Source organism: Sceloporus occidentalis, unplaced genomic scaffold (assembly GCF_023333645.1).
Source record: "Sceloporus occidentalis isolate IW3139 unplaced genomic scaffold, rSceOcc1.0.p SCAF_24, whole genome shotgun sequence".
Taxonomy (NCBI): domain Eukaryota; kingdom Metazoa; phylum Chordata; class Lepidosauria; order Squamata; family Phrynosomatidae; genus Sceloporus; species Sceloporus occidentalis.
The window spans coordinates 5,976,585-6,048,673 of NW_028317004.1; positions in this window are offsets into that span (position 1 = coordinate 5,976,585).

The window sequence follows — 72,089 nt, forward strand, 5'->3', positions numbered from 1 at the left end:
AATGGAGCCGAGTGGGGCAACCGCTCCAGGCGGCACTTTTGAAGGGGCGGCACTTTGCCGCCCCAAGCCCTTTTTTATTTTTATTTTTTTTAAAGCGAAAGAGAGAGAAAGCTGTCAGTACCCGCTCGGCGCCCCTCTCTCCTCTGCGGCGAGTCTCCCTGTTCGGTCTCGGTGCCGGCTTGTAATGCTGAGTGCCAGAAGATTTCCGGCGCTCAGCATTAAAAGGCCGGCACCGAGACCGAACAGGGAGACTCGCCGCAGGACTGCTGAAAGGTAAGTACAGGGGGGGGGGCGTCAGGGACAGAGGGAGAGGAAGGGTAGATAATGGGGGGGGGCGTTTTGCCTTGGGCCGGCCCTGGATGTGACACTACTTAGTTCAGGCGTAATGTCATTGGGAAATAATGTTGCAGGGGCAATATTAGATTGTAAGCTTGCAAATCGGCACCAGTATGTCTTAACCTGTCTTGTTGTCAAATTGTATCTTGTCACTATTAATTTTTTTTTGTCAATGTTCACTCTAGCCTTATTCTAATAGAGCTACGAAATCTGCTTGTGCTATATAAATAAATTTAATGTCAATTAAGTCACAGCCCTTTGCCATCCCAGCATTGCAACAATGAGATTGACATAACATAGTTTTGTCTCGTTTGTTTGCTTTTTTTCCCCCACTATTGTGCTGTCAGTATCAAACCATTGCTGAAGCTTCGCAAACCCTCTTATTTATCCTATTTAACATAGAGAGCAGAACAACACAACTGATTTCGGATATTTTGCTGGACCTAATATTCCTTGGGCACAAAGTGCAGAAAACTTAATATTGATGCAGTTTCATTATTTTATGCTACATTGAAATTCTGCAATTATATATTTCAATTCCCAATTAAAACAAAGCATTTGGTCAAAAAAATATACATTGACTTGTTACTGCTATTTTGACAATTAAATTAACGGAAGGATTTGTTGTATTTTAAAGATCACTTGTGTGGTCCACATTAAATGCCATTTGTACTGGTTTACTGAGGATATACATGATAAAACACAGAAGGCTAGATAAACATTCTTGATTAGATCTCCTGTTATCACTGGGCCATCAGAGGATTAGAAGGATCCTACAATGTGAATTTTTATTATGTGCTTCTTGTTGAGCATAGATACATTTAACTTGATGAGTGACATTAATGCTATTCTTTTTTTAGTTAAATAAAGACAAAAACAAATATTTTTCCTGCTTCCCATTTATTGCTTTCCATCTTCTGCAACTATATTGATATTAGTAAAAAAAAAAAGGTCAATACCAATCCACAAAAAGTACAACATTTCTTGGGGGAAACTGGTCAACCAGTAATACCGTATTGGCCCGATTATAGGCCACACGTTTCCCCCCGACTTTAAAGACTTAAAGTGGGGGAAAAGTGCGGCCTATAATCGGGGTTTAGCGTAGGGATTCGCAATTCATGCAGTTCCGGGCGCTGGTCAGGTGTTTTTTTTATTTTCTGCCAAGCAGCAGGGTAAGGATCCAGATCTCCTGCAGCGCTGGATTCTCCTCTTTGGCAGCTGTTGGACGTCTGTGCGATACACACAGATAACCGCCGCTGCTGCCGGCACTTCCGCTGGGGCTTCTTTGACTGAGCGTCGAGAAGCAGCAGAGGTTGTCTACACGCATCACGCAGATGTCCACAGGCTGCCCCCACTAGACACCATGGAGTCTGGGGATGCATTGGTAAGTCTGGGGGAGGGGGGCAGAGCGGCATATCAGGGTGGCAAAAAGCATATCAGAGGGCAGAGTGCCATATCTGGTGGGCAGAGTGGCATATTAAGGGTTATAAAGCATATCAGGGGGCGGAGTGACATATCAGGGGTTATAAAGCATATCTGCCAGAGCATATCAGGAGGTTAAAAAGCATATCTGGGGGGCAGAGAGGCATATCAGAGGTTAAAAAGCATATCTGTAGGACAGAGTGGCATATCAGGGGTTATAAAGCATATCTGCAGGGCAGAGTGGCATATCTGGGAGCAGAGTGGCATATCAGGGGTTATAAAGAATATCAGGGGGCAGAGTGACATATCAGGGGTTATAAAGCATATCTGCGTGCAGAGTGGCATATTTGGGGAGAAGAGTGGCATATCAAGGGTTATAAAGCATATCTGGGGGGGAGCAGGGTGGCATATCAGGGATTATAAAGCATATCTGGAGGACAGAGTGGCATATCTGAGGGGCAGAGTGGCATTGTGAATTAAGACGGAGGACCTTAAAATGTCTATTGGCTTTCCAAATTTCTTTGCTAACTGCATAATAGATACCAAAAATGATAAAATACATGTATTCCTGTTTATTAGATAAAATACTGCTTGACCATTTCACTCGTGTATTTTTTCTTTAAAAATATTTTTTGTTCTTTAAAATAGCACCAAACTTTAAGCGTGCGGCCTAAAATTGAGGGGTGTAACTAGAAACCAGAGGGCCCTAGTGTGAAAATAGCCCTGGTGCCCCCAACTTGACCAAGCAACATGTGAAACTGTGCCACCTTTGCCCCAAGCAGCTTCTCAGTGCCTTTGCCCCAAGCACCTTATCAGTACCATCCTTATCTCCCAAACAGCCTATCTGTGCCATCTTTGCCCCCAACTTGTTAGTGCACAGTGTATATATATATATATATATATATATATATATATATATGTGTATGTTTGCAAACATCATTACGTGGGCACATCTAGTAAACTTAAGTGTGAAAATAGCCCTGGTGCCCCCAACTTGACCAAGCAACATGTGAAACTGTGCCACCTTTGCCCCAAGCAGCTTCTGAGTGCCTTTGCCCCAAGCACCTTATCAGTACCATCCTTATCTCCAAAACAGCCTATCTGTGCCATCTTTGCCCCCAACTTGTCAGTGCACAGTGTATATATGTGTATGTTTGCAAACATCATTACGTAGGCACATCTAGTAAACTCAAGTGTAAAATTTAATATTTGCGATAAGTGATTCATCTGCTTCTCAGTATGGAGTGATGGAAAGAAGCTAAATGTTTCATTTCAGAGAACACATGTTCAAAGCATTATCAACACTACATTTTCAGTTTTAACAATTACAATGCATTAACCTTTCTCTCACTGTAAACGGTAATATGCAGCACATACGATTAAAATGTTAAAATCCCTCTCATTTCTAACATAGACCATGAACGTGTCAGATCCTAAAATAAACATTAGTCTCTGAAAGTTTACTCTGTAACCACAAGCCTACCGCACTAGTTGATTTAGGAAGAATCATGGTAACACATGTAAACCATAATATACTGAAATAAGTTTAAATATATAGAGTAAAGCTTAGTTTTTTTCAGTAATAGTTTTCAATACATACCCATCATGGTAGAAATGTATAAATATAGAATGTGTATGTAAATAGTATAAATGTAAGCATAATAATTTCATACACAGAGAAGGCATTTATAGTGACACTATTGGCAACGCTCATGCATGGGGCTCCCAAGCATACACTGTTCATGATGCATTTTGTCATATTTTTATAATTTGCAATAAATATCTTTAGCATAGTGAAAAATGTATGGAGGCCTAAGATTTTTTTCCCATAAGCTATTATAAATAAAAAGAAGGAAATTGGGAAAGAACTACACAGACATACATGAAATTCTTTCATAAGATATTCTTACATTGGATACAATGAATACTTCTCCACATGTAATCAGGAACTCCAACCATTCAATTCAATACTTTTTTCTAAAACATTAAATATTACACTTCTGCAATACAATTCGTTTTTGTTTTAATGAAAATGCGTTCGTACGAATCAGCGAAAACAATGGCGATCTCCAACGAAACCAATGAAAATGAATTTCGAAAGTGATGAAAATTTGTTTGGCTTCGTTAGATTTGTTTTCATGTGTAGCTGTCATTACAAGCCATTTTAGCGCCATTACAAGCCGTTGATGGGGTAAAGTGGGAGGGACTGTGTGTAGGAGGGTACATATTAATGACTGATGGGTTGAAGCAGCCAAAAAAATGGGATGGTTATGGCTGTGATTGATGGGTCCAACAACCTGTGGCTGCTTCTTCTTACTTTTTCACTCTGGCCAATCAGCATTTACAAGGAGAAGGGACAAGCATTAGATATATAAACATTCTGACGCCATTTTAACTTGTCAGTCGCAGCAGTTATAGACTGATGAGAGTTGGGATGTGAGACAGTGACAGTTAGCTTAACAGGAGCTGAGATTGATGCTCATTACTAATATTCAATACTGTAAGTTAATGAATAGTTTATTTTAGTTCAGAAAATGTACTGTTGTAGGCAGGGGCATAACTAGAAACCACAGGGCCCTGGTGCGAAAATTGCCCCAGGGCCCCCCAACTTCAACAGATAGTCTGTGCCATCATTGCCCCTCAAACAACTTGTCTGTGACTTCTTTGACCTGTGCTCCCCCTTCCAACATACAACCCAATACGCTCGTGTCTCCCTGCCTCCCTGCGATGGTACAAAATAGTTTAGAAAGGGCCCTTCTGACCTGGATCGTTGCGGTTTAAACTATTTTGTACCGTCGCAGGAAGACGGGAAGAAGGGGTCGCAGGGGTCGAACCTGGGCAAAGATGCTCTGTTTTACTATGCATTATGGACAATCAACCCTTTTCTCCAAATCTAGGCTCAACTAATTTACGGAATTTTCTCTCACTATCCCCTTTAGTAATTACATGAGTGGAAAATGCTTGGTGAGCACTACACAAGTCCAGCCTCTGGAGATTTCTCCATCATAGGAAGGTGGTTTGTGGCTGGAGGCTTACTATCACTCTGGAAGATCTGTAAGTGAAACCATTTGCACACTAACACTTACTTGGGATGTTAGTGTTTTTGTGTCTGGGTTTGACCATTTTGGGTTGGAGTTGGTGTAAGCAATCATGACATGCGTTAGCAAAGATGAGCCAATTAGTAAATTTATTTTGACTATTCTCTGACCTATTCAGTAGCTTACACTTACTGGTTCTTAAAGAATGTGTGAAGCTGTTTCATGTATGTACTGCAAATTATGTGAAGCAGTTTTTGTACATTATCTCTGGGTTTTCAGCCTCTCTAATGAATACACAGCGGTGAATTTACTATAGAATTTACTATAGAACCAATGCCATTTTATAGCTACTATGGTGAGTTTTTTCCCCCCGTGTTTCAAAGTTAAATGAAGAAGGGTGGTCACTTACTGCACTCTATTAGGTTAAACAGAGAATGGTTTATGGTGAGTGTGTGTTGACATGTTTTTCTAGGGACTTGATGCATAGCTCCCATTATATTATTTTCCTCTACAACTCATCAGATCCCTATACATACAATGCTAACTTTCACATAGCCTGCTCCCCCTGGCTCCCATCCCCCCTGCTGCCTTCTTTGGATGTGCATTTCTCAGGAGCTTTTGGAGAGAATCAAGGAAACTAAAGGAAGGAGACACATTGGGAAAGAGTGAGAGAAAAGAAGAAAAAATTCTTGCTGACACGGGGCATAACTTAATTTTCACGGTGCTGGGACAGCTGTATCGTGTAATCTGCCATGGCATGCCATTAAAACTTCAATGCCTTTACTGACCCATAAGGGAAATTCAGACCATGGAGAGTCTTTTGAAAAGAAGTGGTGATCTTTCACGATTTATGAGCTTGTCTTAAAGAAACAGACTCAACTCACTTTAAATTAATCGCCTCTTTCAGGGTACATTGAATTTGGGTGCCTTATCACTGAGTACTGTGACAACACTCCTTGTGGGACAAAAGGGCAATCGACACTATAATCATTTTTCATTTATGCATCTAGCTAAAACATCACTTACACAATGTAATACAAAAAGTGTCCAGCAAGGTGATTTATTAAGAACACCAAAGAGCATATAGAAACACATTCCATTTCCACACAAACACAACAGTGTATATCTCAGATATACTTCTTATTTCCATACATGAAACATTGGGTATATTTTGTATTGGATTCACATAAGTTAATTGATCAATCAGTGTTTTTTTTCTATAAAAGGTTGATGGGTTTTTAGCAGCTGTACATAGGGGATATGCCTACATGTACAACAATGAGGCCCTTAGTATTATATAAATATATGTTGGGACTTTTTTTGTGTAGCCGAATTAACCCTTCCCTTCCTAGTCTGCCTAGGACCACGATTCCCACAAGTCACCAGACGACCGGTCGGAGTGTCGAATAACCACACCAGACAATGGAGTAAGATCAGACAGCTGACAATCTATGTATTGTTCCGCAAAAATGAAGTAAATGAGACAAGGACCAATAAAACATCAAAATCAAGTTTTACATCCATATAAGGAGTTGCGTTACTTATATCATTACATTAAGCATGTTAATTTGATAATGGAAAATGAAACAAGCAGATATATCATAAAAACCGCAGACAGTCACACAGGATATCTTATCAAAAACAGGATGCAAATTCTAGCATTTAAAATTTTAACCCTTATCAAAACTAACTCTGAAAGAAGCATAAAATGAAAGCATTAGAATAAAAGAGACAAAAGGGCTTTCCCAATGTGAAATGTACATCTCCAATATAGTATACTTAATACTTAACAGGTTAACAATACAAATCCCAGTTCCTACTCTAATCAATAGAGATGGGTAAGGGAAGTGGTGGGAGTGAGTATAATGTTAAGGAATTGTTTAACCAAATTTGCATCTTGACTGCAAAGATCTAGTCACTAGATGCCTGTCTGTAATCAGCAGGGGTTTGTGAAGATTCCATTGTCTCAATACATCTTTAACTGGCTGACAAAGCAGAGTGTTAAAAGCTTAAATTTTCATTGACTTTTCATAGTGTTCAGAACAGTTGGATCAGACCTCACTAAACATCCAGATATTAACAACACAGATACACACATGTTTAACAATACAGTGGAAAAAATGAAGTTACAGAAAAAAGCTATATTGGCAGAACTCGGGATACTTCCCATTTGATGCAGTGTTTTTATTTATGTCCACAGTTAAATCATTTTAATAAATTCATTACAATACCTAGCAAAAGTGTTCATTTATCCCACCAGTTATTTAATATTAATAAATTATAAATGCTACACAGTGATTTTGTACTATTCTTCCTAGCAGATTTGATACAGGTTGTCCTGGTTGTGATCAAGACTTTTACAGCGCTACCATAGGACATTCATCTTTTTTTTGTTTTTCAGATGTTCAAGTGCTTGGCATCACTGTCCTGCTGAAAGGTCAAAACACAGGCTTCAATTTTGTAGATTAGGTTCTCTTGGAGTATCCATCTATATATTTCTCATTCAATTGCTTCACTTCCATTGCTTCACTTCCAGTCCTTGAAAGTTTTTGTCCTTTTTACCCTCCTACCATAAGCAGCAACAGAGAACCTTGTAGAAATGCTAACCACTGCACCAATAGTTGGTCCTATAAAGTTGCAACCTGCACCCTTCACAGACGCTCACAGAGTGGAGGTTGCATAGTGGAAAGTGTTTTCTCACTACTAAGTGAATCTCTCTCATTTGCTACTTTACAAATGAATGGATTATGTTTATAATGAACTGTCCGAAACATCACACGAAAAAAACAATTATTTAATAAATTATTTGGTAAATAAAGACAAGAGACATCAACTTTCCTTGGATTGTGTATGACCATAGCGCTTTATTCGATTTTGAAATACACACCGTGACACGCTGCCCTTGACACTATTGTCTAAATCTTAAACAATCTAAATTTTTGTAACATTATACCAATCTATAGCCAATGCCAACACAACTCCTGCCGTAATGCTACACTAGCAGGCCAACCGGCATAAACTTACATTCCCTAAAGGACCCTGCCCATAGGCAACATCATCAACCAGGCCCATTGATGACCTGTCCACCAAATCCACTCACTCACTGAAGCCTTCAACCCTGTTGAAAGAAAACAAGAAAAACAACAACAAAACAATCACGACTGCATGATAGGGAGGATGGGCGGCAAAGCTGTCACTCAGTAAATAGAGGGATCCAAAGGGACCGTACTGTCTATTTCAATAGCCCCTTGCAGGCACCCCCTTCCTGTTCTTCCCTTCCTTCCGCACCGCAGCCCGGCCATGCTGCCCTTCTTCTTATTCAGGTCTTTGGGGCTCTCTTTCTCAGAGGAGATGCTCACAGGGGCTGACCCTTCACAGGGTCTGAATACATCAGTGATCTGAAATATTCATGTCACCTGCAACTCTCAGTTTACTGAATGATACCTGCAGATGCATAAACAGAATTACCATGTAGAATCCTATTTATAATTTTTTTAACGACTTAACGAAATAACAGTATAGCTGTCCAAAACAAAAGAATGTGCTAGGAATAAGTGACAGCCAGCAGGTATGGTTTAGAAACTCACAGAACTACATTCTTATATTTGTTCATTTCCTGTTCATTCTTAAACTGTAGTGTGCCTGAGGTTCCCGGAGACACAGCACCGGCAACAAAGAATCCATTGTGCGTGTTATTTAGCGTGAGATGGATTGCATCTCATACCGGAGTATCTTCTTACTGCTATTTAGCAAGAAATGAAAATAATATGTTTTAATGTGGAACATGTACACATCTGTTACGCCATGTACTTACACTATGTGATGGAACAATCAATGGTTTATTTGTTATACTCCAACAAAATAGGCAATAGAGCCATGTAACAGCTAAATAAAATCGGTTACACTAAACTTTTCTTTTTGTGACATTATGCATCAATATGTTATGCACCATTTGTGTCCCTAGGGGACAGGAGCAAGGCCTCTCTCTCGGTTTAACCCTCTGGGTATCAGAGGCATAAGAAACATATCTGGAATGTAATTTTTGGTTAAGGTGTGTGTCACTAAAAGGTCTGTTATGTCAGCTACACAGACCAAAATGTAAACCATATGTGAAACTGGGCAAGAAAAGGAAATTGATTAAGGCAGTTAGTGTGGATATAAGATTAGTGAGCCAGCCGACATAATAGGCATTGATAGCCGTAACTGCTAAGGTTATATTGCAAGCATGACTAGAGAAAAACATGTCAAACTGAAAATATATTCAAATAACTTCACAAAACACCTGGAAAATGGTATTTCTGTCTGATTAGCAGATGTAATATTACTTTTAATAGTGGAGGTCAGGACATTTTTAACAAATTCTGCATCCTTTTGTTTAACCGCGATTCCCCAGAAAAGTTTTGCTTGGAAAACTATAAATTGCATATCACCCTTGGTAGTGGAGCCATATGAGCTCATCATACATATAACCCCCCCCTGTTGACACCGCCTAAATTCCAGGCATAGATCACAGGTCTCACACCCCAATGGCCAGCTCTGGCACCCATATTGTATACATAGGAATTGCCCCAGCACCAAGATTGCATCCACAGAACTGCCCAGCACCCATAGTCGTAGAGCCCTGCGTGGGACTGTTTCCTTAATCCCACTCCCGCTGAATTTCTGACCATTACCGCCCGCTCCCGCAACGTGTGTGTTTAACTCCCACCTGCTCCCGTAACATGTGTGTCCAATCTCGCCCGCTTCCACAAGCTTCTATTCCAATAATTTTATTTACAGATAATTGGGATTTACAAAAATCTGCCTGAAATGGGCCTGCTCCAAAACGGGCTGGGTGTCTCGACACTAACAGACATGCACACACTTACATAGACAACCGACGCGCACACAAACATACCCAGATAGTAGAGCTAACGCAACCAGACACACACATATTAACATAGCGAAATAAAGACACATGTTCACATGCTAACATACCCAAACACACATACCCAGACAGACACTAACATACATACCCAGGCAGACACTACACACAAACTAAACATCCACTCAGAGACACACTAAAATACCCAAGCAAACTCACACTAACATACCCAGACATGCATACATATCATGGGAGACTCACAAATAACCAGGCAGACACTAACACACATACGCAGACACACACATATAGAGAGGCACACACACTAACATACCCAGACATAACATGCTGAGACACACATACATACCCAGGCAGACACACATTAAAATGCCCAGGCTGACACTTACATATATACCTAGCATACACTTACATATCTACCCAGGGAGAAGGATGTACATACCCAGGCACACACTTGCATACCCAGATCCACACTAAAATACTCAAGCAGACACAGACTAACATACCCAGGCAGATACACACTAACATACATACACAGACCCACACTTGCATACCCAGACCCACACTTGCACACCCAGGCAGGCAGACACTAACATAAATACCCAGGCAGACAGACAGTAACATGCATACCCAGACAGACAAACACTAACATGAATACAGAAGGCAGACAGACACATACACGCAGCTCACTTACCCCAGGAAGCCTAACCCTGTCTTTGATGCAGCTTGCCCCGTGATGTTGCATGACCCCACCTTCTCCTCAGTCTACCTAGGGGGGAGCAATATCCCCATTGCACCCCCCTACCTGATCCGTCAATGTGCTGAGCACCGGCACATGATGTCATATACACGGTTTGGCAGAATTGCAAAGGGCCGGTTGGAGGGGGATTCACGGTCTCCCTAACCGGCTCTTCTCCTTCAGTCCATTGCAGAGGAGGTGCCCCACGTAGATCTGCGTCCTAGGCCAGCACCTACCTTGCCTGCAGGCAGGGCCGGACTGGCCCACCGGGATACCGGGAAATTTCCCGGTGGGCCGGCAGATTCGTAGGCCGGGCGGCTGCCCGAAATCTAATCTAAACGGCCGGCGCTACTTCAATTCTTTTTTTATTAAAGTATTAAAGCAGCGCCGGCCGGCGGCATCAGCACTCAGCGGCCGTGTGCGATGGCCGCCTACTGATGGGAGCAGCGTGAGGGGTGAAAGCCCCGCCCCCTCGCACGGACCTTTCACCCCTCATGTTGCTCCCATCACTATGCGGCCATCAGATTAATGGAAATTTAATCGAAACGGCTGATGCATGCTGACACCGCCGGCCAGAGCTACTTTAATACTTTTTTTATTTTACTTTATATGGCAAACCGATCCGGCATATTCAATTTAAAAAAAAAAAATTAAAGTAGCTCCGGCCGGCGGTGTCAGCACGCATCGGCCGTTTCGATTAAATTTCCATTAATCTGATGGCCGCATAGTGATGGGAGGAGCGTGAGGGGTGAAAGCTCCGCCCCCTCACACTCAGACTGCTGGAGCACCGGATGTCCTGTCATTGACATCCTGTCAACATAGAAAACGGCGGCCTGCAGCTACCAGAGGACGGAGGCCAGGATGAAAAAGCCCCAAAGTGGAAGAAGTAGAAGGTAAATAAACAATTTTTTTTTTTTTAACAAACTGTATAATATTTTTTTATATAAAAGCCTTATGCCCCCCATATGCCACTCTGCCTCCCTGATATGCCTTATGCCCCTTATATGCCACTCTCCTTCCAGAAATGCCTTATACCCCTATATGCTACTCTGTTCCATGATATGCCTTTTAACCCCCTAAATGCCAGAGTGGCATATAGGGGTATAAGGCATTTCTGGAGTCAGAGTGGCATATAGGGGCTACAAGGCATTTCTGGAGGCAAAGTGGCATATAGGAGGTTAAAATGCATATCATGGGGCAGAGTGGCATATAGGAGGGTATAAGGCTTTTCTGGAGTGCCCAATGGTATGCCTTTTAACCCCCTATATGCCACTCTGCCTCTATAAATGCCTTTTAACCCCCTATATGCCACTCTGCCTCTATAAATGCCTTTTAACCCCCTATATGGCAGAGTGGCATATAGGGGGTATAAGGCATTTCTGGAGGCAGAGGGGCATATAGGGAGTTAAAAGGGGGTAGAGTGGCAAGCCTGGGGCAGATGTCTGGCACTCCACCAGAATTGATCTGTGTTTGTTTTCTGGATGTACCCTGGAATACGAAAAGACATCAGATTCTAATAACTTAATCAGGTTCTATTAACTTAAGTAATTGAAAGCTCCTTGACATGGGGCTCTGTGCAAAAGAAAATAAAAAGGGGGTAGAAGGGGCTGTTGGCAAATAAAAGGAAATAAAAACAAAAACAAAAAATGTCTCAATCTAAAAAATTTTGCAGTAGTAAATGTTTTGATTCCATTATGTGTAATATATTTCATTTATTAGGGCCTTTTAACACTTTTGCTTTCTGGTATTTTAATACAGATAATATGATAAAAAGAATGTTTTATAGTTATTTGTACGGCAAATAGTGTGACTCGGGTATGTATAAGGGGTGCGTGTGGGTATAAGAGCTTAATCGCGAGATAAACTATATGGGGCTGCTCTCCAAATGTTTCCAGGGCTGCTTTTCAGTCCCAGTCCGGCTCTGCCTGCAGGTAGCGCCAGCCCTTGATAATACATATATGTGATATGTCTGCTTTACACAGTCAAATCATGGGAGTGCAAAGTGGTTTCATCCTTTTTTAAAGTTGAACTAAAAAGACACATTTCATTATTTTTGGGGTCAAAATACTTCTAAACATCAAAATAACCCACGTAAGCCATATATTCCTTGATATACACACATTGTTCAAATACACCCTACTTGTGTTTCTAAGTGACCCACCACCACCACAAATCTAAAGGGAACACAGAGTTTGATATATTTATGTTTGCTACATAGACAGACACATTTCTGTCTAGTCTGCATGGAGTGTCTGCAACTATGTATCTCAACATGGAGGTTTGAAATCACATGGTATATTGTTTCCTAAAAAACTTGGAGTTCTTTCATTTTAGCATATGCTTGTTTAGTCATGGTTCTCTTCCTTTTTCATTTTTGATCCCTACACAGTTTCTGTATTGTTTTTTTTCAAGTTCAGATAGGAGCTAAAGGACAGAAGCTCAATAAATACTTCTTTACTTTCAGCTAACTGATGCAGAATGCCTTACCTAAAACTGTTGTTTAAAGCTGCTAGGTATATTCTCTTTAGGTGCGCTTGGTAAAATTCAGTAAGGAAGGAGTCTAACCCACACTTAACGATGAATGCAGGAGTCAAACTAACCATATGATGATATAAAGGCTGACTTTTGCATTAAATGTTAATATAAATATCCTTTTCATAGGTAATGTTTTAATGATACAACTGAAATGATATGCTCCTAAATGTACAAGGGTCAATGCTAGAGAAGACAAAGTCCTATAGGACCTATAAAAAGTTGATTGGGGCTTATATACAATATAATACAAGTCATTAAAAATAACTTTACATAAACATAGTCATAGTTATGATCACAACACACATTACAGTAATATAACTATGACAAATACCGTATTTGCCCGAATATAGACCGCACTCCCCCCCACTTTAAGTCTTTAAAGTGGGGGTACGGCCTATATTCAGGGTCTTGCGCAGGAATGTATCGCCCGACGCCCAGGACATGTAGTTCCGGGCACAGGGCAGGCAGCAGGATTAGGATACAGATCCCCCGCAGGGCTGCAGGGGACCTGCATCCTACTGTCTGATACGCTGAGACAGCCTTCCCTGCCAGCACTTCCCACGGGGGGAGTGCCGGCACGGGAGATTGTCTAAGCGCATCGCGCAGACGTTCACTGGCTGCAGCGATGCGCGTAACCAACCTCCGCTGCCGGCACGTCTGCTCGATGTGCTTTAACAATATCCCTTGCCGGGACTTCCCACGGCGGAAGTGCCGGCACCGGAAGTTGTCTACCGCAAATGTCCCCTGCCGGCCCCGTAACACACCCGGGAGTCTGCTTTGGTAAGTCGGGGGGGGGGGCACATCTTGGGGGCAGAGTGGCAGCATATCTGGGGGAACATAGTGGCAGCATATCTGGGGACGACGACAGAGTGGTAGCATGTCTCGGGGGAGGGCAGAGTGGCAGCATATCTCGGGGGGCAGAGTGGCAGCATATCTGGGGTGGGCAGAGTGGCAGAATATCTATTCCACTAAGTGGTTTATTTACTAAGAAACAATTTTCTTTAAAAAAGCACCTAACTTTTAGGGTACGGCCTATAATCGAGCCAACACGGTATGTCTTGACCCTTCCACATTACCTTGGACATACAGTGGCTGCCACCTCTGGAAATGGGGTATATTTTGAGTTGGTTTTAAAATGTGGATCCCGAAAAACCATGACATGGATAATAAATGTTTCAATTTAAATAAGAAAACAAAGCAAAAAATTGCATGAATACCAATAAAAGAAGAACGCTACTATGAGCTGCAATGAAAAGGCTTTCTATTCATTGAATAGACTAGTGCATTCCATGTTCATTGACACGATGACATTTGTGTAAACTGTTGAACTGAGCAATGTGGAATTATTCACTTTGTCACTTTCATTGAAATCTCTAATACAATCATCCTAATTCAATAGCCAGAACTAAAAAAAAAAAACACAGAAATTCCTTGGTGTCAACCACTGCTAAAATTTGAAGTTCGTCAAATCTTGAAGAAATTATTGATAGCAGTGCTGTTATGCTTTATTATTTCAAGAGAATTACTGTGTAGCACAGAGGTAAATCTAGGGCATATATGATACATGATTGCTTGATTACTTTTCCCCAATTATAAATAGCTCATTTCTGGATTTTTCAGTGTAATATGCCATTGGTTGCCAACCACAATTTAAATTCAGAGATGGATTTCAAAACAATACATTACTTACTAGAAATATGTTAGAACCCCACCCCACCAGAAACAGCTAGTGGATAAAGGTGCAGTGTTGCAGAGTAGTGGTTATAGCTGCATTTCTGCCAGGCACGGATTATAGTTGACTTCTGGAGAACACATGGATGGTTCACAGAATTTACTCCACAAAATCTTAACCTGTAAATATACATGATTGTGTAAAATACTAATAATAATCTTGAGGTCAATACTGTATCCAGAAATTGTTAAAAGAACAAACCAAAAAAAAAAGTGTCAGACAAACTCTATAAGACTCTCTATCTCTATAAGACTGTAAAAAAGTGAGTAATGGAGTATGTCACTGCATTGTTTTCAAATGGAAGAGATGAGCAAAGGCTTTAATAGCTTTTAAAAGCTAAATTAACTGCACAATTGATTACCAGTGTCACACCCTATAGCCAATTTCACTAGCCTTATACAGCAATTAGCCCTTTCGGCTAAAAATGTTTGGTTGTAAGTACATAACATGTATTGTTGCAAATGTCAGGTAATCTAAATGATACAAAACCTGTGGTTGGCGACACTGTTGCTAACAGTAGCATGGATGCCATGGCATTTGGCCTCTAGTGATTTTGCACTCATTTTGAAACAAAGCCAGTTCCAAGTATGGTTACGTTTTGCAATTAGTAGAAACAAAAGTCAGGGTCAGACTTTAAGTAAGGTTGGAATATATTTGTCTCAACCCTTATTTAGTCATGGGCAATCATTTGTCAGTTTTTCTAGAGCTACAACTGAAAAGGCAGTAAAGATAAAAATTCTTTATACAGTAAATTATCCCATCCACTATGCCCTTAGTACCGCTGGCTTTATTATCTAGTAAGAAGTATTAGCTTGCCTACTAATGAGTTCTCACTCCAAAAAGGGAAAATCTCCATCACCATTTCAAAATATTCTCACTTATAATGTTGGTCTCAAATTGAAACAGGAGATACATTTCCTTTGCACAAGCCGAGATACAAATTATGGTCCCAAGGCCACCATCAGTGATGTGTAGTTGGTATCTCTCTGGTAGTGGTGAGCAAGGTGGTCCATCTGGACTACCCTTCCTAAAATACAAATTAATGCAAGACTAGGTCTCTCTAGAATTAACAGTACTAAGTAGCTTTCCCAAGTCTAGACTTGGGACAGCCTTACATTTGTTATTTGTTTCAGAGTGTGAAATTAGGTTAGGTAGGTTTTCCTTCATTACAGTTATAATGTCAAGGTAGCAAAATGTGGCAGTCAGCTTTAAATAAGTACTTCAATTGGGTGGATGTGTCCGTCACAATATTGTAAGGCAAATATACATATGTCATACCCTGTCCTTGAGGATCACAGGGTCATCTTGAGGCATTACTGAGCAACACAATGTGCTCTCCAGAAGGGCAATGTTATTAAATTGCAGCCTTACGGAAATGGTTAGACACAGCTATTATAAAGACTGATCAGAGCAAAAAGTCAATATAACTGAAGAAAGCCCAATATTTTGAAATAGGAAATATCCCAATGGTATCTGCAATCAACAAACTGATTGGTTAGTTTCTATTTTAAAAAAAACTTTACTGTTGTTCTGGTGCATAAAATATGTGTGTTTGACCTGTTCCATTGGCTACGATGGTGATAAGACTTTTCAAGCTTTTCAAACTTAGCATTACAAGCAGTTTTATATATGAGCCTCAGCTTGTTTAAAGTAAAACTCTTTTAGCAGTGGGGTAAGCAATCCAGCTGTTAGGATAGTTTAGCCAAGGAGTGGCAGGCAATTTTATTTTGGCTATATAGCATGGCCCAATCTCCAATAATTTCTTCAGAGATAATTATTTTTAAACAAAAGCAATTAAGTAAATAAATAATACATAGCACTTCAATAGACTTCATAAGATGTGAGTTATAGCACTCGTAAAAACTCAATTACGCTTTGAGAGTCACTGCCATAACTTATGAGATATTATGTAATATGATCCTCCCACAGTGCCTACTCCCACAAAGTGCAGTTAAATAGTAGCAGCAAATGTCTGAGGTTTTAAACAAATAACCAAAGACAAAGTGCTGTTAAGAGTTAATAGTCCCCCAAAGCTTGAATAAAGGTGACGGCCTCATTCTATTGAAGTGACACTAGAAACTAAGGTCCAAAATTCACCCAGTTGTTTTGTGGATGGTATTCAACCTTCACGCATTTATTTCCTTTTTTATGTTGTTGCTTTTTATCATTGAAGGCATTCTGCACTCTTTGAGTCTTGAGAACAATTATGGTACAGTTTCAGAGAAAAGAGAGCAAATCTGGGTCATAAATATGTTAAACTGATGCGTAGGTTTTAATGGCTTTGTAAATGAAACAGAAGTGGTCATCAGACTAATTAATGAATATGAATTGTGAGAAATGTTGGTCTATGCAAAAAAAAACATCCTAGTAACAACATCATCCAGCACTGGACAATGATGAACATATATTTGAAATGTTTGGACCAAGGGCTCACAACTTCTACCTGCCTCATCCTAAATAATGGAATAAATATTACACTGGGGGCCTCTTCTTTTGCAAGCTTACAATCTATTCTGGTGGTTTGAATGGCAGTAAAATTTATTCAAGTATTACAGCACTATTACTTTTTGTACATAAATCCAATATTTCCTTTATTCTTCCTCACATTCTTATCTAAATTTAAAAGAACAAATTGGTAAGTATGCCAATTTTTTGATGTTTGAAATGTTTTATATTTTTAGATTTCATCATAGATTTATTTAGAGTTTATATTTTCTATATATATTCATTATATTCTATAAATGTAAAAAAAATGCTAGATGCAGTAATTACTACATTGTTTATGTAAAATGGCTAATATATGATTTGACATGCTTTGCAGTATCATGGGATTTTGCATTATTTTGCTAAATCTGGCATCAGTCTCTATATATAGATTATGTAGACAAGGACTCCACACACGAATGTGTTTATGTTTTTGGGATTTGTGGAGGAATGTATTGAGAACTTATAAAAGAGCCCTGTCTACACAAATAGCACACAACTTAATGTGACATTTAAAATGGGCATATTTATATATTTAGGAATGTTAACCAAATATTTTATAGTTTATATTTCAATGTAACTAGTTTCTCCCATTGGATACAGCCTGCCGAAGGTGTTTATGCCACATCATCCCTAATGATCCCCAAAATAAATATATATATAATTTTTATGCATTCCCTTGTCTTAATATTATTTTTATTAATAATAAGTATTAATTAGCATTAATCATCAACCTCATGTAAAGCTATACCTAAAACTATACCTGATACAATGAGGTATAAGAAACAATTATGAAAGTCGGTTTCGAAGGTTAGGAAACAAAACATCTTTTGGCTTTATTGAAGCCCCCAGCTCTCTCATGAAAGGTTGAAGCATACGGTAATTACTTAAAACTTGTTAAGGCAAAATAGTTAACTTTATACTTTGAAAAATACATGCTATATTCATGCTTTTTATGCTTGATGCACTAATACCCAAGGGCATTTGTTAGATTTTTGTTGTTGTTTTGGTAGATGTACCCAAAATCCTTTTTCTTTTATTCACTGGATTCCAGGGCTGTTTCATTCTTTGTCTCCCCATTTTTAGTTTCTTCATCATTGTTCTTGCCCTTATCTTAGTTTATTATTTGATTCCTTACAACGTCACCCATCTTCCTCCTCCTCTACCCTTCTTCAGTGTTAGCTAAACTCTTACTACCTCCCTATGGTAGTCTCAGGCACCTCCACAACTGCTTGCTGCTTTGCTCTCACAAAAAACTTCTAGTTCTTCTACAAAAAGCAAAAGATGGCCCAACAAATACAAGGACATTAATCGCAGTAGGACAAGCCAGGGTGTGGTCAATTCCTGGTGACTGGCTTGTTAAAAGTTGAATAGTTTAAACCAGAACTAAGCCAGCCACACTGTAGGCTAGCTTAACTGTGAGTTCTTTACTTCAGTTTTGTCTTCTGTACCGCAGAGACACCAGTCTAGGGACAAATGCTACTGTTACCCAGGTAGTAATTAAATAATTAAGAATGTTAATAACATTTTATGTTTCAATATGTTTAATATATACTGATTTTTTAACATCAACACTAGTCAATATGATATTTTCTTTTAGGGGAACAAACTCAGGGATTGCCTATTCCAAGCTTGCATAAATTCTGTGTCTGCCCTAGTGGACTATAAAATCTGCTTTGCCATCAAAGCAAAAACTTTTGCCACCACAACTGACACTCCAATTACGGAAACCTATAAACATTACAACTTTCATAATGTGGTGTTAGTACAGTCAAAGTGCCGTGGTTCTTCTAATAAATAAACCTGCATGTCAATACCTCGACTCATAAAAATGAGGAGGTGAACCTCTAAGTAGCAAAACTGAAATCAGGAAACATTAATCAAAAGCCTTTTTATGTGGCAGGCTGTTAGCATTTTCTATCCGAGTGGATATTAAACCTTTATGAGTGGCAGATTTCTCACATCAACCGTCTTTCAAAACAAATATAAAAACCACATTTGTGGTTTTACTGTTAAAATATCATACAGCATATATGATATCAGGTAAAATAATTCCAAATTGGAAAAGAACATGTTATGTTTTTAATGAATGAAATACAAATACCAAATAAAAATGATGGAGAGAGAGAGAGAGAGAGAGAGGGAGAGAGAGAAAAGAAAGGGTCAAAAAGAGAGAGTGTGTTAAAAGGTAAAAGAAAAGTTTATTTAAATAAAATGTCTTTGACTTAAAATTAACCCCTTGAACACCCATTCCTACAATAGTTAACGTATATTTGTGTGTGTTTTGAGCGGGGAATCATAGTTTAGTGGGTCAAAGTGGCGAGTGGCTTAGTGTTTGGAATAGCAAATAGTGGCATTGCAAAAATAATATAATATATTAAAAAATTTTGATTTTTATAGTGGTACAATTGGTTGGAATTGGGACTGGGAATTTGTAGATAGTAGAATTATTATGAAGATAGTCTAAGTGGATTGAATTTTCAAGGCTTACTTATATCTAAACATACAGTATATCTAAACATATTACAAAAGAAGTATAACCTATAAATGATTATAAGGTACAGTTGTACTCAGGGATTTACTAAGAACAAATTTCAGCAGTTCATTTTTTATATATTACTAGAATGTTTTTTTTTTCTTTGTCTTCAGTTTTTTATGCTTTTTCCAGATTTAATGCCTACATATATATTATATATATTATATTGTATCAAACTATAACCCTACTTTAACACACCCTAAATCCCTCTAGATTGTAAGCTCGTTGAGCAGGGCCCTCCTCACCTGTTATGTTACATACTACTTGCTGTGTCCTGTCCACCCATTGTACAGCGCTATGGAATGTGATGGCGCTATATAAAACAATTAATAATAATAACACTTGTCCTAAAACAAAGATATACACAGGGCAGCCCTTATTTCTGGGCACGGTCCAACTATCCCCCAAATCGCTGCATTGTTTCATTTTTATGGGCAATGAGCGCCATGGACGGGTTGGGGAGCTCCTCTGGTCTCCCCTGACTGGCCCAGGAAAGTGTAAAACTGAATGAGGTCCTTCTGCAGCACAAACTTCAATCATGTGGGCTCTTTGCACTGTTCTCCAGCTGAGCACCACATGGATTTTTGGGTATGGTTCCATCAGCGCTCTTCATTGCCTCCAGTCGCACTCCTCCCCATCTCCTCAACAAAAGTGAAATGTTGAAAGCATGATAATATGTGGGTACAGCAAATAAAAATGGCAAAATATGGTTAAACAAATACATTTTAATACAAATACATCATTGGACTACCAGGTAGCCCTGGAAACCAAAGAAATATTCCTACCACCCACTTCATACTTAACATCCTAATGTCTGAATAACATTTCTCTTCTGTAAATGTCATTTTTTTCCTAAACAGACTTAAGTCCTGTTCTTTTTAATTTTATGGATGTAATTCAACTTCAAACTTTAGCATAAAGATTCCATATCATAATATATAAATTGAACAGACTTCCCTGCTCGGAGTGCTCCCACTGTTTTTTCATTTTGTTTTCTATTAAATAAAAATAAATTCAATTCACTAACTTTTCTTGAAACAATAAAGAGAGAGGACCTGACTTCCTTTGCAAATGTGTATGAAATATAAATATTGTGGTCACAGTGTACACTGATCCAGAATTAGGAGCTCAGAGACGCCAGTCAAAAAGAGAGAGTAGGATTCAATTCTCTGTTTATTTGCTTGACACTTATTAAGCAGCACTTTTCTATTCCCCAAGCTTTAAAAGGAAAGCAAACTATAAAAGAAGACATGACCCCTTTGGTACATCATAAATCAACGGTTAAAGCAGGAGGCAAAAACCTGGAGAGAGGTTAAAGGTGACAAGAGGTCACAGAGAGGTGACAATGTGGCAAACATCAAAGGGAGGAGCTATGCAAATTAAGCCTTTTGTTGCACAGGCAAAGTTTAAAGATTCAGCATACTTAGAAAAATAGCAACAATATCGAAAGATAAATAATACATTTTAAAAACAGGGAAATATTTTATTCAGTTTCCAAAGGCCTTGATTACTCCACTAAATACTCCTGCATATTTATATAAGAGGCAGACAAGAAATTATTTCACCTTGGACCACACCATTTTTATTTCAAGTTTTTATATTGGCACACACGTAGGTCTGGCGCTCTCTTTCATTTTAAGTTAAGGCTTGTCCATGAAAATGAATCAATACCTTTTAAAATATTCTTAACGCAGTCTCCTTCCAAGAATCTATATATGTTCGAGGAATGAGAATTGCTGGCCCATAATCTACAACGTGAAAAAATACAAGCAGTTTTAAAAATGGGAGGCGAAAAAGAGCTGATGATGATCGTATGATGTAATATTTTTAATATGCAATTAAAAGTGACTCGACTAATTAGTTATATAAATACCACATATTCCATATTACTCGCACTATTTGCATCATTGTAAGCTGTATTTAAAAATCCAGATTAGAGTAAATTTTATTTTAACCATAAAAAATGTAACAAGTAAAATATAGTAAAACTTTGGCAAAAATTGTGGGTAACTGATTTTATTCTGCTGTTGCCGACATTTACATTAATGGCTGCTGGTATCTGTTTTTTCCCATAATTCTGCAAAAAAACTGCAGGTCATGTCAGCTGAAAAACATATATCTTGAACCATATAGTTATATTGGTTGTATTTATTAACAAGTTAATAATATACACCAAGTTCTTCTCATGGTGCCCCTCCAACTCTTCTGGAAGTAAGTGTGTAGATGTGTTCAGCCAAAAACATCTCCTGGTAGCCACGAAGCTGGAGGACAATTCTGTGGAATCCCTGCATGCAAGTGAAATGGGGCAAAACCAATAACTTAAAATGGAGCTCTCTGCTTTCATAAGTACATATAATTGCTGAAGTGTCTGTTTAATATGGCAATAATGGTATGGATCAGAGATGTTTATTAGAGTTAACAGAATAAATAGAGTAATGCCAATAATCCTGATAGGCTTCTCAGAAGAGAGGTGTTTTCATTGCATGCTTAAACAGCGCTACAGAATCCGATGGCGCTATGAAAAAAAAATGTAATGTGATGAAGGCTTGAACAGAATGGAAGAGTGGGTAAAACCATTCCACAAGGTGGGTGAAGAATCAAGGCTAAACTCTTATAGTCAGAAATAGCAGAAGAATAATGAATAGTGTGATGAGGTATACATCATCAGGACAGAGTGATTTGGGACATATTCTGATATAAAAGAACTCAAATCTGCAGTAGTAGGTGTGGTCTTTGTTAGATAGTATTATGATTTTAAATGTGAATTCTGGCAATAAATACTGGATGTACAACAAATGGAGAAAATTTCAATCTACCATTTATCTAGACTTTTTTATTACCCAATTTCCATTTAATATGTTTTACTGGAGGCTCCTCTACAGAGACTCTTTGTGGTGTTATATCTAAGGGTTAACATATTAAAGACTCTTCAGGGTCAGCTCATTTATGCTTTTCCATGGTGTAATTACTGCAATTTTAAAAATCAACTCATGAATCTCTAGAGAATATACTTCTGGATTTAACCAGTGATATTCCAAATAAGAAATGTAGAAAGATGGAACATATAATACATAATTTTAAAAATTGCATTTTTTTATATGTGCACTTTTAAAAAGAATTACATCTTTATTTTAACCTCTAAAATGAACATTGACTAAGTATATTTTGGAAGTTTAACGTTTAACTTTTACTTTTCAGCAGTTTATCCTACTGCTTTTTTTTTAATGCATAATCACTCCTTACATGTAGTGAAACCACTGGCAGACTTCAGCCATGTTTACATCCAATAGCATCCAATTAACTCAATTACTTCTCTTGAGAACATAAATGTTATTTTTTCCAGCTAGCACAAGAACATTTTAGAAGAGCAGTGTACCTATCACGATAAAGATTCTATAGGCAATTAAACATTATGGGTTCCATGCTCTCCTTAAGCAGCACTTACCCATTCATAAATAAATAATAAATACACTTTTACCAAAAAAAATTGCTATCAGAACATATAAATTGGCCCTTGCATTGTATATAGTCTTTTAAAACAGAGAGGGTGTCTGAATGTTCAAAAAGCACTGGACATTTGGTCCCTTCTCTACCTACTGATTCTCTCATATAATCAATCCCAGGGCTATTCTACATTACTGATTTCCACCCTTCTCACATAGAAAATGCTGGGATAGGACACCATAACGAGCACTTCTGTGTCCATAGAAAGGCCCAGGGAGAAGAAGAGAGATCTGAGTCGTGGATCTCCCTGTTCCATACTGGACCTAAAGGGACAGGGTTTGCAGATGGGAGATTGTGGCTTATCACCCAACGCTGAGCTGCAGGTAACAGGCAAACCTCCCGTGACCACTGATTGACCTCAACCTTTTTTGTTTGGGCACAGAAGTCCATAGGCATTGCGTTCAACTGATTCTAACATTTGATGTCACACTCATGAGAACAAAATGTACTTAAAGACCATTCAGTACCATCTGTTAATTGGACCATTTTATTACCATTTTCCATTATGTCTCCCTCATTTCATCATAATCACAATCATAAAACAAAATGTAAACATGGCATGGGATGGCAGGGTCAGCATACATACAGAAAAAGCTAAACCACAACCTGTGACACATAGGTTGAAAAAATAGTACCCGTAGCTTGAGACTGATGAGTACAAATGCCAGCAGTTTAGGGAATATTACAAAATTATTGTTTCTACAAATGTGCTAAACCATATGTGCCATGTCTCAAATTAAAATTGTACACTGCTTTTACTGTATTTCCGAGCTTTTCGTTAATCTGAAGTTGTACTGTATGAGTATTGCCCTGCACTGTGTTGCAGTAACCTTATAGTCTTCTTGGCCTTTCAATTGTTTGTACTGATGATGCATCTTGCTTCTGCACTGCATCGCAGTACATATTTTATAATATGTTTATTGAAAATAAATATTCAATAAAAAAATGGTAACTAGTCTGGGTGTGGGTGTATGGGCAGTTACTGAAACCTGGTACAATGAGCAAAATTATTGGGATGTTGCCATACCAGGAAACATGCATGTCATACAGAAAAGATGGAGATGGCAGAAAGGTTAATCTTATACAAAGTAAGAAGGAGAACCTAGAGACAGTTTGAGTAACTTCAGAACATGTAACTAAGTGGTTGTTCTCACTGGTGTGATATATAGACCCCCTGGACACGAAATGGAGCTTGACCATCTGCTGGATGAAGAAATGATTTCACCTTTCATTGATGTCACCTTTCATTGAACAGCTGGGTAAGCCAGGAGTAGAGACATCCTAAATTCTTTACAGGGACTGTGTCGTAGGCAATTCGTAGAGGAGCCAACAAGGAAGGAGACTCTGCTGGATTTAGTATTTACAAATGTAAGGACAAAGGTTGCACTGCAGCACACTAATTCTGAGGTTTTTTATATTTTAGAAAGGCAATTTGTTTCTAAAATAGAAAGGCTTGTAGGTAAATCTTTTGTATTCTGCACATTTTTAGATGGAGTCCAAGAGAAATGGAACTATTTATGAGATATTGTGCTAAAAGCAGCATAACATCGCATTAAACTTGTTAGTAAGACCAAAAGAAAGAAGGAAGCCACTGTGGTGCTCTGTAGATAAATTGGAGCAGAAGCAGCTATATTTTAGGAACTACAAGCAGACTTAAAATGGGAAAGATTGGAGCAAATATAAAGCTAAGCTCAGGGAGGCAAATTACAGATTCACAGATGAGAACATTGTAGACTAAACATTAATACAATGTTTTTTCTTGATAATTAAAGGAAGTGTGCAATTTAAAGGAATTGGTTTGGATATTTAGAAAATAACTGGAGCCAGTCATATTGTTGGCTGTTTATGGTATGCCTTAATGCAGAAAATTAAGTGGAGCCGATAAAATTGCAGATTCCCAGAATCCATGTTTACTGTAACTCAAATGAATAATGCAGTGGCACTGCTAATAAATATTTTAAAATATTGATACTCATCTTAATAAAGTTAAATAACCATGATTTGAATCCAGTCACTAAACAATTAATTACCACCAGGCTTTACTTGGGTAATGATTAACATTGGCCAGATTAAACTTAATATGGTGTCCTAAAACAAAATTAAACACTGTCTAGGCAATTAAAATCAGGGCCAAACTAGCACCAAAGATACCCCTGGCAATAGGATAATACTGGCAATCGTGGGGCAGCCCTGGCACCTTAAGGCCTGCGGCCACCTGGTGGCATAAGTACGGCTGATGGCTGGATATGCGTGACCACATGCTAGGTTTTTATAGAGTGTGGCTAGACATATCCACCAGCACACTGCAGTACCCGATCTGCCTCTCTTGGATTTATTTATCTAATAAAATCACCTATTTCTCCAACGTTTTATATGTCTAATCCATGTCTCATTAACAAACTATACACAGAAAGATTGTGCCGTATATAATGATAATAAATATGTTCATAGCAAAAGCTCATTATTTTTGTTACTGCCAAACAATTACTTCTGCACTGAACCAGTCTAGAAATGTGTTCATTAAGCTGAACAGAAAACTAAGCTAAGAAGTATAATGGGTCTACCATATAACTATTGCTGTCAGACTAATTTACCTTGGGTAAAAATACTAATAAATTAATTATCTAAATGCTTAATGTAGAAATAAAGGATTATACTATAATTGTATGTACTATAGTTGTTTAGATGTTAATGGCCTACAATGAGCTTTTCTTTCAACCCACTTCTTTTTGTGGAATCCAATATGTGTATCGGTTCTTACTATGATTCACTGGTTCCTGCAGATGAAAAATAAGTCCACTTAGAAGACACTACTGAGTTACTGCCTGCACCACTCAATGGGCAAACCAAAACATTGCAATTTTCCCCTTCTGCAAAGTGTTTTTATTACAGTGGCCATGAAGCAGCAATCAGAATATTAATCCATTTTGCTTATATCAGGAGAATTTATTTCAACGCTTTATGATAAGTGCACGCTGCTGGCAGAAACTAATGCATGGTCCCAATTCTATTTAAAAAATATTATTACACATGTTATTTAACAGTGTCTGTCACCTATGCATATGATAAAATGTTGGGCATCATCACATGCTATATATCATGGTTATGATATATAAAGAACTAACACTTTCTGCTTCTGTTGATGCAAAAAAGAAGAGGAAACCATAAAGAGTTTATTCCACAGTTATATACTTTTTAACAATGCTTGTTAAAAATTACAATTTACAACGCCAGTATTTGCATAGACCTCTTGTGCACGTATTTCATGAACTACAAAGGCCATGGGACCATTCTCAAATGTGATTGTTGGCACTTCCCTGGTCTCTGTGCCCGGAGCAGCTGCCTTACTCACCTAGCATTAGGAACGTTAATGGTTCTGTATCCATTAGTATGATCCCCTAGCCAGAGTCCCTTACAGGAGAAACATTTGGCCAAACGCTTCTCCTGCTTAGAATATCCTTTGAAAGCATCCAGATCCATAAGTGATCACTTGCACAAAACTCACAATGGTAGGAATCATGGAAACCTGAGGAACTTGGCAAACAATCTCTATAGATACTGCATATGACCAACTTAAGTGTTTAACCCCTTAAGGACAATGGGCGGTCCCTAAAACAATGCATTTTGAGCCGGTACATGTACAGGCTCTGTCATTAAGGGGTTAATATCTAATTCATGCAGAGAGCAATTAAACGTTCACAATGAAGTAGTTACTAAGCATTTTAATCTGAATTCATATTTAGTGAAGACAGTAGACTGTCCCTTAAAGGGTTTACAGATGGTTAATGGACCAAAGTATTTGGAAGGTCATTTGTTACATGCCGTTCAAGCAAAATATTATTAAAGCTTTCAATAAACTCCCTTTTTCACAAGGTAAATACCCAAAGATCAGAGGGAATTGAGAGGAAATCTGAGCCATGTTCACTTGTTCAGAGCATGGAATTAGCTTAAAGTGTGAATGAGTTTTTGCACAGGTGTGGAAAATGTCTTTTGTATTACAGGAGATTAATTATTAACAAGCACTGGTCTTTCCTCTGCACCCACAGACGTACATAAAGCCTCACACTATAGCTCTCTTTGTAGTAGATGGATTCATATCCCTTACAAACTGTAATTTTAGCTCCTAGGAAGGGCATAAATAACCTAATTTTAAAAAAAGTCTTTACACAATGAGCATCACATAAGAAAGTAGATTACAAAGATCATTTTACCTTTGCTGTTATAAAAGTGAGATTTTTTGGTGCCAGAATGGTAATAGGCAAAAATAATGGGATTAAAAGACCGTTTCAGATTTAAAGCCTGCATCTGTAATGTTACAGATTAGTACATGTCATAATTAAAAGCCTTACGGAGACAGGACGTTTTCAAAGCATAATATTTTCACAAAGGATGAGCTAAAAAAAAACACATCCATCATAATATGGATTATTAATTATTTATGAAAACATGGAGTTTGATTAGTATTTAAGGCCAGTCTGGTATTATTCCACTTGCTTGGTGTGTGTTGCTTACATATCATTATTAGCAGGTATATGGAGTGGCAATATATTACGAAGGAAAGAAGGGGAAAATAATAGTCAGGAATAAGAGCTAATAATAATGTTGTATAGGGAAACATAGGGAAAGGGAGAATTAAATCAGAGTAGAGGAGGCAAAATGAGCTTTGGAAAATATACCTGTAAATGGATCATATAGGTACTAATACAAAAAGCGGTACAATGACTATAGAAAAGAAAAAGGAGAGAATAGAAATAATAACCATAACAGAAAATTATTTTAAAAATATGTTACACATTTACAGATAACTATACTCATTGTCAAACTTTGAGATGATTTATATCTCACTTATTCCAAATGGGGTTAGTGTGGTAATGAAGTATTTGAGAAACTGATTTTAATAGAAATTAGTTTATTTGCGAAATAACAGTCTGAAAGTGCTGACTTTGATCCTTTTCCAACCTCTACTCACTGGGAAAAAGTGGGCAACCTCTTGTTCTAGCATATATCACAGCCCACTGGGTGCTTGTATTGGGGGGTTCTTGAAGAGGGGACCCCGAAATGAAACTTTCAGAGGGCCACTAACATTTTGAGTTACTAAATACAGCATTTTTACATACACATGTAATACAAAACGTATATTTAGCAAAAAGTAATGAAGCCTAATAAGGAGATGTCTATAATATACCCATCTACTCCATTACTTTTAAAAGAAAATATGCACAATGCTAAGTTGTAATTGCACTATGATCTATCACTCAGGCGCAATTCAGAGTACAACAGAGATTGTAATGCTTGGCATATGCTACTATATTATATTACCTATGATGCCTTTATCTCAGATTTTATCTCACATTCCTGTAGTGATAAATTATTTACAGACAGAAACCAGTAATGAATGTTTCACAGGTAATAGACGCCAGACCAAGATTTGAAAACTGACACCAGTGAGATTGGTGATTCCATCAGAAATCCATTAGATACCCTGGTGACTTGTCGTAGCAGGAAAAACACTCATCACACACTTGGCAGCCAACTACTACGAGTTCAAGGAGATGGTCCAGTTCCTGCCATGTTTCTTGAAGGCAGATTCTACAGGCTATTCTACAAACGTATTCGATTAAAATGGTCTGGGCACCATTCAATAAATAACACAAATACATTCAAAGAGTAAACCATGCCTTATCTTTTTATTAACCTCTTAATTGCCAGAGCCCTTATATGGAAAGAACCCAGTTTTATTTTATATCAGATGATAAGGATTTAACAGTATTTAATGGGACATAAAACAGTACGATGTAAGACAGCTGAACATTTTAAACAGCCAGAGAGGGTTTTTAGACGTGTTAGAGGCATGGTTACAGGGAGGGCTTCACCGAGTATTTATATTGTGTGTGACTTTGACATATTGATAGCTACATATATAATAGAGTAACACATTTAGATAAAAGAATAATGCATTTTATTTATCTATGTACTTTATGTGCATTACTTTAGAGGGGTGAAAGGTACAGAAAAGAAGAAGAATACCAGAGAAGTTTAGGCAGCAATATTTGTGGCGAAATCCGCTTTCTCATTGTTACTGACATGCCTGCAATTTTGTGTTATTTGATATGCCTCTAGTGGATAATGCTCAACGGAATACCCTGATCACGTCATTTCCTGCCAAACAAACAGTAAAATACATTATTTCTTTTTTAATTCAGTTGCTTTATATGTGTGCCTGAGCCAATCTTAAAAAAGGCTTGCAGATTATGGCCACTTTCCACTGTAACAGCTGGTCAGTCACAGGTGTTGGCAAAGAAAATATTCGACCCCTCATTTCTGGGATGCTGGGGAGGGGGGGAGGTATTTTTTGTTATTTTAACATCCCCCAGGGTGTTTTATTTGCTCGTATTACAAATGATTTGCATGGCAAAGGGTGCAACCTAAATAGGGTTGTAGTCATATTTTTCACATTTTTATTTGCATACAGGGTGGTAAAAAAAAACAATTCACTTGAGCATTTTATATCTTCTCTTTCTCTTCTGAAAAGCGAGCCCTTACGAAAAAATTACTGCAGTTGTTTCTGAAGTAATACTGCAGTTTTTTGGACATGAAAAAACTGCAATACTGCACTTTTACTGCAGTATTACTGCACATTTACTGCACTTTTACTGCAGTATTACTGCACATTTACTGTACTTTTACTGCAGTATTACTGCACATTTACTGCACTTTTTTTTATACTGCAAACCTACAGTTGTACTTCAAAGTACTGTAGCTTTATTGCATTTGTACTTCCGTACAAAAATAACTGCAGTACAACTGCAGTACAGTGAAGTACAAATGCAGTAAAAGTGCAGTAAATGTGAAGTAATACTGCAGTAAAAGTGCAGTATTGCAGTTTTTTCATGTCAAAAAAACTGCAGTATTACTTCAGAAAAACTGCAGTATTTTTTTTGTAAGGGAGGTTAACACATACATGATCTCGAATATCTGCAATCTGTTGTGAGAACTGAAGTGGAAAGTGAGCTTGGTTTCACACTTGCAAACTTGATTTTCGGAGTGTAAGCTGATGGGCTCCAGGATGATAGTATTACAATCTCTACGGATAAAAGGGGCCTTTCCACAGTAAGGGGTAACTCTAATTTCAACATTATGGTGTTAATTCACATGAGAGCATAACTTTGACATGTGATGGTTAGCCAAGGGCTTTTAAGATGAGACAAAAGGAGCATAAGTCAGAGCCTCTGTAATGCAAAACTAAAGAGGGTAAAAGGCATCAGATAAAACATCAAGTGTTTTTTACTGGAATTATTCAGCTAGCGGCACTTGGATTGCTGTTTATTTAATGGTACTTGACTCTGGACCTGAGTCTTGTTCATTAGCATGATACATTTTAAATTATATTACAGTTTATTATTATTTATTACAGCGTATATCATGTTACAGAATACATAGTACTATGGTGTGAAGGGATGAAAATGTAAGTACAACTAGATTGTTGTTACATGGTTGTGGTTTGTACACCAGACCTTGAGGTATTATCTGATAATGTATTCGGCAACCCTAAACAATGATATTGGTGCAATTTTAATAAGGGGACTTATAACCATAGCAGCCAAATTAATGGTCCTGCATTTGGATCATTCTATTGCTTGCTATTTGAGTTACTTTATAAGTTTGAAGCATACATGTATATGTTTCACAAGCTGATCACAGGCACAGTATGTAAGAGGGATAAGCTCATGGAAAGAAACCACTTATACACTCCACTTACTGCAAGATGGCATATGTACAAAAATAAAGCTGGTATGGCAACCAATGTTTCTATCTTGATATGTATATTTTGTAAAATTTGCTTTAGAACCCCTTGTATAAATAAAATTATTTTCTAATGAGGTAAAACCATGAAACACAGGTTGGGTTATATTTTTCTTATATTTCCAAAAAACTAATTAATGAAAATCAAAATAAGTAAAAAAATTTACATTTTATATAAAGGTGCATGATATAATATATAAATAGAGCTTTGATGTCATATACCGTGTATGCGCCCGTTGTACTCTAGTGAACATAACAGGGACATCAAATAAACACAAACAGCTTAGATCAAATAACACTAACTCAGTATGGCTTTGTTGGCTTTTGTAATTCTTGTATGTAAATTTAGCACAGCTTAACTTCCTTTGCATAGTTAAATGTTGTTAATCTTTTCAGTGGGCTAATCAAACATATGTAAATTGTATTTCCAGGGTACCTTATAGTATGGTCTTTTAGAGGATCTGCAATTACAATGTAAATGTATGAGAATACAAAGTATATGTCAAGTGAGAAGTTGAATGTCAAAGACCTCAAAAAGCACTGTGACATACATTTTTATATAAAACAAAATATAATAGTAAGGAATAGCATTGCTGAAGTCACCGTTATATAATGACCAATTGTAGTATGTAAATTCAATGATATTACCCCATTTACCCAGGTACTCTCAAATCTCATTTGTAAATAGTAAGTTACTACTATTAGAAAATTTGCTTGTAAACTTATTTATCAGTTAAAGTGTATTTTAATGTTAGTATTTTTATTCTATTTTTTTTAATAACTGGAATCTTCATGAACAAAACTATTAGTTATTTTGTGAAATGTATGTTTTGTTCCCATTTAATTATGTTACTGAGGCTATTTTAGCATGATATTTCTCAGTGCTGCAAAACACCATTACAAATTACAATAACCAATATAAGGGATCTTGTAGCCTAAAACACACGATGGTTCATCATGGGTTAAGAATGGCAGTCCTCTGGAGCAATGTCAGGAATGCAATAAGACTCTTTGCTGTAAACTCTAGTTGCAGTTGTCCACTGCAGATGGATCTAAGTGTACACTTCAGCTATACTTATCCTATACTTTTTTTTAGCCTGGTGCTTCTAAATGCAAAGTGCCAGGCAACTCTGCGGCTCCTCATTTAACAAAACTAGCACAAGGAACTCAGAAACATGGAACAGGACTTATTCAAACCCAATAGCCCTGATCATTTGATGCAAAGTCATAGAACTTTTGCATGACTGCTGTAACAGGATTATTTTGTTTACATAGAAATATAACATTTGCCAGCAGATAAGAACGATTAAGTCCATCTAGTCTGCCCATTTTCCTAACATAAAAAACTCAGACCTAAATCAGTCCTTGTTCTTTTCTTAGATTAAGGATAGCTTTATGCCCATCCCATACATGTTTAAATTCCCTTAATGCATTAGCCTCTGTTACTTTTTGTTGCATTTCCACATTTGATCTTTGTGGAATATACAAGTGGCATGTCTATGCTTCCTTTGCTTGGGTGTTAAAGAGATCATGGGAGACCAAAACAAATTGTTACAAATGCATACATGCAAAATAACAAATTTGAGCTGTCTGAAAATTAATAAAATGTGTTATGTGATGGCGGTCTTCACTTATGCTATGTTTTGGAGATAGCATATGCCTTGTCCCAAATATACAACTTCAGCAACTAATGGTGCCTTCTGAAGTGGTTGTTTATTGATCTGAAACTGCACCATGAACTAGACAAACAAAATTGTATTAAACCCACAGATGACGCTTCTTACTTTATACTAAAATGACAAAAATGTGTATTTGACTAAGCCAAATATTCAAACTATTTGCTAAAGTAATAATTTTACTTCCTATGTTTCCTAGTCTAGGTTGGTAGATCCTCCATGAATAATAGCTTCATTGAATCTAAAGCTTCAAAAAACAAACCCTTCATAAAATTCATTAATAAAAGTATTTTGGGGGAAATAGACATTTTGTCTCATATGACTGCTCCAAGTTATGTTGTTGAAAGTTAATGAGGTACTGGCATGGTAAACTGCAAACACTGTGTCGAATAAGCCATCATCATTAATCAGGTTTTTTCAGTTAATGAGGCCTATCCACACAGAATAGCCTGTTACCAGCATCAGAAATATCAACACAGCAGGTGCCTTTCCTAGAATTATTTCAATAGGGTTTCATATATGTGTTGCCAGGGATTAAGTGCCAAAGTGTGTATCCGCCTTACCACCACAAAGCATTAAACCACACACATGGCTTTCTGCCAAAGAACATTTTTTTCCTTAAAGATTTTTTTAAAAAAAACATGGCACAGAGGTTGACTATATTGGAAGACTTGGATTTCTCTTTATAAATGAATGAATGACTGCAAAGAGTTGAGAATGTGTCTTCCTGTCCTGGATTTGTTGGGAAGTGTGGCTTAAACACATAAACTATATTGCACATGTATGTACTTCATTGTAAATAAACACATGGAGGTTTCGTGTTGGTTAATTTTTCCTGTAAGAGGAATATAATATTGAAATAGTGCTCATGTAATTCGTAGACTTAACATCAATATGCTATTATTGCACTGCATCATAATATTCCTCAAATTAAGTAATTTATTCAGTAAATTGTTGGTTATAGTAGAGTTGTGTAAAATGGAGATATCAGACTGAGCATTTTGTGCAGGAGATCTCTAATAAGTGTAGTGAGGAGAAGAGGAAGACAACGCAATGGTACGGGAGTTTGCAGGAAGGTTGCAGTTTCAGCTCCATAACTTCACTATTCATTATGAAGGACTAACTCTAACAGGTTTTTCTAGCAGTAACTGAGTCGGCCCTGCATAATGCATACGTCAATAGGTAAGGAGACTTTGAACAAACCTCACTGATTTAACTATACATTATCCAGGGCCTGCCAAGAGCAGAAGATCACATCAAGGTGCTGAAATGACTGGAGTTGTCTCTGCATGATTTGCACACATGGGTGTAAGAACCGGGGGGGACAGATCCCCCCCAGTAACTCATGCGGGAGGGACCGATAATTAAAAAATCCCCCCCAGGGCCATAGGAACCCCCCTCAATAGAAACGCCGCAAATGCGGCCCGCGAGACCTCGAGGTGCGGCCCGCGTAAGATCGGCAGCCAGGGCAACCGATCTTACGCGGTCCACACCTCGAGCACTGCTACTTACCTGTGGGAGGGTCTTCTGTACTGCACAGAGGAACCGGAACCCAGCAGAGTTCACGTGATATTACATCACATCCTGCTTCCTCTGTGCAGTACCAGAGAACGCAGAGGGAGGCCGTGCCCTCTGCTGAAGCCTGTGAGCGGCATCGAGGAGCTGCAGTGCAGGTAAGGGGGTGGGGAGGGTGTTTGAATGAGTATGCGTGATTGAGGGAACGAATCTGCGAATGAATGAGTATATGAATGAATGAGTGTGTGTGTGATAGCATGGATGTGTAAGTGCTGGAACCTACTGCCTACTGCCAAGTCAGCCAGTACATGCTGAAACATAGATAGCTGCCCCCCTTGTGTATTGATGATGCCAGCAGTATGGGGTCTGCACATCACTTACAGCCACCCTGTACCAGCATGTACTGGCTGCCTGGGTATAATAAGAGTGTGATTGCTGTTAGCAATCACACTCCTATCATGCCAAGTCATATTGCTAATTTTTTTTGTCCAATTGTGGTGTGTTACCTACTTTTATTAAAAATGTGAGTTTTTATTATTATTTTTAAAGGTGGGGGGTCATTTTCGGTTTTGGCTAAGTGAACCGTGAATGTTTTGGTCCAGAATTTTCATTTCGGTGCATCCCTAGGATAAATAGAACTATTTCATTTTTAATTATCCTGAGTCCTGAATTTGGAGTCACAAAACTTTCTAGGCCCAGAAATCAGTGAGAGGAAAAGTAAAGGTTTTGTGTCATTTACTTTATTTTAATCTGCATATTTTATTAAAGGCCATATTTTCTCACAGTGAAAAATGAGTGCGGCCCGCGCACGTATACAATTCTGATGAAGTGGCCCACTGCAGAAAAAACTTGGACACCCCTGGGGTAGCTAGTGAGAAGGGGGGGTAGGGAGAGGGTAGCTAGTGTGAAGGGGGTGGTAGGGATAGGGTAGCTAGTGAGAAGGGGACGATAGGGAGAAGGTAGCTAGTGAGAAGGGAGGGTAGGGAGAGGGTAGCTAGTGAGAAGGGGGGGTAGGGAGAGGGTAGATAGTAAGAAAGGGATCTGATGGGGGAAAATGCTGTCCCCCCCAGATTTTTAGGGGTTCCTACGCCCATGTTTCCACATATTGCAAAGACAAGACAAGACAATGAGACAATGATTTCTCTCAATCTGTTCACCTTATTATAGCGTGGATGCAGTGGGTCAAGCCAGTGTTTCTGTAATCATGTATTAGCCAAAATTAAGGTTGCAGCAAACATGCTGAATATGCTGTTCAATGATGAATGCAAAATGATGCAAACTAATTACAAAACTAATGTTTTTTTAAAGCAGTAGATGAATACTTAAACCATAATTACATAATTGCTGTAAACATTTAGCAGTGTTCTGCAGTTGAATCTAAAAAAAACCCATTACATTTGTTACCAGTAATAAATACCTAAATACCTTATTTTTCTCAGTAATCAATTGTTGATAGAAAATGAGCACTTAAAATATCCCAAGGTAACTAAAAATATATGTTGGCCTTGTGTTATTACATTCAAATATCATTATTAAAACAAGACTGTATAGTACATTGCGGTAAAACATTTGTTAAATAAATTGTACAGTTTAGAATTAGACTTGTATTTTCTTAATTTCTAATATTAATTCTATATTTCTGTATTTATGGAAACACATCTCAGTTTCACACTATTTTTCATCAATGTTTTTTGGGGTACCTTAAGTGAAACTGCCCCTTTAAGACATAGTCAGTGAAGAGAAGCTCAGATGTTCATGGCTCTTAGTACATCATGGCACATTTCCAGGTTTGACCTGGAGAAGCTGAAGATCATTAAAAAGAGTTGGGACTTTTGGCTTCTTAAATAAATATTGTGGTCTCACTTAAGCAGTTTGTGGACTGTGACCATACTTCTAAACCACTAACCATTTGGCACACTGTGACAGAACTGATTATTTTCTGATTTTTTTTTTTTTTTTTTTTGCCCAAAAGACAGAATTGGTTTTCTTAAATACAACTCTTTTTTTATGCCACTTATAGTAAAGATACTATGGTAATGTTATTTAGAAAGTATTCCATGTTCCTTTGATTTAGAGGGCTTGTTTACATCGAAACTTTCTGCAGAACTACAATTTGCATAATTGCTACTGACCTGATGTTAAATTTATAAGACTTGGTTTAATACCTTTTTAAAAACTACATTGTGGAATGATATCACATTGAGGACCCCTCACCGTTCACCATTGCTTTGTACCTACCAAAGCAAATACTTTGCAGAGTAAATATTATTTTAACGTTTTAGACTGGAAAGCAAAGAACAGTTTAATTACTTAAATATTTTATACTTAATGTATTTTGTGAAAGCAAGTAAATAATGAATGTGGAAATTAATAGCAATTAAAGTAACATCTTTTATACGCCTGTTACCGAATATCACTTTGTAGAGTAAATATTGCTTTCTCTCTCTCTCTGTGTCATTTTTGTAACTTGAACTACAAAAAAAAAATCTGAGAAAATCTACAAAAGAATATGGCTTGACCATCTGGAATACATAAGGCAGAAGGTTCGGTAATACATGACATGGTCTGGTCGAATTCCAGGGAGCTAAGATAGACTTCAAAGTTTGGCTGTACATCAGTTAAACTGTTGCTCTCCAGATATGTAAAGTGGGTGTAGTAGAATAGTCAGGATTTATTACCATTTTTTTAAATATGAGAAACGTTCTGCACATTGTTATCACCGTTGTTTGTCATACGATTGTCTAATGGAAATAGAAATGTATACTGAAATAATTTTTTTTTTAAAATGTATAAGATACTTCAGAGAATGTTGTTTCCAGCCCCACACAACGTGACTAATAATTCCCTCAATGACAAAACTTTTGTATGTATAGAGATTTGTAAATAATCTAAAAACAATTCTTAATTACTGGTTGTTTTTAGGATTACCAGTAAAGAGCATATTTATGGAATAGTAAGAAGGAATCTAAAGAAACAGCCATGAATCTCCTGTAGGCTTTTTGTGAATAAACCCCACCAAAATGTTTTTCCACATCAGTCAAGTCTCCTGTAGGCAGTATACCAATTATAATTCTAACACTATCACTTATAGTTTTAATGAAAATGCATGTATACTGGTCAAATGTGCACTCTCATTGTATGTATATGCAAATGTGGAATCTCATTCTCTCATATATATATATACATGTGTGTGTGTGTAAGCATAATGTATTTTTCATGAACTTTTACATTGTTTAAACCTTAAAGTAGAGACAGGGGCGTACCTAGAGTATTTGGCACCTGGGGCGGATCCTGTATGTGGCACCCCCCCCCCCAAACACTTTAAAACTGCATAGCTTCTATCGTTATATACTGGCATAAACATTGAAGGTGGTACAGCATTACACCTATCACTATATACTGAGGCAGACATTGACGGTGGTACAGCGTAATCCCTATCACTATACATTGAGCCAGACATTGATAATAGTGCAGCATAACTCCTATCACTATATACTAAGCCAAACGTTGTTGTGGTGTAGGCCTGCCACTTCATTGTCTGGCTTAGGGATGCACCGAAACAAAACTTCTGGACTGAAACCGAAAATGCAGCATTTTATTTAAAGTAAATAACGCAGCAAAATAGAAAAAAAATCAATAACAATATTAATATATATATGATTGTTAACAGCAATCACACTCCTATCATGCCCAGGCATACCCAGATTCCAGCATGTACTAGCTGACTTGGCATGATAGGATTGTGATTGCTGTTAGCATGTCACATGTGCACTGGAGGCATAGAATCAGACATACAAATCCCGTATTTGCAGCTATACAATAATAATGTATGGAAACATTGCAAGAGATAAAACTACAGGCATAGATGATAGTTTGCACAACCCAAAGCCAGCCCTGGCGTCCACACTGCCCACATAGAACCTGACCAGCACCCAGATTACACACATAGGATTTACCATTTTTGTCCCCAAACAGCATGAGTCAACTTTGTCCCCAAACAGCCCGGCCTGTGCCATCTTTGTCCCATAAACCCCTGCCTGTGTCATCTTGGTCCCCAAGGCTCAAACACCCTGCTTGTGCCAAGCACCTATATACAGCTATCATATACACAAACACTTTAACAGTCACTCACTAATTCACACTTTCATTTACATAATTAATTCACACAATCATTTATTCTCTCACCCATTCACACAAATTTACACATTCATTAATGCATTCTCACAAACTCATTAATTATCTCCCTCATTCAGACAATTCATCCACACATTCATTCATTCTCTCACTCATTCTCACTATCTACCTTTCCCCCTTTTCTACCCCCTTCTCACTATCTACCCCCTCCCTTTACACTATCTACCCCCTCCCTTTACACTATTTACCCCCTCCCTTCACACTATCTACCCCCCTCCCTTCACACTATCTACCCCTCTCCCTTCACACTATCTACCCCCTCCCTTCACACTATCTACCCCCCTCCCTTCTCACTATCTACCCCCCTCCCTTCACACTTTCTACCCCCCTCCCTTCTCACTATCTACCCCTCCCTTCTCACTATCTATCCCTCCCTTCTCACTATCTACCTCCTCTCTTCTCACTATCTACCCCGCTCCCCCTCCCTTCTCACTATCTACCCTCTCCCCCTTTGTAGTTAAAGGTTTTGAACATACCATTCAGAAGTCCTGCGGTGGGAGCACGACACCTCAGTCTTCCTGCTCTGCCGCTGCTTCCTGCTATGTCGCTGCTTCCTGCTCTGCCGCTGCGCTGCTTCACTGCTGAGCGCCAAAATATGACGTCATATTTCGGCGCTCAGCATGACATGCCGGCACCGCGACGGAGTTAGAAGCTTCGCGAAGGAGACTGAGGGCGCCGAGCGGTTGCTAGGCGCCCCTCTCTCTCCTCCACATAAAAAAAATTAATGACGAGGCTGCCGGGGATCCGGGCAATCAGGGACATGTGGTCACCCTAGCCCGTGGCACCCCCTGATGAGCGACACCCGGGGCGGACTGCCCCCCCTGCCCCCTGCTAGGTACGCTACTGCGTAGAGATATACAGCAGAACTCCTTCACGAATTGATTTCCTCATGGGTTATATATATTTCATTTTTCGTTCCAGTTGTATTGACAATTAAGCCAGTTTACAAGATAAATCATTTGAGATGTGATTCACAGATACTGCCTCACCTTTAACTCTTTAAATGACATTTAACATATACATTTTCATTTAAAAAATAAAACCTGGCCAGGATATTTTATAATACTTTTTAAATAAAAAAAATTCCCATCTCTCGGTGAAAGCTGCATTGGAATCTTCTTGCTAGCCAAGTAAGATGTTACAACATGTTTCCCAGAGATTACTAACAACTGTTCATTTCCGTTGTAACGCCTAATCACACATATTTTAAGGTGAGACATTGGTTTAAAGGGAAACTCCCATGATTTTTTAATTATTTGTATCACATTAAAATGCGGTTCAATATTTTGTTTTGTTTTCTATTTAAAGACATTTTTTTTTCACACAATATTATTAACAGCTGCATTTGTGTCATTTGTAGTGTTCTAGCCCAATCTTCTAGAAAAACTCAGGCTCCTTTTCATACTTTCATGTGGTGAACAATATAATGGATCAGCCTTACTCACCTACCAGAAGATTCTGATTGATTAGAGGGACAGATTACTGTCCTTGATAGCCCCACTGAAGAAGAATGTATATTAAGGTACCCTATGAGCCTCACGTTTACCGTTAAAGACTGATTGTTTACATATGGACTGGTGCCTTTGAATGAGCCACAGAGCAGGTAGTATAATATGGCATTAGAGCAACATATTTTTGTGTATTGTTTGAACAAAAGATTTTTTACAACCTTCTTTGTTCATACCATATCCACCAAGGGTGCCAATATTTGTGAAGGGCACTGTGTGTGTAGTATGTTAGTGTATGTCTTTCTGGGTATGTTAATGTATGTGCCTGGGTGTGTTAGTATGTGAACTTGTGTCTTTGGGTATGTTAGAATGGGTGTCTGGATATGTTAGCATGTGTCTTTGGGTATGTTAGTGAAAGTGTCTGTGTATGTTATTGTATTTTGGGGGGGGTATTTTAGTGTGTGTGCATGTGTGTTAATGTCAAATGTATGTGTGTGTTAGTACTGAGAATCTAGTTGTGTTGGTGTGAGTATCTGTGTGTTAGTGCAAGTGTCTGGATGTGTGTGTGTCTGGGTGAGGTCGGGCTCAGGATCCGCCCTTGTTTTTGAATAGCTTAACTTGTACTGAAAAATATGTATAGCTTTCCCTATGTAGATTTTAAACTGCTTAAAAGTTTTTAAAAACCATGGCAATTGGCCCAGGCTGCCATAAGGAACAATGCGCCCTGACCCCTGGCACTGATAGGGTTAAATTGTGTTACAGGGGTAAGATAGCAGCAGTCAAACACATCATAACAGAAATATGAATACTTAAGTGAAAGAAATAAACTAATATGTTGTAGTGTCACGAACCGAGGACACAGGTTGATAAGGAGCCCAGGTGCAGGGGATACGAGGGGCTCTGTCTGTACCCCACGATGATTTATGGTCTGGGGTTGTTACAGACAGGCGCAGGAATAAACCACAGACAACAGATCTGGATCAAGAGTTGTATTGAATGAGGTGGTACAACAATATATATAAAGAGTCACGCGACTTGGCAGGAAGCCCACTTGCGGGGCACACGGCAGATAAGCCCACTTGCGGGGCACACGGCAGATAAGTCCTCTTACGGGGCACACGGCAGATAAGCCCACTTGCGGGGCACACGGCAGATAAGCCCACTTGCGGGGCACACGGCAGATAAGCCCACTTGCGGGGCACACGGCAGATAAGCCCACTTGCGGGGCACATGACTTGAAGCCCTCTTCCGGGGCACACGGCAGGTTGCCCACTTGCAGGGCACACGGCAGGTTGCCCACTTGCAGGGCACTCAACCAGGGTCGTCCGCTAGTGGGCAGTCATCCTGGGAGTCGCGATGCAGGGCACTCCTCTTGGGAGTCCACTTAGTGGGGCGCAGGCCGCAACTCAGGAACACGGCAGGTAATGGAACAAGGCAGGTACTGGAACAAGGCAGGTACTGGAACAAGGCAGGTACTGGAACAAGGCAGGTACTGGAACAAGGCACATGGCAGATAAGCCCACTTGCGGGGCACACGGCTTGTAGCCCTCTTCCAGGGCACACGGCAGGTTGCCCACTTGCAGGGCACACGGCAGGTTGCCCACTTGCAGGGCACTCAACCAGGGTAGTCCGCTAGTGGGCAGTCATCCTGGGAGTCGCGATGCAGGGCACTCCTATTGGGAGTCCACTTAGTGGGGCGCAGGCCGCAACTCAGGAACACGGCAGGTACTGGAACAAGGCAGGTACTGGAACAAGGCAGGTACTGGAACAAGGCAGGTACTGGAACAAGGCACATGGCAGATAAGCCCACTTGCGGGGCACACGGCTTGTAGCCCTCTTCCAGGGCACACGGCAGGTTGCCCACTTGCAGGGCACTCAACCAGGGTAGTCCGCTAGTGGGCAGTCATCCTGGGAGTCGCGATGCAGGGCACTCCTATTGGGAGTCCACTTAGTGGGGCGCAGGCTGCAACTCAGGAACATGGCAGGTACTGGAACAAGGCAGGTACTGGAACACGGCAGGTACTGGAACACGGCAGGTACTGGAACACGGCAGGTACTGGAACACGGCAGGTACTGGAACACGGCAGGTACTGGAACACGGCAGGAACCAAACAGGTAGTCCTCCAACTTCAATGTCAAGGCCCAGACTGCAGGGCTGGGCAGGTTTATCAAGGCTGACTTGATCAGGTAAGCCACTGCAGCTGGACCTGATAATTAGTCTGAGATGTCCTGATTGGCTAGGGCGGCCACTAGTGGCAGGAAACGTGAAATGAATATGGAAAGTTTGAACAAGTCCAGCTAGCGCATGGTGAAACGTGACATGTAGGTAGGTTTAAGGATTTGTATAATGCTGGGGCGTAACTAGAAACAGGGCCGGCCTTTGGGGTGCCAGCAGCGTACCTAGCGGGGGGGGGGCGAGCGGCACCCGGTGCCGCTCATCAGGGGGGCACCCGGCACCCCTCCAGAGACGGACAGTAATGTCCGCCGCTGGAGGAGCAGGCTCGCAAGGGAGCGGTATCGGAGGTCTTTAAGGATCTCCCTTGAACCCGGCTTAACATCACTCAAGGGAGCCGGAGGTCTGTTAAAGACCTCCGATACCGCTCCCTTGTGATCCGCGCGGCAACAGCTGCTGTGCGCCGGGGTTTGTTGTCAGATCCCGGCGCACAACACTGAAGCCGCGCCCACCGCTGTCCGTGCCCTCTGACCCGGAAGAAGACAGAAGAACTGAAGAAGAAGAACGAAGAGGAGGAAAAGGAGCTGTAAGGAGAAAAGAGGAAAGGTAGGAAAGCATTCAGTGAGAGTGGATTGGTATATGTGTGGATTGGTATATATGTGTGGATTAGTGTATATGTGTGGATTGGTATATATGTGTGGATTAGTGTATATGTGTGGATTGGTATATATGTGTGGATTGGTATATATGTGTGGATTGGTATACGTGTGGATTGGTATACGTCTGGATTGGTATGTGTGTGGATTGGTATATATGTGTGGATTGGTATGTGTGGATTGGTATGTGTGTGGATTGGTATATATGTGTGGATTAGTGTATACGTGTGGATTGGTATACGTGTGGATTGGTATACGTGTGGATTGGTATACGTGTGGATTGGTATACGTGTAGATTGGTATACGTGTGGATTGGTATACGTGTGGATTAGTATATGTGTGGATTGGTAAATGTGTGAGAGTGATGGGTATTATGCTGTACCATTTCCAATGTCTTTTTCATGATCTAATTATGCTCTAAAAGTACATCATAACTCCCATCATTCTATACTGTTCCATACAGTGGCAGAGCTGGGAGGCAGAGGCCTTGCACCCCCACCACAGGACTCCTGAAAGGTAAGTGAACTTCAAAGGGGGAAAGGGTGGATAGTTAGGAGGGCGTATATAGGGAGAAGGGAGTGAGACAGGGGAAAGGGGGTAGATAGGGAGAAGGGAGTGAGAAGGGGTAGATACGGCAGAAGAGAGTGAGAAGGGGTAGATAGGGCAATCATACTCCTATCATGCCAAGTCTGCGAGTAAATCCTGGAATCTGGGTATGCCTGGGCATGATAGGAATGTGATTGCTGTTAATCATATATATATATATGATATATATAGACTTGAAAACCGAAGTTGTTTGTGTGGTTATTTGGAAAGTCCCTGGAGTGCCGGTAACTATTTTTGGACTTTATATATATATATATATATATATATATAAATTATTTCATTGTTTTCTCCTATTTTGGTGTGTTACAATAAAAGTGTTAGATTTTTTATGGTGTTGGGGGGGTCATATTCGGTTTTGGCCAGGTAAATGCTGCACTTTCGGTTTCAGTCCAGAATTCGTTTCGGTGCATCCCTACTACTAAGCCAGACAATTAAGTGGTAGGCCTAGACCACATCAATGTTTGGCGTAGTATATAGTGATTGGGGTTTTGTTACAAGTTTTGTTACACGTTTTTATTCCTTTCTTTTTTGGGGATGGGGGGGCGCCAGAGGAGTAGTCCGCACAGGGCGCCAGAACACCTAAGGCCGGCTCTGACTAGAAACCACAGGGCCCTGGTGCGAAAATGTTCTCACCAGGGGCCCCCAACTTCAACAGCTGGTCTGTGACACCATTGTCCCCAAATAATTTGTCTGCGCCTTTTTTGCTCATTGCCCCCCTTCTAACATACAACATATGTAAACACACTTACACAAATGCTCACACACACAAGTACACATCCATACTCACACACAAGTATACATCCTTGCTCACACACACAATTACTCATCCATGATCATACAAACCATTACACATCCATTATCACATCACATTCATACATACATGCAAACAAATAAACATACATCCCACCTCCTGCCTGCCCCTGCTTACCTATCGCTGCTCCTGCAGCTTCCTGTCTGGCTGCTCACACAGCAAGCAGCTTCGATTTCACCTCGGGGTCACGTGATGTAACGTAACCCCGATATGATCCTGTCTCCCCCTGCCAGTTCAAAATAGTTTAGAAAGGGCCCTTCCGACCTGGATCGGTACGGACTGGCCATGCACCATTTGCCCAGTGGCGAGCTGGCTAACAGCGCTCCATACTCAGCTCATCTGTCACTTCACTTCTTGAATGTTTATCTGTAGAGTTTTTAGGTGCAAAGATGGTATACCAACGTGATATAGGGTCACATTAGCTTTCAAGACCTTAAACATTCCTTTTTAATTTTTTTGTTGTGTCTTTTGTCTCAACCACACCCTGTTGTGTGTCTAAGCTCTGCTAAAGTCTGTTTATCATCCGCATATGTTTTACGTCCCTTTATTCTTTGTTTTTCCTTTAATAAAGGCAAGTGTTCTTAGTCATTCTTCAAAAACTGTGGTCAGAGATAATTATCAAATGCTCATCAGTGTTTTCCATTAAGTTTCTTCCTTGCATACTCCATATGAATCATTTTAGAATATTAATTTAATTATATCATCGTTTCCTTTAAAGAAAAGTAAATAGCATCTACATGTGGTGGATATTAAACATTAATGGAGCTAGCAGTTTCCATTGTTTTTGTATGCTTTGTAACCAGTTCTGAAACAAAGCAAAACATTAAAGGTACAGTAATGCCAAAGACATTTGTTTTCAGGGACCAGTGAAGCTAACAGTCCTGCTGGTTACTTCCAAGGTGACTGTGTGCCGTTGGTACACTATCCTGCTAGACAACCAAAACACTTAGTTTCTCCAGTTTATTAAAGAGAAATATCAGATCTTGGACAATAAGATTACAAAGATAATTTAATGATATAATTGTATTATTATTGCTAAAATCAAACAAATGAAAATTTAGTATACTACATTTCTTGAAAATATTCTTCTTACAAGATGAGCTCCATTTGTAAAATTTCTTATGTGAGGCATGATTCACATCTGTAGATGCTTATTGAGAATAGCAAACTCAAAAGGTTTAAGTGTTTTTTTTTATGTAAGAGTAGCTCTTAAACACACCTTCAATCAGCTTTTGTTGAAGTGATTAGCCTAGGGGTTCACATACTTTTTCCAACCCACAGTATGAATGTGTATATTGTAAATAAAATATGCACAAGTACAATGCAATAATTTGCATGTTATTAGTTAAAACAGATTATGTTTGCTCATTATTCTAACTTAGCTAAAGATCATATCATATTTTAAGAAAAATGTACACAGAAATGCTGGTAATATAAAGGATTCACTTACTTTTTATTGCCACTGTAGCTGTTTTCATGGGAAAACAAGGACATTTCTAGCTGTGGTAACATAATTGGAGAAGGGTTTCCTAATGATCAATTAGCTTTTTAAACCTAAACATGGATTATGTAACACAACATGCCGTTGGAACACAGTAGTGATGGTTGCTGATAAAGGGCCTCTGTACCCCTTTAAAGATATTCCATTAAAAATCAGCTGTTCCCAGCTACAGTAGACATTTACAACATTAACAATGTCTACAACGTGTTTTGATGCATTTGATGTTATCTTAATGGGCAGAACTGGCTTCTCGTTAAAAAACAAGGACATTTCTATGTCCAAACTTTTCAAAGTTAGTATATATATATATATATATATATATATATAAATATTTATATAGACTATATAGACCAACGTATTCATGAGACATTGCCACAGGTGTATAAAATTAAGCACCTAGCCATGCAGTCTGCATTTACAAACATTTGTGAAAAAAATTCTGTTCTGAAGAGCTCAGTGAATTCAAGCATGGTACTGTGATATCCCTGCTTGATATTCCATAGTCAACTGTAAGTGGTATTATTGAAGAGTAGAATCATTTAGGAACAGCAGCAACTCAGCCACAAAGAGGAAGACCACGTAAAGTTGCAGAGCGGGGTCACAAATGCTGAGGCACATGGTGTGTAAAAGTTGCCAACTGTCTGCTCACTCCATAGCTGAAGAATTCCAAACTTCGGCTGGCATTAATAGTAGTACAAACAATGTGCAGAGCTTCATGGAATAGGTTTCCATGGCCGATGTAGGCCTCACATCACTAAGTACAATGCGAAGGACCAAATCGTGTTTTATAATGCACAACGCCACAGGACCAGTGGAAAAGTGTTCTGCGGAATGACAAATCAGGCTTAACTGTTTGGCAGTCTGATGGGTGAGTCTGGGTTTAGTGGATGTCAGGAGAACGTTACCTGGCTGACTGCATTGTGCCAACCAGGCCCGGACTGGCCATCGGGCACACCGGGCGTTTGCCCGGTGGGCCGGGCCACGGCAGGGCCGCATTGACTTAGGGGCTGATGGAGCTGCAGCTCCAGGCCCCTACCCTACCTACGGCCGCATTAACGCAGGGCATAAGGGGCACCTGCCCCTTAAGCCCGCCGCAACTGCGACCGGGTCCGCCACGCTAAGGAGCCGGGAAGTCCCCACCAAGGCCGGCCTTACGGGTCTGCGGCCGCACAGGGTTTAAATTAAAACATCGGGGGTTTTTTAACTTTATTTAACATCCTCCATGTTAAATAAAGTTTTTTTTAACTTTATTTAACATGGAGGATGTTAAATAAAGTTGAAAAAAACCCCCGATCTTTTAATTTAAACCCTGTGCGGCCGCAAACCCCTAAGGCCGGCCCTGGTGGGGGCTTCCCGGCCCCTTAGAGCAGGACCGGCATTTGGGGTGTGCGACCGCAGGGGGTGCCAACTTGCGGCACCCGGCACCCCTCCAGAGATGGACAGTAATGTCCGCCGCTGGAGGAGCAGGCTCGCAAGGGAGCGGTATCGGAGGTCTTTAACAGACCTCCGGTTCCCTTGAGTGATTTTAAGCCGGGTTCAACCCGGCTTAAAATCACTCAAGGGAGCCGGAGGTCTGCTAAAGACCTCCGATACCGCTCCCTTGTGATCCGCGCGGCAACAGCTGCTGTGCGCCGGGGTTTGTTGTTAGATCCCGGCGCACAACACTGAAGCCGCGCCCACCGCTGTCCGTGCCCTCTGAACCGGAAGAAGACAGAGAAGACAGAAGAACTGAAGAAGAGGAGCGAAGAGGAGCGAAGAGGAGCGAAGAGGAGGAAAAGGAGCTGTAAGGAGAAAAGAGGAAAGGTAGGAAAATATTCAGTGAGAGTGGATTAGTATATATGTGTGGATTGGTATATATGTGTGGATTGGTATATATGTGTGGATTGGTGTATACGTGTGGATTGGTATATACGTGTGGATTGGTATATATGTGTGGATTGGTATATACGTGTGGATTGGTATATACGTGTGGATTGGTATATACGTGTGGATTGGTATATACGTGTGGATTGGTATAGGTGTGGATTGGTATATATGTGTGGATTGGTATATATGTGTGGATTGGTATATATGTGTGGATTGGTAAGTGTGTGAGAGTGATGGGTGTTATGCTGTACCATTTCCAATGTCTTTTTCATGATCTAATTATGCTCTAAAAGTACATCATAACTCCCATCACTCTATACTGTTCCATACAGTGGCAGAGCTGGGAGGCAGAGGCCTTGCACCCTCACCGCAGGACTCCTGAAAGGTAAGTGAACTTCAAAGAGGGAGAGGGTAGATAGTTAGGAGGGGGTAGATAGGGAGAAGGGCGTGAGACGGGGGAAAGGGGGTAGATAGGGGGAAAGGGGGTAGATAGGGGAGAAGGGAGTGAGAAGGGGTAGATGGGGCAGAAGGGAGTGAGAAGGGGTAGATAGGGCAATCATACTCCTATCATGCCAAGTCTGCGAGTACATCCTGGAATCTGGGTATGCCTGGGCATGATAGGAATGTGATTGCTGTTAACAATCATATATATATACATATAATATTGTTTTTTAATTGTTTTGTCCTATTTTGGTGTGTTACTTACTTTAAATAAAAGGGTTTTTTTTATGGTGTGGGGAGGTCATATTCGGTTTCGGACAGGTAAATGCTGCATTTTCGGTTTCAGTCCAGAATTCGTTTCGGTGCATCCCTACTACTAAGCCAGACAATGAAGTGGTAGGCCTACACCACAACAATGTTTGGCGTAGTATATAGTGATTGGGGTTATGCTGCACTATTGTCAATGTCTGGCTCAATGTATAGTGATAGGGATTACGCTGTACCACTGTCAATGTGTGCCTCAGTATATAGTGATAGGTGTTATGCTGTACCACCGTCATTGTCTGCCTCAGTATATAGTGGTAGGTGTTATGCTGTACCACCGTCAATTTCTGCCTCAGTATATAGTGATAAGTATTATGCTGTACCACCGTCAATGTCTGCCTCAGTATATAATGATAACAGTGAGAAGAGGCAGAGGTGGTAGATAGTGATACAGGGGGATAGATAGTGAGAAAGGGGAGTTTTGTTACAAGTTTTTATTCCTTTCTTTTTTGGGGATGGGGGGGCACCAGAGGAGTAGTCCGCACAGGGCGCCAGAACACCTAAGGCCGGCTCTGCCTTAGAGTGGCGGACCCGGTTGCAGTTGCGGCGGGCTTAAGGGGCTCTGCCTTAATGCGGCCATATAGGCCCAGTCAGTCCGGTCCTGACTGGGCCTATTTTAAGGTAGGAGCCTGGAGCATCAGCCCCTAAGTCAGTCCTGCCCTGCCACAGGCGCGGTCGCAGTTGCTGCTTGCTCTGGCAACAAGGTAAATAGGGTGAGGGAAGGGGCTGCAGTGAGAAGGGGCAGAGGGGATAGATAGAGGCGGTACATATTGAGAAGTGGGGAAGGGGGTTACATAGTGAAAAGGGGGAACATAGTGAGAAGGGGCAGATAAGATGATGAGAGGGGGTAGTGTGAATGCGTATGAGAATGAATGAATAAATGTGTGGATGAATTGTGTGAATGCGTATGACAATTAATGAATTCATGTGTGGATGAATTGCTTGAATGATTTGTGAGACTGCATTAATGAATGTGTTAATGATTTGTGTGAATGATTAAATGCAAAGATGGTACATGAAGGGTGGGCTTTAACAATAAATAAATAAATAAATATGGGCTGCTCAGGCTTAAATGCCCGGGCCTATTTTTTGTCCCAGTCCGGGCCTGGTGCCAACTGTAACATTTGGTGGATGAGGCATAATGGTATGGGGGCTGTTTTTCAGGGGTTGGGCCCTTCATTTCAGCGAAGGGAAATCTTAATGCTTCGGCATACCAAGACATTTTGTGGGAACAGTTTAGAGAAAGCCCTTTTCTATTCCAGCATAAGGAAAGCCCCAGTGCACAAAGCAAGGTCCATAAAGACATGGTTGGATGAGTTTGGTGTGGAAGAACTTGATTGGCCTGAACAGAGCATTGACATCAACCCCATCGAACACCTTTGGGAGGAACTGGAATGGAGACTGCGAGCTAGGCCTTCTCGTCCAACATCAGTGCCTGATCTCACTAATGTTCTACTAGAGTAATCGGTACAAATTCCCTCAGAAAAACTCCAAAATCTTGTGGAAAAACCTTCCCAGAAAAGTGTAAACTGTTATAGCTGCAAAAGAGGGGGATCAACTACAATTAAATGTCTTTGTATTTAGAATGTGATGTCATAAAAGTCCTTATTGGTGTGATGGTCCGGTGTCCCAATACTTTTTTCCATATAGTGCATTAAACATGTTTTGCAGTTAATAGGCCAGATACTTCTATAGATTTTGAATCAAAGGATCTGGAAATACATAATCTTCAGGACAGACAAAAATATGTGAGGAAACTTTCAGCCTTTGATCTTCCATGCAATTGTTCTAAAGCTGTTACAGATGTTTACAATACTTCAATAAACCATATACCTGTGGCTGACATTTGGCAATATAATAGTGGCAGGAAGTGTTGGCTATGCTGCCAAGTATACCTGGTTAGGGAATTCTGCCCACCATTAGCTAATTATGTACCCCAACCATGTTCTAAGCACTTATCTTTACGTGTAAATCTGGTTAAGCACATCTGCTACCCCAGTTGAATTTTGTAAAGTGATGACAACATATTGTGCTAACAGGAGCCTAACAATTTGTTAGTATGTTTCTAAAGTTTTTAAACAAAACAGAGAGTGTATGTTTACAATACTGTGTATATGTTTAATTGAACTAACACTGCTACTCTTGTTTTCTTTTCCTATTTTAAAGAACTGTCAAATGTGATCACGGTTTGAGAGGGTGCTGAGATAACCAGCTGGGTGATTTATTTAAACAACTGACGAATGGACTAATCTTGAAATAACCAAGTTCCCTTTTAGTATCTTGCTGTCTGAGCGCCACATGTCTTCCTAGCACAATACAACATCACATCAGAGAAATTCTGTTTTTACATGTCAAAGGCAGGCCGTTAAAAATAAACCATCACCATGAAAACAGTATTCCCCTTCAAAGTATATAAATAAACAATCTACCATTTGGTTCATCTCCCATACTGGCTGTTGTAGTAAAAATGCTACAGCTTTGTTTAAATAATTTGCATTTGTTTGTTCGACCCCATGCAGATAGTGAATGAGGGAGCGTAAAACCAAACAAGAGTGGAACTACAACTCTCATGATACTTGAGCAGAATCAGCCAAAAATACTACTTATTACTAATTTATAATAAGTTTCTAATTTCAGAAAAGTATAAGGAGAAAATATGGAACGCTACTTTAAATGCTGGTAGCACTACCTTTTTTGGTTTATTGATATGAAATAGAATTTAGAGAATTTTCTGATCATAATATTACTTAATAATTAAGCGAACCACTTATCTCAGAGCTTATGGGGGTACCTACTTATAGGGGCAAAGCAGCCAGTCACTGCATTATTAAAAAAGACAGAAAGAAATACTGAGGTATGGAAGAGTAACATATAACAAGTCTGAAAAGACTATTCTGTTTAACCATCACTGGATTTGCTCTGTAACAAATAACCACACCAAATGCTGGAAGACACAGTTAATCTATACTCCGTGTTAAATCAGGCAGATATAATTGGTCTGTTGATTTATGCATGTTTAAATATATAATTCTTCATTTGTATATGTGAAGTTAAAATAAATAACACAAGTAACACAATTTTGGGGACTAGACTTTTAATTTAAGATGCTATATGTTGAACTTTGGGAGCCATTAGCTGGGAGCAAAAACAAAAAATCTTTCAACTTTTTTTCACCTGTGTTAACCATTTGTTGAACTGTCCACTTGCATTGTTTGCAGCCAATTGAATTTTATCTGAAGAATGACAGAAAAGAGTCAATTTGTTTAAATATATATATATATATATATATATATATATATAAAGTCCAAAAATAGTTACCGGCACTCCAGGGACTTTCCAAATAACCACATAAACAACTTCGGTTTTCAAGTCAACGTTTCGGTCTTGTTTATTTCAGACTTTCATCATTTATTGCTACAGCTATTTGGCACCGGGCATAAACTTGGCATTTGGAGTGCAATTGTTAATTCTGGACTTTATATATATATACCGTATTGGCTCGAATATAGGCCGCACTTTTTCCCCCCACTTTAAGTCTTTAAAGTGGGGGTGCGGCCTATATTCGGGGTCTAGCGCCTGATGCCCGGGACATGCAGTCCCGGGCGCCGGGCAGGGTTAGGATACAGATCCCCCGCAGCGGTGCAGGGGACCTGCATCCTACTCCCCGATGCGCTTAGACAGCCTCCCCTGCCAGCACTTTCCACGGGGGGGGGGGGGTGCCGGCACGTATACAACGGGAGGTTGTATACGTAGATGTCCCCCGCCTGCCCCGCAAGACACCCGGGAGTCTCCTCTGGTAAGTCGGGGGGGGCAGAGTGGCAGCATATCTCGGGGGGGGGAGGAGGACAGTGGCAGCATATCTCGAGGGGGGAGGAGGACAGTGGCAGCATATCTCGGGGGGGGGAGGACAGTGGCAGCATATCTCGGGGGGGGAGACAGAGTGGCAGCATATCTCGGGGGGGGAGAGTGGCAGCATATAATTTGGGGAGGGAGACTGGCAGCATATCTCGGGGGGGGAGACAGAGTGGCAGCATGTTTTTTTGGTGCTTTTTTAAAGAAAAAAACTTTTTCTTTAAAAAAGCACCAAACTTTTAGGGTGCGGCCTATATACGGGGGCGGCCTATATCCGAGCCAATACGGTATATATATATATATATATATATACGTTCAGACTGTACAGATACCATTAGAACGGTCACCAAGCAAATTAGTATTATAGTACGAAGTTGTAAGTAGATGTAATTAAGAAAATGTAAGCCCACATTCATTCTTCTTAAAAGTTCGGCAAGAGTTACTTCTGCAGAAGGTAAAAGAAACATCAACTATAAGGTTTCATTTGAGGAAAAATGTGAACCTTACTTTCTGTGAAAGCAGAATCTCAATAGATGAAGCTGATAGGAGTTCAAAATACTAAAAAAATACATTTTGGTTTGGAATATGAATGGGGTTATGATAATCATTGTGAGTGTATTTCTTTTTAGCAGATAATGAACACACGTAGAAGTAAAGACTTAACTTATAATGTAACACAATCTAGTATACCAGGAGCCCATTTATAAAGAATCAAGCAGGAGGACTGTGTCGGCTGGAGTTTCTGGTCTAAAACTAGGTTCTTTTGTATTAATGGCATCTCAAAGTCCCGAAAACAGAAAGATTTACAAACATACACTTATTTTAGATGTCTACACTGGTAGACGTCCAAATGTTCAAATGACAGCAATCCATCGGGTAAAAGCGCTCTGTCTTCTTTCCAGTGCTTCTCGTGTCCTCCTCACTTTGAACCTGAGACAGAAAAAGTTAAGTCTCCTACAAAATATCTTTAATGATCCAATTTTTTTTGTTTTTCCATTTTGTTACTTGATCCTTTTTCCTTTGTATTAGACACCAATCAAGTGCAGCCTTATTTATTTCCAATCAACACACATCAAATTTTCTTAAGGTATTTCTTCTTGTTCTTAATATGCTTTTTACTTACATAATGGGTTTGGGTGGTTAGTGGGAAAGAATCAGAACCCATAGTGCATTTTTGACAGGTCGTAAGGTTATTTTAGGTTTCAGAAATGAGACAGCCATGTGCTAGTTTCTTAATAATGCCACATGTTGGTAACATATGTTTTTCTATTTTAATTGTAAAAATTCTCACAAATATATTTTATGTTGAGCCAACATGAAAAATATATATGTAGATTACAGCGTTTGAAATGTTCAAATGGAAAACAGAAAAAAAAATTGCACAGGAAGCAATTCCCGATCTATAAAGAAAAAACTTTGCATGCTTAGAAATAATTACCTTTATTATGTTAAATGGGTACACATGTGAAAGACAAAGCAACATGGGAAGTGAGATTATTCTCTGAGTCCCTCAAAAGGATCTGCAGAAAGGTACAGGAAAGAGCCAGCTAATTGGCAGCTATTTGAGGGCTAAAGGGGCTTAGATGTGATGTTAGGAATTATTATTTTCAATAAGGTGGTAGAGCAACCTTCTAGAGGTTAAAGCAGTGGGGGAATTTAAAGATGCAAGGGGCATAATACTATTCTGAACTTGAAAAAAACAACATAAAATGTTTGAGGCTTTGCGGTAGATCAAATGTGCCAAATGGCTCTTATCTGCCATAGATTCTATGGGGAAGACTTATAAAAGAGTTACAGATTCACAAACAGCAAGTTTGCAGTGGTAGAAATGCACAAATAATTTTGCTTCACAATTATCCAGGATGTGTCACTAACGTAAAAAAATAGACCTATGAATGAAAAGACTAACAGGCTAGCCATATAAAGTGATATAAGGTATACATACCATTATGCCACAAGCCCAATACTCGGCATTGTAGCTATCATGCAAAACCTTTATGCATCACTTTCATGTTTCTAAATGAGCTTAAATGGGAATTTCTGCACTAAAAATGACAATGTTATTCTATAGAGACTCGGTTTTAAACTGATATGGATTGTCCACAAAATAACACAGGGAGTTTAACTGATTTTTCCCATTTTTTTCATCAACTAGTAGAAATGCCCCATAGGGTTTTAAGGACTGATTATGACAAATCAAGTATTTGGAGTTGGAAATTATCACCTTGAAAGAACAGTGTGACATAATTGGAATAATTGAAACATGCAAGAGTGAGCAGTAACTTTTAACTGCGAGAGTTGGTATGGTGTTAGCCATAGAAACACAGGAGACAAGTAGAGTCAAGTTTATAACTTTACTGGCTAACTGAGTAGATTTAGAATGCAGGCTTTCAAGACCTCTCAGGGCTCTTCCTTAGGCATATTATATTATGCCTTTCACATTTATTTTGTATGATATGCATAAGGAACAGACCTGAAGGATCTTGAAAGCCTGTATTCTTAATCTACTCAGTTTGGCAATAGCTCAAGCGAGGGGCAAACAATTGAACAGCGACATAAGACACAACAGGGAGAAGAGCAAATGGATTTGCTACACTTGTTTGTTATTGTTCTGTTCCGCATCCACATGGTGCAATTTCTTTATGACAAGCTGATATTTGAAAATTCTGATGAAGACTTGAGGTTTAGTACTTAAATAATATCAGTACAATGGTGGTTAGCTCAGTAAGCTGATGAGAGCTTTGTTAGTTCACTTTGGTGTATCACCACTTTAATTTAGCCCCGGTACTGTGGCATTTACAAAACAGTGTTACTAAATTCTCCTGATTAGTTACATGTATAGACAACAGTGGCATCTCCAGCTTTCATATTTACTGGCAGTTTTTCTTTAAATACACAATAATAACACACAAGTACAATCCATGCTCACACATACACAAGTACACCTGCATCCTCACACGCCCACAAGTACACATGCAAGCATATATATATATATATATATATATATATATATATATATATTTACTCACAAAGTCCATTGCACACCATTCCAAGTTTCCCAAGCCTGGTGCTAGTAACCAGCAGTTTCCATATAAAGCACTTTCAAAAGATGGTCAGCACTCCAGGTCTTTAAATTAACAATCTCTCTTTATTCAAACAAAGTCGACGTTTCAGTCATTGCTGACTTTCCTCAGGACAATAACACACAAGTACAATCCATGCTCACACACCCACAAGTACACATGCAAGCATGTATATATATATATATATATATATATATATATATATACAAACACATATACATATATTCCTCCTCCCGTCCACGCTTACTGCAGCTTTCCCTCTGGCTGTTCGAGCACAGTGTGCGAGCAGCCTCGGTTTCACCGCAGGCTCACGTGACCCCGTTACGTTCCTGTCTCCGGTTCAAAATAATTTAGAAAGAGTCCTTCTGACCTGGATCGGTGCGGTACAGGTTGGAAGGACCCTTTCTAAACAATTTTGAAACAGTACAAGAAAACGGGCCCCCTAGAGGCACAGGCCTGGTTGCAGCTGCGACCACTACAACCCCTGTAGTTATGCCAGTGCTTGGAAGCGTCAATCAGTGCTCCCTCGTGGCTGCACAAAAAATAATGAAAGTATGACATTTCAATTGGGGGCACCTGGGCCCCCCTCCTGCCGATGCCACTGACAGCAAAGTATCCAGTTGAAATCTGTTTCTTTTCTGTTCACACCATACATTCCGTTTTCTTGACATATAGATGCTTTATTTTGCCTTGACATATTGCATTGCTTGTTTTCAAACACTGGTGAAGGTTAACAGAAGAGGTTAAACTTTCACCCACTGATGTCTGCTCTGTTTTTCTTTATCTTTCTTCAAAGCTTTTTGTTGAGCAATTTCCAGGCAGTTGGTTGGTATCTCTTTTGGACTTGCTTCAAATATATAATAAGACAAAGCAATCATCCAAATATGCTTTTTTTCTCTGGCCAGAATGGATGACTGTGAAAATGTCATGGTCTTCCTAGCCATCTGGTGTTTTGATATTTATTTTTAATAATCTAAGTTTTTATTAGTTTGTCTTCCTCTGACAAAAATTAGCTACAACAATCACACTGAAATGTGAAATCTCACACGAAAAACATTTAGTCAACTCACCTGTGTTGTTTGGGAATAAAGGGAACACAATGGCCTCTGAATGATGGGTACATGTGTCTATTACAAAATATTCTATAAAGGTATTACCTAAATATTAACACCATAACAGAACAACCTTTATTTAAATTTGTTCACATAATACACTGTCTTTATATTTTTAGGTTTTTACCTTGCATTGCATGGAATTAAGTATAATTATATATATATATATATATATGAGTATTATTAAACACTCATCTACAGACACCAGACGGCTTGTTTTTTCCTCAGAAATCTCATGGTGCTGCCACAACCACAAGGGATTCTGGGTAGGTGCATGCAAATAAGGTTAACAATTATCACCTTATTTGCATTTACTCATATATATTTATATATATATATATATATATATATATATATATATATATATATATATATATATATATATATTAAATTGTAATAGATTGTAAGCTCATAAAAGCAGGACCATCTTCTTCTCCTGTATCAGTATGTGTTAACAGGTAATGTTATTACAAATTTTGTGTATTGTACATATTGTAAAATTTGTAAAATGCAATATGCATATTGTACACAATAAGCAGAAAGAATATATAAATTATATCATAAATTATGGTAAATTTATAGCATAGACATACCAAAGGAAATGCTAAGATAAGGTAACACATCATATTGATGGGTACAAAAAGGTTTGGGAACAACTCAGGCCAGACTTATTACAACACGTTGTGTCCCAAACAACTCATGGTTAGTGTTCATTTCCATATGTTTTAACACAATGAAAGCTTAGTCAATTATAGTAGGCTGGAAATGTCTTTTGTAAATAAAAAATATGTGATTTACATGGACAGACAGCAGTTAAATAACCTGCCTTATGGCGAATCCCTGCTCAGGAAATTTCAGTTCACTAGAAATTTCCGTGCAACCCACTGCTCTGTGCTTTTACACATTTCATTCTATTTTTATGATTAAAAAGTCTGTTTAATTCCTAAATGGGTCTTGAGACATCTGACCAAGGATGATTTGGAACAACTGACCACATAACTACGTGACTATGTAAATCCATATCTAATACTCGAGGATTTTAGATGTCTGTTGTAAAGTATAAGACTTGGAATCTCTTGAAGATGGAAAGAAATATTTCCAAGTAGAATCTTGGAAGACAATTGAAAGCTTCAGGCAACAATAAGGAAGGGTCTTTTATACAGCATTTCTTACAGCCAGAGATCAGTGGTGTGGTCAACTTCACCTAAAGGCAGTTTTCTAAGCAGACTGTTTAACTGATTTTTATCATGCATCACATATGAATGAAAACTCCTTATATCGCACTTAACCTTAATACTATCCATGTGTAAAATAGCTGTAAGATTTTTTTTAAGGAACCAGTGAAGAGAATTGAGTTTTGACCCCTGTCTTAAACCTAAAACAGCATAATTTCACTCAGAAACCCCACTTATTTTGCTTACTGTCAGGCAGAACCAATAGGTTTCTTGGTATATTTTCACTTAATAAAATCGGTCTTCTACAATTATCCATAATGGCCAAATATAGAGTTGTTGCAATTGTACATACAGATGCACAGATATACTAATGCATCTAAATACCCATAATATACCCTTGTTTTATAACCAGAAACAGAGTAAGAAATAAGGCTTGATAGCGTTTGGAGTTCTGCCAAATATTATTAAGTTAAACATGTTTGTATTAACTATTAAACATGTTTGTAAGTAAAATATTCCTTGGATCATTCAGAAGGACAACTCACTTACATGACCCCAAAAGCTACAAACTCTGATCAATGCACGGAGAAAGTATATAAATGAAAGAGCACAAATGCTGAAGAATGGGATCAAACTACATAATGTTACACAGTACACAATCTAAAAATAAATCTTACATTTCCATCTTGACCATTTTTATTGTATCATTGCACTTCCCCCCATACATCTGGAAAATTTCTGTAACTCTTCACATGAAGAATGAATGTTGGCCCACTAAAACTCAAAGGCCTCTTAAGTACTTTTTTTGTCATAGTCTGTCATGAAAATACTAAACATCTTGAGTGTCCGGTTGAGGATTAATTTTCCAGGCAATATTATAAATATATATATATATTATTATTTACTTCTTTATATATCTCTCACTTTAATTGCCCTGGCCTATGGCTACTGATGGAGGGGTATTTTTTAAAATAACTAACCATGGGCGGGTCTTGAATATGACACTACATCACTAAATTGGAGAGGGAGCAGAGGACAGAGGTGACACACGAAGACGCCACCAAGTAGAGCGGCACCCCACTATGTACCGGACTCCGCTCTTTTGAGGTAAGTGTGACGGAGCGGGCCGCAGATGCTGGGACTGTGCCTGACACCTCCTATGGCAGATCCGCACCTGGCTCTGCAGAGTGTTTGTATGTTAAGCATTTATGAAAGTAGCTTGCCTTTTTTAACTTGATGGAACATTATTTTATTTTTCAGGTTTGGACAAATTTTGGAAATAGCAGTGGGTGTACACCCATAATCATAGGACATGTACACACAGAGGACCAGATCAGTGATTCTAGATGAGCTGTGATTTGTGTAGCTAAGAAAAGAGCATCACTGATCTATTCTAATGAAATAACCTATGTATACAAATAAACACTACATCATGAAATCATTGCATTTAATGCCTAATTTAAAATGCATATATTTTTATACATTTTATACATTTGTTTCAGATTTAGCCCGTCATCACAAATGCAGTGCTGAATTCATATTATACATTAAAATTGTAAATGATAAAATGATAAACAAATTTCGCTTAAAGCTTTTAAATACCCATGCCCAGATTCCATTTTATCTTGCAACATTCTCATTACTTCTACCATACATTGTTACAATAACATTTTCATCAGTAAAATTCATTACAAAAAGGGAATCAGTGTTGTAAGGGTTAAGGCACAAAAACAGTGTGAGAAAAAGCCTTTGAAATCGACTCAAACTGAGACTGATTTTAATGAGGCGCATATTTTATACAAACAAGCACAATGCGCATACCTAACCCTAATTAACAGACATAAGCCAACCCTTGCCATAATTGGAGCTTTATAATTGAATATCTGATAATATGTCATTGTTTTAATTTTTGGTCTTCCAATTTTCCTGCGTGAAATATCATCATAAGTTATACCGTATGTAAATGTATTTCACTTGTTAATGTGTGTCCGTGTGCATGTTATATGCCAATTCATTGAACAACACAAATAGTTGGGCCTGGCGAAGTGTGCATTTCAACACACTATTCAAATAAAAGCATGAGAAAGTATCCCTCAATTAAGAACATGCACCAGTTCTCCAGGGAACATTGTATACTCCCTTATTTGCAAATACCAAAGAGTCACTATATTTTTTTTAACAGTCTATAGACCTTGATAAAAGCTCAGCATGGGAACATACATACTGACCCCCCCCCAGTAATTGGCATCATTAAGTGCCAAGCGAGAGGGCAGTCTTTGATGGTACATCTGGTACAGTGGATCATTCAGGGGCCGGTGGTTAAGAACACAAACAGCATAAATTCAAAGGGCACTGCAAAAAGGTGAAAGAGTAATTAGCATCACAATTGGCAGCACACGACAATATAGCAGTGTCTATACTTCCTTTAGTTTTTTAGGGAATTTATTAGGTTTCAAGAAGAAAGAAGTGAATGTGGGTGGGACATCAGGCTGTGCAGAGTAAAATCCCTCCAGGACATGTTTTTTTATATTTCCAGGGGGAATTTGTTGAAGTATTCCTAAGGGGCATTGTTAGTAATGTAGAGTTTAAAAAATGGCTAAAAAAACTTTTGGGTTGATTCAATGGCAGGGATAAATCTATCATGAGGAAGTGAACAGAATTGCTTACATAGATTGCAATGGAAAAGTGTGATAAAAGCAGCTAATCTGGGCCAATATTTGTCTGTTATTTTGTTGGTTTTTTTCACCGCAATCTATAGAAGGATTGCTTTCTAACTAGAGTGTAAGCTTGAGAGCAGTGTCCTCTTTATCTAATGTATCAGTTTGTCTGTCAGTTCTAGTTTTGTCGTACCCTTTCAATTTGTGTACTGTAAGAAGCACTGAGTAAATTATTGGTGCTGTATAAATAAAAACTATTAATTAGAATAATAATGCTACATAGATTTAATGATAGCTTTATATCCTACACTGAAATTGGCTTAATAAGGACAGATAGATTTATTTCTACAACTTGGTTTTCAAAAGGATGTGCAAATGCATGACAGGATTTTACAGAATACCATATATAAATCTGTCCATTTGCCTGCTCCCCTGATATTCTCTATGCACGTGATAGACTCTCTTGCACATGTGCAACAAGTCATTCCATTGATTTATATGGGAATGTTACCCAATGATTGGCTGTTTCAAACTGTCCCTTTAACCTCTTTCCAATCTATGGTGTACAAAAAAGACGACCCTACAGGACCCATGATATACTTAGCACATCATCAGATAAGGGCCTCAACAGCCCATGCAATTCCTTGTGCATGAAGGGGATTCCCCAGCGATATCAACAATGATATCACTGGCAGGAGATGCCTAAGCTTCCGTTCGGACATTTAAATCCCTTTGAATGTAACAGCGCTCACGGTTCACCTGTAGCCGTCACCCCTAGCAATTGCCACTCACAATGGGTGCCCTGCCCAATATGACCTTTGTGATAAGCTCCTTATCACAAAGGTCCAACTGAACTTCACCAGTTGAATCTGATTAGACTTTACTGTAATCCCTTCCCTGCCTTCTCACTATCTACCCCCTTCTCCCTCCCTTCTCACTTTCTACGCTCTCCCCCTTTGTAGTTAAAGGTTTTGGACTTACCATCCAGAAGTCCTGCGGTGGGAGCACAACGCCTCCGTCTTCCTGCTCTGCCGCTGCTTCCTGCTCTGCCGCTGCTTTTTGCTCTGCCGCTGTGCTGCTTCACTGCTGAGCGCCGAAATATGATGTCATATTCCGGTGCTCAGCATGAAATGCCGGCACCGTGGCAGAGTTAGAGGCCTCGCGAAGGAGACTGAGGGGCGGCGAGCAAAAAAAATAAAAATAAAGTGACAATCCGGCACATGTGGTCACCCTAGCCCGTGGCAACCCCCCCCTCCAGGTACGCTACTGAGTCTAGTGACCCCTACTGAAGTTTCTGAGGTTCTCTTGTCTTCCCACATCACCACCTGCCCCCTATACTCTCGCACATCCTATAATTCCTTTCTGATGTCCTTACCCAAACCCTAACCAACATTCTTTAATCTCTCTCTTTCCTCTGGCATATTTCTATCATCATTTAAACATGCTATCATCTCTCCCATTCTAAAGAAACAGTTCCTTGCTCCCACATCTCCATCAAACACCAGTCCAATTTCCCTTCTCCCCTTGGCATCAAAACTGCTGGAAAAAATAACTTACTGTATAATCAACTAAGTTTCTCTCTACACACTCTCTGCTTCACCCTTCTCAATGCTAAAACAAAGGGTCACTTCTCACTACTTATACTCTTGACCACCCTGTCCTCCTACAGTGGGGCAAAAAAGTATTTAGTCAGCCACCAATTGTGCAAGTTCTCCCACTTACAAAGATGAGAGAGGCCTGTAATTTTCACCATAGGTACACTTGAACTATGAGAGACAGAATGAGACAACAAAGTCACATTGTCTGATTTTTAAAGAATTTATTTGCAAATTATGGTGGAAAATAAGTATTTGGTCAATAACAAAAGTTCATATCAATACTTTGTTATATATCCTTTGTTGGCAATGACAGAAGTCAAACGTTTTCTGTAAGTCTTCACAAGGTTTTTACACACTGTTGCTGGTATTTTGGACCATTCCTCCATGCAGATCTCCTCTAGAGCAGGGATCTTTTGGGGCTGTCGCTGGGCAACACGGACTTTCAACTGCCTCCAAAGGTTTTCTACGGGGGTTGAGATCTGGAGACTGGCTAGGCCACTCCAGGACCTTGAAATGCTTCTTACGAAGCCACTCCTTCGTTGCCCGGGTGGTGTGTTTGGGATCATTGTCATGCTGAAAGACCCAGCCACGTTTCATCTTCAATGCCCTTGCTGATGGAAGGAGGTTTGCACTCAAAATCTTACGATACAGGGCCCCATTCATTCTTTCCTTTACACGGATCAGTCGTCCTGGTCCCTTTGCAGAAAAACAGCCCCAAAGCATGATGTTTCCACCCCCATGCTTCACAGTAGGTATGGTGTTGTTTGGATGCAACTCAGCATTCTTTCTCCTCCAAACACGACGAGTTGAGCTTCTACCAAAAAGTTTTACCTTGGTTTCATCTGACCATATGACATTCACCCAATCCTCTTCTGGATCATCCAAATGACTTTATTGATTCATCAGGTTGGCAAGGTGGTCTTAACCCCTCTGGGTCATGACATGGGTGCAGAATGAAGAAATGTCTGTTAACCTGCACGAACACCTTCATGAACACTTGCTGCAAACAAACTTCTCAAGAGAGACCTAAACGGTTTACAAGCAGAAACTATCCACGGGCTAGTAAAAACTAATAAAATCACTTTATAGAGAAAATCTAAGCTGTATGGAAAAACTATTCATATTGAAATGTTTTTTTGTACTAATTGCTGCATGCTAAATTACTAATATCATTGTGGTTACATAATGTTTATTTAAAACCAAAATGTTGAAGGTGTCTTTACATATACTTTCCACAATAAAGTGAGCCAGTATGTGTAATGTTTATATAGGCAAGATAAATGTTTTATTTATTCAAATATCAAGCACATGGTATAGAAACAGCATTTCCCTTCAACCCCTTTAGGACCTGAGCAACATTCATGTTTTTGTGAGCAACATGTTTTATGCTTTTTGAAAATAGTAGAGATAAGAGAAGACAGAGGATAGAAGATCGTGAAGAAGAAGATGCCGAAGTGGAAGTGGTTGGCAGAGAAGGTAGGGAGAGTGTGAGTGTCAGGACCCAGGCAAGCAGGTCGGGTAGGAGCCCAGGTGCAGGGGATACTAGGTATTCTGTCTGTACCCCTTGATGCATACTGATGGGTAGGTAGGCACACAACAGACAGAAGAGCAGGACTGGAAACAAATAATAAAGGGAGCTGTAGCAAAGACACATGGCTTGGAAGTCCTCAAGCAGATCGGTCGGCAGGAAGCCCACTGGCAGGGAAGACGGCAGGATACCAGGAACAATCCAGGACCAAGTACAGAGCCACAGCAATAAGCTGCTCATGCTGTAATGCAAAGGCCTTGTCTGAAGGGCCGAGCATGTATATACAGGCAGGGCTCAATCCAGGAAACGAGGCTCAGCTGATCTCAATAATTAGCTCTGGGTGCTCCAGAGAGGAAAGGGTGGCCACTAGTGGTTGCAGGTAAACCTGAGGGTATATAATTACTGCATGGTCCAAGCTGAGTAGGGTGGTGCCTGACAGTGAGAGATTGTGAGCGAATGTGGGCCCATGAATTTCGGACAGAGTTTTTTTGCTTTGTTGTGTCTGATTCAGGTCTGGCCTAGTTTCCGAGGCTTCGTAAGTATCACTGAAATTGTGAAAATTGTGTAAATTTTAAATTTGTACGAATAGTTGTTTTTTTTATCACTTAACAAAATGCAAAGTGAGTGAACAGAAGAAAAATCTGTTGAAATAAATGTAATACTAACCAATACTAAATTGGTTTGAAATCAATACCACTTTTAGGTCCTGAAGAAGTCTTTTGAATATCATGTTAGTAAAAAAAAAAAGGCATCATCGCAATTTTTATATATCTTGTCTACTGGATTAATAAGTGTAAGGATTTACCTGCCTCTCCGGTCCCGCGCCGTGGCCGGTCCCGCGACGCTTCCTCCTCGGCCGGCTTCCTGGGCAGCGAGTACCACCGATACCCGGTCGGCATCTTCACCGCGTGGCCGACCACGCGGCAAACAGGTAGCACCACCTGTGGTCAAAACATAATATTACACGTTACATCTGTAACGTGTTCTTATATTTTTGCTATTTGCTTGCGCATTAGATTGTTACTGACTGCTCCGGTTTGACTTGGCTTGTTGACCTCATTCCTGTCTCCTGATTCGGCTCCTGATTCCTGCTCGTCTGGTATTGATTCGGCTTGTTGACCTCGTCTCTGGATTCTGATTTGGCTTATCCTGATTACCTGTCTGACCCGGTTGGTTCTCTGACTTTCTGGTTCCTGTTTGGCCTGGCCCACTCCGCCATCTGGGGTCCTACCTCACCATACCATTACAATAAGGCTAAATATATATATATATATATATATATATATATATATATTGTACACACACATACTTGGAGTCAATTAGACCTGTCATCTATAAAATATTTTGTTCTGCTTTCTTTTCTTTTTTTTACTGATTAACATTAGCAATCTGCATGATCTAAAGAAACTGTTGAACATCACACATCGTGAAACATAGAATCTGATTGCAGATAAGAACCATTAGACTCATCTAGTCTGTCCATTGTTCCTGATGTAAAGACACGAATATTAAATTAAAGTCCTTTAATTGTAAAGTGTACTGTTATGCTCCAATCCCGGTGAGTTTCCCCCCTCAAAATAGGGTTTAGCATTCTACAAATGATATACTATTATATTTTTTAATTCCCTCTCACAATTTTTAGATTGTGTCAGGAACTTACCGTTCACCCCCGCGGTCCGCGTGTGTCCTCGCATGGCGGGGACCTCGTTGGCCGTTGGTGTCTTCGTCCGCGTGTGTCCTCGCCCGGCGGGGACATCGCTGGACTCCGGTGTCTTCGTCCGCGGCCCACGCGGTCGCATACCACGCGGCTGCGGACCGCATCCATGGAGGATAGGCCGCATCCCCGACCTCTCCTACGGCGCACGCCGTGTAGGGCGGACGCCAGGAGATTGACAGCGGGGAGGCGTGTCCTGCGGTCCAGTGACGCAGGTGGGCAGGCAGAGAGGCAGGACAAAGAGGTGACGGACAGTCACCATTAATATGGTATATTGGGGAAGGAGGGCTTTAGCGGGCTATTTAAACCTGCAGCCCTGTACATTCATTACTTGATTGTTCTGGTTACCTGCTATATCCCTCTCCCTTATTGCTGGACACTTGTTTATTGGATTCTACGGACTTTGACCTTGGCTTGATTATACGGACTTTGCTGATTCTCTCTACCCCTGACTGCGGATTGCTTAACGGTACTGCTTTTTGCCTATTCCTTTTTGCTTCAGTAAATAAATCATTGCTGTTGCATTTTCTACTGGTTTTGTGTCTGCTGCTTCACCTGATGTCTTTCTGCGCCGTGCTCCAACCCCACAAACCTTACAGATTGTTTTGCTTCACAATTAATTGGTAAGTAACTGTGATATGCTACATATAAACAGAGTTCTCTCCCACAGTCCTCTTCCGGTGCCGGCCCAGCTCTGCAATGTTAGCAGCCACTCGCTCCACTATGAACCACATTAATTCATACTCTCACTCATTCACACAATGCATCCACACATTCTTTCATAACCTCACTCATTCACACAATTCATCCACACATTAATTCATTCTCTCACGCACTCATTCATACAATGCATCCACACATTAATTAATTAATTCACTCTTTATTTAGTTCAATATTCTTACTACCCTCCTTTCTCACTATCTACCCTCACCCCCCCTTCTCACTATCTACCCTCTCCCCCCTTTGTAGTTCACTTACCTTGCAGAAGTCCTGCGGTGGGAACGCAAGGCCTCTGACTTGCTGCTCTGCCGCTGTGCGCGCTGCTTCACTGCTGAGCGCCAGTATATGAAGTTATATTCCGGCACTCAGCTTGAAATTCCAGCACCGTGACCAAGACAGAGGCCCCATGGAGGAGAGTGAGGGGGGGTCAAGCGGTTGCTGAAAACTTATTCATGAACGACCACTTGGCGCCTCTCTCTCTCCTCTGCATCAATTAGTGCTTCCTAAGGGCTGTAAAAAAAAAGTACAGTGTTTCAATCGGGGGGGCACAGTATGATGGCCCCCTCTGCCCCCCCCTGTCAATGCCACTGATGTCATCACGTGACACAGAAAGCACAGGAGAAAAAATTATTGTCCTTCGTGGTGGGCCCCTGACAGACGTGGGTCCTGGGCAAATGCCCCCTTTGCCCTCTGCTTATAGTGGCCCTTAGTAGGGCTGTAAAACTATTTAACATTTGCACAAAATATTTAAGCTACATCTGTAGTGGAGAGCTGTATGAAATTATGGTTTTATCTCAGATGTTAAATTTCAATATGAGGAAGACTAAGCCTTGTGGCTAAATCGTTAATTGTGCTGTGCTATCGGGAAGAATATGTTGACTTCATAACACAAACTGTATCTCAAGAAAGACAGACATGAACTGGAGTGGCAATTCTCAATGGAATGAAATAACCTACCATGACATAATATACAAATAAAAAATACCCAAAACATTTATTTAACACTAATTAGAATGTCACATGGTTTGGTGATGAAGCAAAAAGGAATTCTTTCTGAGAACTTAGAAGAAAAAAAATCTTATTTCAACATAGCCTTAAGCTGCTTGGGCCCTGTGCCAGATACCTGCAAACATCAGCGTTCTGGTCCTAAGCAAACAATAAACCTTAAACAGGTTATTGCTTGGAATAATATGATCATAAGAAATGTATGGAAAATCAGAGTACTGGAAAAGACTGCTTGTGGATTGGTGTCAGTGACTGAAGACATTTTGTTATGCTGTGTTGGCAAATTTATTACCGTATAGGTAATTAAGTTGACTGCAAATTTCCAAGGTAGTCCAATGGAAATAATGTTACCTATCAGAGAGTAGAAAAAAGACAGAGCTACATGTCTGTGCTTTAACTTGGAGTGCAGACCCTTCTTTTGTCCCACAATTAGTTCCATTGGGTCCTACCACATGCTTTGCCTTTGATATCTTCCTGCTAACTTTTTCCACACTTTCTCCTCACACAGCTTTTATGTATTTCCTTTACTCAGAGGTACGGTCAGACTTTGTAACATTGTGGACTTCAGTGTGACCACACTAGCTCCATGTTGACAGATGAAGTATAACAGCACTCGGCAAGAGCATTGGTTGCACTTCAATACTGCTTGCTGATCATAGTGTGACAAAATGCAGTGGTGTCAAAGTGAGTAGATGGAGAAAGAGTTTCTCCCTCTTGAAAACAGAGAAAACAATTTAAAAAATAAATAAAAAATACATTTTAAAAATACAATAAAATACAGAGTGATGTCAGTACAACTCAACAAGGGGTACTGTCTCATTACAGATTACTTAGGTCTGCAAAGTATCCAAACAGCTCTCCAATCAATAAAGCTTAGAAGTAAAGTGATAACGTAAAACAGTAAATGCCCAAACATTTCGTACGGATGCCACTAGCAACTGAAAAAAATAAACTGTAAATTACTGTAGTGTATTAGGGTGCATTTTTTCCCCTTAACAAAACATAAAAACCTATACGTGTGGGAAATTACCGTACTCAGTGGATATTTCTGAGCATAAAACTATGTTTTTCAAGCAGTGACACCAACCTGTGGAAGAAATCATTAGCAGTATTGCAAAAAATGTGGGGATTTTTCTTCCATTTTTTTCTCTGTTTTTTAATATATTACTCAATTGTAATATGCATATATAATGCAATCAAAAGAAAGTCTCATCTGCCCTATTAGTAAAGGTACTCTATATATAAAAAGGTAATCATGACTGAACAAATAAATAATAAAAAGCCCTGATCACTTGAGCAGTGACTTATTCTGGTGGCAGATTCAGGCCTGCCAAACCGGGGGACAGATCACTCTCTTGGGTGATTAGGTCCCCCCCGTATCCCCCTTCTCAATGAGCTGGTTACATTTACACTATGGATGCTGTGCAAACTCAGCACAGCCCCCAAAGTCTGCATTAGAAGGAGCTGCACACCTTTAAGACTGGGATATTATGCGCAGCTTTTAAGGCAGTGCAGATTCCAACGAGGAGGGACAGCAGAAGTTAAATGCACCGTTGCACTAGGGTGTGAAAAACTCTGGTCTTATATTAAATAATATATCAGTGGCATTGAATTATTCCAGATATAGTTTACAATTCTTTCACTTTTATCGAGTCATAAAAATTAAATTTTTTTAACATCTTTGAATTTTTATTCAAACTCTATCAAGTAACATTTGACCTCAGCTCTACGCCCTACGACCAGCAGATAATCCTCAAACAGCCAAATTGTGCGATTCAAAACTTAAGTTAAAGATGTTCTTTTTATTAGTATAAATTATTTTTAATGTGTATTCAATATTATTAAAAAAAACAACACTTCTAAGTATTTTTATAATATACAACAGATCTGTATTCTTCTAAACCAGTAAGAATCAGGTTATAATTCCACATCTTGCAACTCTTTTCCTATCTGTGAAAAAATACCCCATAACAGGAATGGGGTTGCAGGTCTTAATGCACCATGGAGTCACAACAATGAGGCCATTAGACACATTCAGTAATCCTGGTAAAATGAAATCCATATGTAGAGGTGCTAAGGGATTTATGGGGACAAAACACTCAAGTTTAACCCTATCTGGACACATGCAATCTGCAAACAGATTATAATTTAAAAAGTACCACCTCTCCCTAAAGAGACAGCACAAGAAGTTAGAATAAAACTGAAATATAGATATGTTTGTGCTAGTCTAAAAAAGTAATTAATCAACAAGATCGCATAATAGTAAATATTTTATGTGAGCAGAAACAGAGAGAATTCAAGCTGTGACTCATCCTTCAAAAAATACTTGAAACTATTTTAATATGGAACATCTGATGTTAATGTTTTTAATAGATTTACAATTACAATGTTTTTTTGTTCATTTAACCGATCGTATATTCTGATGTTCATAATACACAGCGACTAAAGTTTTTTCTAAGTTTTGATGGAAATTCTTTTATACATACCATTAACATTTTAAGGGGATTTCTAATTATAAAGGTAACTATGAAGGAACACTTGTTATTCATTTATATTTTCTCTTCTTTCTCACTGAGAAAATGCCAGTAACCTAATAAATGACAGATGTTTGCAATAAAATGTGTTTCCTTCAGCAGGTTTTCATTTGTGTTCTGTACCAAAGGCTATTTTTTAAAGATCAGGTAGGGATCCCTTTTTGGTTTCAGAAAATGTTTGAAAATTTAGAATAATTAAGTTGATTTACAATCTGTGTTTTTGTGCAGGTTAAACTGCACGCTAAAAATTGAATTCTATTAATGAAGGTGATTTCATTAAAATGTTGGTGGAGTTTTGACTGTGACATGACAAAATACTTAAAACATTCAGGAAATTATTTCTCAAAACATAGGGCCACCAGATGTCACCTCTACTCAGAAGGTATATAGAAAATGTATATTGCAGGGCTGCCGTATAAGAATTTCTGCCAAGCATAATGCCTATTTCATAAGTGGATGTAGTTGAAGGATTCAAGTGATCACCCTAACACTTTGCACACAGGTGTAATTAAAGATTGTAGGATGCACCGCTGAATAGTTTTGGGGCACTTAGCTTAAGGGTAACCACATTGGGCATATCTGACAGTGGCTTAGTAGACTTGTATAGTTTCTGTAAGATGCAAGCTCCCTCATTTAGCACAAAAGACAACAGCAGATATATTTTTATATTTTAGTGGAAACATGATTAATGCATTGTATACACCGATCAGCCATAACAATACGACCACCTGCCTTATATTGTGTAGGTCCCCCTTTTGCTGCCAAAACAGCGCTGACCCGTCGAGGCATGGAGACTTGGCACCAAGACGTTAGCAGCAGATCCTTTAAATCCTGTAAGTTGCGAGGTGGGTCCTCCAAGGATGCATCCTGGTGCCCTGTGTTCTCCAGGTAAGCGATGTACATGCACCCTGCCATCCACATAATATCAAAGAAAACGTGATTCATCAGACCAGGCCACCTTCTTCCATTCCTCTGTGGTCCAGTTCTTATGCTCACATTCCCATTATAGGCCCTTTGGGCAGTGGACAGGGGTCAGCATGGGCACCCAGCCTGGTCTGCCGCTACGTAGCCCCATACACAACAAAACACGATGCACTTTGTGTTCTGACACCTTTTTATAAGAACCAGCATTAACTTTTCAGCAATTTGTGATACAGTAGCTCGTCTGTTGGATTTGACCACACGGACGAGCCTTGGCCCCCCAGGTGCATTAATGAGCCTTGGCCGCACATGACCCTGTTCCAGTTCACCGTTTTTCCTTCCTTGGACCACTTTTGATAGGTACTAACCACTGCAGACCAGAAACGCCTCACAAGAGCTGCAGTTTTGAAGATGCTTTGACCCAATCGTCAAACCATCACAATTTGGCCCTTGTCAAAGTCGCTCAGATGCTTAAGCTTGCCCATTTTTCCTGCTTCTAACACATCTTACTTTCACATCTGACACAAATTTGAGGACAAAATGTTCACCTGCTGCCTTATATATCCCACCCACTGACAGGTGCCATGATAACAAGATTATCAGTGTTTGTCACTTCACTCGTCATTTTAGCAGAAGTGGTCTTCTACAGGTATGTCTGTCCATTTTGTGGCTTCACCTGGCTTCCTAGCTTCTGGCCTGTTTCACTTCCTTATAATCTAGAAATGGGGCAATAAACAGAGCATATAGAAATAGTTTATTTTTGGTTCCTCTGAGAAGTTTTGCTAATGGGGAGTTTTCGTATGGTTTTGGTGAGGTCTTTCTTGTAGGGTTCGGCGTGGACCTCCTTTAGCTTGTTGTTGTGTTGTAGTAATCGTGTCAGCAGAGCTGTCTATGTGCCTCTATGAGGCGGGGACAGATTTTCTTAGCTGCTTGTAACGTGGCCCTGCGGTTAAACACGAGGCTGCTCGGATAGCAGGTGAGCAGCCAAGAAAATCTGCTGGTAAGCAAAGGGTTACAAAATCAACAAATTAACCCAAATTAATTGATAATTAGGTTCAATTTCACTAGGCACAACCAGACATGGTTACTGCCAGCCCTGTTGAATCTAAACATCAATTAAATAGAACCTGTCTTGCAAAGTGAAGTAAGTTAAAAGGTCTCAAAAAGCAGCATAGTCATTAACATCTAAAAGTTTGCAAAGGGTTACAAAGCCATTTCTAAGGCTCTAGTACAGGGGCGTCCAAGTTTTTTCTGCAGTGGGCCACTTCATCAGAATTGTATACGTGCGAGGGCCGCACTCATTTTTCACTGAGAGAAAATACGGCCTTTAATAAGATATGCAGATTAAAATAAAGTAAATGACACAAAACCTTTACTTTTCCTCTCACTGATTTCTGGGATTTCTGGGCCTACAAATTCAGGATTCTGGAAAAGTAAAAATAAAATAGTTCTATTTATTTTAGGGATGCACTAAAATGAAAATTCTGGACCAAAACCGAAAATTCAGGGTTCTCTTAGCCGAAACTGAAAGTGACCCCCCCCACACGCTTTTAATAAAAGTAAGTTACACACTAAAATTGTTCAAAAAAATTATATATTATGATTGTTAACAGCAATCTCAGGCATACCCAGATTCCAGCATGTACTGGTTGGCTGGGCATTGTATTTTTTGTCCAATTTTAGTGTGTAACCAACGATAAATCAACGATATGACTTGGCATGATAGGAGTGTGATTGCTAACAGCAAACATACTCTTTTTATACCTAGTCAACCAGTGAATGCTGGAACCTAGGCATGATGGGACTGTGATTGCTGTTAGCAGATTGCTGTTAGCTGTTAGCAATCACACTCCTATCATCCCAAGTCAGCCAATACATGCTGGTACAGGGTGGCTGTAAGTGCAGACCCCATACTGCTGGCAGCATCAATACACAAGGGGGGCAGCTAGCCAGGTTTCAGCATGTACTGGC